Raw genomic sequence first — 72,089 nt, 5'->3', positions numbered from 1 at the left:
GTATAGTTGTACCGTTGCAATTTGTTGAGTTTTATTGAACAAAATAATGAAAAATAATGAAAGTATAGCATTTACATACGAAGTCATTTTACCCTACATCCAATAGTAAGCTACACCACATGTTTGCACCCCGTGTGACGTCACACATATCCCGGCATTCAAGACTGACCCGGCAAACCCCGGCAAAGAACTTATTTTATGAATGAAAGCTATTAAGAAATAAATCATACGCGGTTAAAGAGTTCATGTCATGTAATATATTGTGAAATAGCTTTTATGTTTAAAATGATTTTTTCAGCACCAATCGAACTATTGTATTTGTTTGAGTAAATTATTTGGATTATACCTATCACAGTGTGTCAACGTTATGCCTATTGTTATTTTGGACTATAGGGTGTAGTTTTTAAGTCATACACAATATGGCGGCGATTATGCGGAAATGAAATTGAATATTACTTCGAACACGTTCTTCTACAAAATAACCCACCTGTATTTAGTGCTTTTGCTTTAACATCAATCGAAGCAAAAATGGCATCAATGTATGCGTCTAAAAATGTTAAATTTAGATGGAGACAATCCAGAAATGAGCTGCCAGGAACTGATCGATTTCGGACACGAAGGTACATGTACATTAGTCCGAAATAATAGACGTGTTATACGGGATTATTCCAATCCCTACGGTCTAAACGGTTTTGTGCAAAATGCGGGAGTGTTTGAAAAATATTGAAATTGTATTAAGTGAAGTATTTTATGGTTGAAATGGATAATAAAGTAAAGATTTATATTCATATTTTACCATGGAAGTGCAAAGCTATTTTGCAAAAAAACAAGCATTTAATGCATTAAAACACATTATTTACCTTTTCATTAAAAGGAAAGTTGACTGACACAGACAACAATTATGCCAAGTGGAACAACTTGACCCAATCGTAATAATTCGGCCACCTCCGACAAGCTTCGAGATAATACATTGTAACAACTCGGCCTTGGCCGAACAATCTGAACACTTCAGCCAGTATCCAACAGGGATTGACTATCTCGAAGCTTACCGAAGATGGCGAGTTGTTACAATTGATGGCCGAAATGTTCCGATTGTTGTAAAATTGTGAACTGCAGCCTTGCAGGTGCCCTTCATGTATATATTGTTATGTTTTGACAGAATGAAATGAAGAAAAAACCATCGAACTCATAATTATTTGCTTGATATTACTTTTTGGTGACGGAATTTATATAAAATAACATTATCTGGTAATATTTCTTGTTTTTATGATATGTTATAGATGCAATATGCTTTAACCCAGAATCCCGATCGGAATAACTACCCACTTCGTACAAAACAATTTGTACGTGAAGAATTTGCTGTATCAAAAATCGTAAAAAAATCTGTCAACGTACAATTATTTGGACTAGAAGGTACATCTAGCTGATCTACATCTCTTAGTCTAAATATTTGTACGTTGACGGACTCTTTTTACGATTAAAAAAAAAATGTATATATATGGCAAATCCTTCACTACAACATCTTCATGTTACTTTCAATTCAGAGTTGATTATTTACTAAAATTATTTCGCATTTTTAATTGTTGTTTAACCTGAAACGTCTCAACCATCAAAAAAGAACATATATGCTTTAATAATCTAAAAAAATAGACGTGTTATATGGGATTTTTCCAATCCCTTACGTCTAATCGGGTTTGTGCAAAACAGGGTGGGGGTTGAAAGATATTGAAATCGTAGTTAGATAAGTATTATATGTTTGAAATAGATATTAAAGGTTTATTTTCGTATTTTAGTTATTACCATGTAAGTGCAAAGATTTTTTTCACAAAACAAGCATTTAATGCATTTAAACACAACCATTTTACATCTATGTAAATCAATGCACCGCAGCCTTGCAGGTGATCTTCATGTATAACAGTTTATATCATTATGTTTTGACAGTATGAAATGAAGAAAAACACTCATCAAACTCATAATAATTCGTCAGCTTTTATTTTTTGTGTACATAACTCATATATTAGATATATATAATTATCTGACCCGGAATCCCAATCGGAATAGCTACCCACTTTTGGTACAAAAAAATTGTATGTGAAGGATATGCCATTTCAAAATTTGTAAAAAGATCAGTTAAGTTACTATTATTTGGACTAGTGCTTCAAGTGTTTGATTTATTGTCTCTATAATGTATAATGCACCTGTCAATTGTAGAGCCAAGCTGGGAGCTGCCTAAAAATCAGTTACCCAGTTAGCTCAGTTTGACAGATCTCCATGCAAGTGTTCACATGGTCGTGGGTTCAAGCACAATACCAGTAGCATCTTTTCTCAAAGGTTTACTTCCGAACCCATCATCCATGAGTAAACAATTATGATTTTTTTATTAAATATTACAGGTCATGTTCTTTTGTAAACTTTCAGATTGAGAAGTGCCTGGATACAAGGCTAGTATTGTTAACATCATCTGATACAATCAACTGGAACAAAGCTGAAATGGCTGTCTGACCTGACTTAAAAATTGGATGGCAGTACATCAGACTAGAATATTACAAGTATTGAGGTGGACAAAATGAAACCTGAGCCTACCAAAGCTGACAAATTGCACAAGAAACACATAAATGCAGGTATTTACTGAGATATTGTAATTATTTTTTGAAACTTCTCATTCATTTAGGAAGTTCAGTTGAAACAGAGTTGGCAAAAAAAATGAACAAAGGTATATACATTTTGAATTCTAATTCAAATGAGAACTTTACTGGCCAGCACAGAATGGTAAAATGCTAGTCTACCAATATAAATGTGCCTGGTTCGAATCAGTAAAGCTGATGAATGTACTGGTTGTGTAGCCAGGATGTGAGTAGGTCTGCACTTGGCTGATAATGCATATCATATGTTTAAGCTGCACTCTCACAGATTGTCTGTTTTACCAACTCTTTTTTTATTTCTTGGTCTTGTAATGAATTATTTTATGCGAATTTCTGAACACTGGACATAACAGACAACTGGAAAAAGGGGATCGCTGCTTTCTTATATTAATTCAGTCAAAAAAGACAACTGAAAATATTGGAACGCTGTTTTCTTATTTTAATACGGTCAAAAGATGATGTTCTGTGCCAAAAATCTCATTATTAGTAAAGCGTTAGCTTTTAACCATAAAACCGATAGTTACAAATGTAAATATAAAAAACATGATCTTATCTTTTGTCAGCAGTCTTATTTCATCAGTTTTCGTACTGCTTTTCATTAGCTTATTCCAAGCCAAAGAGTAAAAGAAGTTGTCAAAACCTTCAATCTGTGACTGAGAGTGCAGCACTCTTACAGATTGAACGTTTTGACTACTTTATTTATTTTTTGTCTTGGAACGGGCCAATTTATGTAAAAATGCATGTTAACCATTCATATAAGATTGCTGACAATAGATTTGTCAGAAAATGTTTATATTTAAGTTCAAAATGTTTTATGCATTTTTCTTAAACCGTTAGTAACGCTTTAAGCCATAAAACCTTTCTTTTCGACCTGAAATATGGAAGTCTGCAATCTAATATTTTGTCAGTAGTCTTATATCACTGGTTTGCAGATATTTTAGCAAAAAAATAGGTCATTCCAAGACAAAAAAATACAAAAGTTGTAAAAACAGTAAGTCTGTGAGAGTGCAGCTTTAAATGACTAAATGTTTTGATTTGGCTCAATTTTCACCTAAAATCTTATAGTTTTGTGGCATCTAAATGGTTTGTTTTTAACAACATTACATGTGCATATGTATATATTTGTTCTTAAATTTGTAATTTAGATTGGAAGATTCATTCTCTGGAAAGTAGAAAAGGGCATGTTACATACTGTTATCACTGCCATGACAGAAACCATATTGAGGAGCTGGTCCACCTGTAGGAAGAATTGCGCTATTGGTTGGAGCAGCACTATTACCCAGCCATACAGCAGCACTTAGTTTGTCATAGGGAGCATTTCTGAGCAGTTATGGAAACCACTAAGGCCACTCCTTTTTTATTTTTTGGTTTACAAGAATTTTTGGGAAAAATGTCCACCGGGCGGTCGAAAAAAAAAAAAAAAAAAAAAAGGAAAAAAGTCACAATACATACTCTTAAAGGGTAAAAATCAGAGAACAACATAAAAACATTGAAAATTTATATCATTTACATGACATTTTTTAAACTGCTATTAATGCATGTTTTAATACACTCAAAGTTTCAAAGTTCTAATTAAACACACAGAATCTTACATACTGTGCATATAAAACATCAATGAAATTGACTATAAAACATGTTTACATGTATAAACTACACTTTTTATCAAAGATACATTGAATATCACTCAGCAAGACATTTGTTAAGCTTCAATGGTATGCTAAAGCAACAGTGAATGCAGAACACTAAACTGAACAATATTAAATTGAAAAAAGAGAAGGCAATTTTACGCATTAAAATACAAAAAATTGCACTGTATTAATTTTGATACATAATATTTTCTAAACATTGTTTCAGTTATTTCAATATTGGAAAATGCCAATAAAGTGAAATAATTACCAATTTTGTAAATAAGGAAGTAACATTTTATGAAGACATTTGAGCTTTAACATTGTGAAAGCAATTCCTGAAAAACTAAAAACCAAACTAGACCTAGATTTGAGTTTTAATAACCTTTACCATGGTGGGTCCTAGTTGTGTGTAACCCGATCCATGCTAAGTTCGGATATTTTCGGACCGGGATATTTACCATGGGATGTTCACCAAATCCATTTCAAATTCAAATCTTGCAGCAAATTACCTCATCAGTACATAAAAATCACATAAAAAAATAATAAATCTAGCATGTGACTTAACTTTATGTATCAATGATAGTAACAGAGAAATCCATAATTATGTATCGGATATTTTCATCTTCTCCCAACTCCGCCATTTTGTGTATACACGAGTTCACAGGGCATCCATACTTCATGCTTGTTTATTTTTCATTTTAAAGAGTATTCCTTGGTTACAAGAACAGATCTCATTTATAGTGAAATATCAAGTTCATTACAAATTGGACTTATTCAAAATAGTTTTCCGTGTTGTTTTATCTAAATGTTTTGCACACAACTCCTGGCATTAGTATTAAAATGTCATTGAGACATGTGTTCAACTCTTTCATTGTTTTTACTCTACTATTAACCCAAACATGAATAAACATGTAATCTAGAATAAACACAAGCTTTACATTGACTCAATAACAAGTATTTCCAAACCATTTTGTGATTTCAAATCCATAAACACCATCGACCGAACTTGTGAAATTAGGTCACCGGTGTCAATTTAGAAATTTTACTTTCGATTTCACCACTCGAACTTAGTGCACTGTTATTTGATATTTAACCATAAAATGTTATAAAATGTTTTTCTCACACATGATTTACAGATATTTGTGTCTACTAATTCGATGGCAGCCGCTGACAATTTTATTTTTTATCTATAAACAACAATATTTTCATGACCTAAATTGGCGTGGAATAACAACAATCACGTGACAGTTATTGTTTGTGTCGGCTGTTAAATTTGCCAATGTTTATTGCTATTGTTATTTTAACAACTCCTGCATATTTTAATTAATTATTTCATACAAAGAATGACTGCTATCGTCAATTCCGCCATTGCCATCGGCGCTGCCATAACAGTTGACTGGCTCACATTTTATCACTATAAATTGGCAAATACGGCCACGGAACAACAAACCAGTCGAGATCTACTGCATTCGTATTCTTATCTGGGCGTTTATCTTTCGTTTCGCACCAAAATCAATAAGGTCGGGAAAATAATTTTGAAAAAATAGTGGAATTCATTTTTATTTTTTTTTGTACTTTTCGGAAAATTAGACCCGCCGGTTTTGTAAACCAATTTATATAAAAGTAGTGGCCTAACTATGCAGGTATGTCATAATCAAAATCTTGGTTTATATTTTTTTTTTTATAATTTAGCATCTGTTGAGAAGAAATTTATTTCTAGATTGAAGGCACACACTATAGATTGATGCCCAAAAATACATTTCTTATTTTAATGCATTATCATGTCTAACTCATTTGACTTAAATGATCAAAGCAAAAGAAATGCAAATGATTAATCTGCAGATATACAAATGTAAGCTTTTTTTAACTGGGGAAATTGTTGCCACTTGTCTATTAATTAAAGAACACATTTATAATTAATAATGTTTAATCTGTACACAAATCATATGCCTTCTTTGTTTTAACCATCAATGTCAAAGAGTCCAGCATGATAATGCATTAAATTGAAAAAAAAATGCATTAATTTATATGAACCCTTTAAAACAAAGACATTTCCTAAATCCAATAAAAAATAATTGAATATTGATGCAGAGTTCAGTTAGAATATAATATAACTTGTTTTGCAGTTGTTGCAGTGAAACTTGCACCAGTGTGTTTTCTGTGGAGATAAAGAGATAGTGTCCAGCAATGAAGACCCAACTCAAGATCTGACATTGTAAGGCTAATATGAAATAACTGTGTGGGAAAATGGGAAAAACCTGCAGTCAGGAATGCACGGAAATCATCAAAAGAACAGTGTTAAATTAATCTTGAATAACTTGACATTTATTTTGTTTGACATATTTATTCATGGTGCAGTGAAAACATTCTTTTTTTCTCATGGTTATTTAAATTTAGAATTGATAGGAGGGAACATCACTATGTAGTTTCATGTTCATAGTCAGATCAAAACCCATGTACATGCCCAAATGAGCATTCGAAAATATCAAAATGGTACTTGTTGTATGTAGTGTAAGTTAATTAACATAATAAACAAAAATATTTAATCAATTTCAATTTATTATGCCCCTTTCAAAGAAGAGGAGTATATTGCTTTGCACATGTTGGCCGCTACGTCCGTCTGTCTGACAGTAGACCAAAGCTTTTCCGGGTGATAACTCTACAATTCCTAGACCTATTGTCAAACTTGACATGAAAGTTTGGTTTAACCAGTAGATGACCCCTTTTGATTTTAGGGGTAATATGGTCAAAGGTCACAGTGACCTTGAACAGGAAGGTGTCAAACCATACATCTGACTGATAAGTTGACAATGCCTGCACCTATGGCCCTCAAACTCAACATGGAGGCTAAGTCTGACTATTAGAAGATCCTATTGATTTAAGGGGTCATTGGGTCAAAGTCAAGGTCACAGTGACCTTGAATGCTAAAAGGTTGTACTAATAATGACTGGACAAAGCCTGCACCCATGGCCCTTGAACAACTTGACTTTGGGGTTGGGCCTGACCAGTAAGTGAGCCCTATTGATATGTCACAGACCATTGAATGCAAAAAGCTTGCCTGTGTGACAACTCGACAAAGTCTGCACCCATGGCCTTCAAACTTGAAATTTATGTTTGGGGTGACCAGCAGATGACCCCTTTGGATTTGGAGGTCAAGGTCACATCTCCAATATTGGTCATTAAAACTATGTCATTTACTTACTCCCTGCTGCTAAGAGGATACATGTTTATCAACAAATATCAGCCATCATCTGAATATGAGTGAAAACTGTACCAACTACCCTCATACTTTGAATAGCATAATCTTAAAACTGCCTCAAAGGCATCTTTTGTCAATGAAAAACCAGCTGTCATTTCTGTCCATGCATATTTCATTCAATTGTCCAGATATTCTTGACAACATGGCGCTAATTAATGCTGCAGGTTTGAAATTTAAGACATAAGTGTTTTTTTTCTTCAGCACCATGCAGATTTATTAACACTTTTATAATAAAAACAAACTTGAAAACAAATTTTAAAGATATTAGTTTTTTTCATGGTATGATGCCACAGCACCATGCAGATTTGTTTTCACTTTTATATCAAAGAAAGTAACTCGAGCACAAATTTTGTAGATATGTGGACTCTGTTGATAGAAGTTCTGGGAGGCATTTTTAGGGTTGAAAGAGCATCATTTTAAAGTTATATTTTTATTATGTCCCTTGAATCTTGGGTATAGTTTGTATTGTATTTGCATTTTAAAGACATTGGCTTCAACAGACCCTAATGAAATGAAGGAATGTAATTGCTTACTGAAACTGTTATAAGCGACGTCATAAATTGAAGCAATTTTAACATAATGAATATGCATTTAACTAATTTAAAGCGGTTCAAAATTAGGAAATTTGAATTAAAAATCTTGTAGGCCATTGGATACATGATTAAGTAATATATTTGTGCTTATTATAATCACATTTATCCTTCTTCATCTACCTTAAAGAGTGTTCATCATTTGTATGAAATCATTTGATCACTTTGCGGTAGTGTTTGCTTGCTTCAGTTACGTCACCGACAGTCTTGCAGCGCTTTCAGCGCTTTGATTTATTCTTATTGCAGAAACGCCTTCGGCTTTTCAATTGAGCCGAACAGAGTAGTTTTAATATATTTCGAAATTATTTATTAAAATGGAATCATTGTGAAATGCCTCACAGCTAACTTGTTATCCTATAAAACACTTAAGATGTTTGTATTTTTTATAGATTCATGTATTTATATTATATGCCATGTACATTTTTTAGAAAGCTTTATGAAGTGGTGTATGCGAAAACGGTATGCTTTCTGTAAATCTCAGTGTGGTGGATTTCTAAGTATCGAATTCGTGAATAATACCGACCAAGAATGCTTTACGCGTGACAGTCTCGACGTGCCCGACCCAATGCTTAACGTGTGACAGTCTCGAAGTGCCCGACGCAATTCTTTACGTGTGACAGTCTCGACGTGCCCGACGCAATGCTTAACGTGTGACAGTCTCGAAGTGCCCGACGCAATGCTTTACGTGTGACAGTCTCGACGTGCCCGACGCAATGCTTAACGTGTGACGGTCTCGAAGTGCCCGACGCAATGCTTTACGTGTGACGGTCTCGAAGTGCCCGACGCAATGCTTAACGTGTGACGGTCTCGAAGTGCCCGACGCAATGCTTAACGTGTGACAGTCTCGACGTGCCCGACGCAATGCTTTACGTGTGACAGTCTCGAAGTGCCCGACGCAATGCTTTACGTGTGACAGTCTCGAAGTGCCCGACGCAATGCTTTACGTGTGACAGTCTCGAAGTGCCCGACGCAATGCTTTACGTGTGACAGTCTCGACGTGCCCGACGCAATGCTTTACGTGTGACAGTCTCGAAGTGCCCGACGCAATGCAAAACGTGTGACAGTCTCGACGTGCCCGACGCAATGCTTTACGTGTGACAGTCTCGACGTGCCCGACGCAATGCTTTACGTGTGACCGTCTCGGCGTGCCCGACACAATGCTTTACGCGTGACAGTCTCGACGTGCCCGACACAATGCCCAACCACACCACTCTTTTGATAATCACTTACTGTCCTTTGTTTACTATTTACCCACCGTTCCTTGTCTACAAAGACTGCATTACTTAATGGCTGCTTGGCTTTGACAGCAGAGCAGATTTGATGTTCGAGGGTGTATACTTTTGCCTCGCGCCCGTTCCTCGCAACCGTGTGTTGGCAGAGAGGTTTTGGGTACTCTCTCAATATTTCTTTTACGATTTCTTTTCCGAAATGGGTAAATTTTTGACGTTTTTTCTCATATATTGCAACAAAAAAGTAAACTTGGACGATTTAAGGGGGTTGCGACACCTCCATCCCTCCCTTGAACCGCCAGTGGACAGCTACCTTTATTTCACACATATGGTTTTATCAATATCTATGAAAGTTTATGTTCGAGCTCGGGATTGGCCTTGCGTCAGCGATATTGTGTCAGAATGCTCGCGGAAGTCGCCGTGCACTTTCTTTTACGGCCGGTCGTCCCCTATGTTGATTGTAAATGTTATTAAACGTTAAAAGATATCCCAATGCTAATAGAAATTTAAAAGACATCAGTTTCAACGACACAACTTGTTGTTGAAATACTGTATTAACATGGAAAAAATGGGTTCAATTCATAATGGGATGAACATTTCACGTTGCCGCGGCCTCTAGGAGCATTATTTATGAACTGAAACGAGTATACTACATGTCGCTTATAAGCAAATATCAGGTCAATGAATGTAAATACAAAATTATTCTCAATTTATAATTATTCACTTGGTGGAAAGGCACCCAACACTATTAAGTGTACTAACTTAAGCAAGAATCTGTGTTTAACCTAAAATACTTCAAAACCAGACATTTGTAAATTCATATTTCAATTAGCAATACAAAACTTCTCAGACTATAAAAACTAACGTAATAATTTAATAAAAGTACGTTTAACATGTAGCAGCTATGGCTTACATCTTAAGCGAGTATATATTTAATTCTGACGATGGTGGCTAAAATTTGAAGGCTATCGTGTTTTGTTTATCTTGCCTCTGGCAATTGATTTTAAGTTATTATGTCTCTTTATAAACTGAATTCGCACTCTTTGTGTTGAGGTCTCTTCAATGTGTTTTCAAGTTGGAAGAAAATCAGGGAAAACCATTCAAACTTCGCTTATCCGAGTCGGAGTCAACAACTGAATAGAGTCGGCCCTACTCATCCGTGTGCACGCACCAACATCCGGTTGTATTGTGTTTATTGCCGGAATGTTGACAGTCTGCTGCTTCGTTAATAAAGATATAACTATTATATAAAGGTACGCTTTCAAAGGGGAGAACATTTAATATACCTATTTTTCTTAATCCTATAAGTGATCACAAAATACACAATTGGTGTTACTTACTGTCTCATGTACCGCTTTCCGATACAATTATAACACGTTTGAGCTTCAAAACAAAATAATCATATATAGTATAATTTTCATAGTTTTGCAAACTGTGTTCTGTTTAAATTGAATATGAAAATACATAAATTATATGTTATGTCAAGGGGGATAAACAGTTCAAATCGTATTTTAAGAGCCATAAGTGCACACAACACATGTTAGCTCCTTTCCATTTGTATAAGGCGGACATTCCAACGCCCCGCAGACCGATTCAACCAGATAAAACATGGCACCATTCTTGTTCTCATGGCCTGCGTCTAAAGCCTCAGGTTCACTGTCCACGCATGCATACTCTTTTGCAGCAGCATAGTTGTAATAGCCGGACATAAGATACCCGTTGTACTCTTTTTTCCAGCCATCGTGACACTCGAGTTTTGCTGGAATCATCAAGACGTTCGAAGCCGGCGTCCTGCAAACTGCACAAGGGACATCATGGTTATGAACTGCGCTCATGAACGTTCCTGGTGTCTCATATTCAGTGCCGTATATCAGGTTTCGTGATCCAGTTGTCGCATCCTGACCCCACTGTGGGTCTCTCGGCAAACAAAGGTTATTTGTCCCAGCTCCCGGGTGCGAGTAATGGCCACCGGCGGCGTAGCCTTCGTAGATCAGTTCAGCTCCTGTATCGGCAGGACAGGCTGATCTTCCCCATCTTATATACGTGGATCCGTCGGATAGACGCTCATGGATAGAAGCGTTCAAAGCGTCAATTATTCGGTTTTGTTCTGTTGATTAAAAAAATATTAAGCACAATTTTCAACAATCTTCCCTTTAAATACAAATGCCTCTCCAATCAGGAAATTCGATTGAAACGGGTTAGACATAATAAAGCAAAATTACATGCATGTATTTAGCAGACGAATATTTAATATTAAACGTGAATTATAAGGAAATATCAAAGTGAAAGTACTTAATTTACACAAGTTTGTAAACACTGAATGATCTGCACTGTTTACACAAGCATGGGAAATTTATATTCAAATGCAATAAAAATGACTTATTAACCCTGCCTGAGCTACGCGGTTTAAAAATCATTCGTGTCCGCATACTCTTTAAAAACAAAATACAAATTTCGAGTGTAAAATTTATTTATGTTTCATTTAAAACAATTATAGGCATGACTGTAAGGACGTAGTGGAAATGAGTGCTGTGGAACAGTCACCATATATCGAAATTAATCATTTCAAATATACAATGAAAACTTTAGGGAAAGGTCTTACACACATATTTGCAGATCTCTGTAAATATAAGCCAAATGATTATTTCTTAATTATCAGCATTAAATATATGTACAATCAATATTGTTATCACCTTATAATTTCATTTTACTGAAATCACGGACATATAAATAAATAAATAGTGTTTGTCCGTGCTCAGCTTAAGCGATGTATTCGATCGTGATAGAATAAGTTTAGCATTTACCTTCGAACTTTGCAGCGAAGACTTTGATAACTTTGGAAAGATCAAGCTCGCCTTGTTCCAATGTAAGAAGCTTCTCAAGAACATGGTACTCGTATTCAAACTTGTTGTAGCATGTCGGAGACTCAGTCTGTCCGTTTGTACAGCACTTAATGACAAATGCAACAAATAAAACCAGTGTTTTCACAGAAAACATCGTTGCAGCAAAACAAGGCGAAACACACATGGAATACACAAAAAGACTGCTCAGTTATATCCACAAAAGAGAGTCACTTTTTAATTTTTAACCAATGAGGACATTTATTGCTTTCCTATATAGCCGTTGACAATGAATTATGAATGTAATATAGTTCAGTTTTTTTATGTTATACACCAAGTAGTATCAAATGCATTGTTTATTGATACTTGTACTTACATTTTACTGCATGTTCGTGGGCTTTTGCCTCTTCAGTGCGAATCATTCTGTGGCAGATTTATATTTTCAACTCATAGATAGACCTTTATCTTCTTAAATAATATATAGATATATTGTAAATCATGGATATAACAGCGCATGAGCCATTTCTTGTATATGAATAAAATCGTGAAGAACTTTCATCGTATTCAACCCTAGGCTTTCCGGAAACAGTAAATCTCGTGCCATGAAAAAGAAGATAAGAAATTTACAATCAATCTACAACTTCTTCTGTCATTCTATTTTGGAATGAACTCGATCTAGACCCAAGATATTTGCCTTCACTCTCGACTTATAAGCGTAATTTACAACGCAAGTAGCCTAAAATGGCCTTATGTCCATCTGTTTTCGTCTTCGGAGAACGCCGCTTGTCGGTGTATCAAGCTTGTATAAGAAATAACTGTTATGATATTATTTCAGATTTGTTTAATTATTATCTTCGAGTCATTTATTTGGAGATCTTCATGAACAAAAAAATACATTTAAACAATTTGATTTTTGTTAACATTATGTGTCCTATACGCGACAAATTGTAATGTTCATACATCTTACCAATTTTGCATGAAGAAAATGTCTACACGTTTTTAATCACATACATCATAGTTAACTTAAAAAAAAAAATCTGCAGTCAATGAATCAAGGTAGCCTTATTTAACGTGCGTAAAACTTTAAAAGATGTACTCTTACTCTCAAAGAAGATTAACAACAATTAATACAAATGTTTTTATAAACCAAAAAAGGATAAATAAAAGTCGAAATCAATTGTTCTTATGAAGGACACTGATTTAATTTGAAATTTAGGTGCAGACCAATCTCAACAAAACTACGTGTTAAGATATTAAATCACTGTTCACTGTTATACGTAATAAGAGTGTCACTTTAACCGATATGCTCACAATATAGCAACATCCTGCTCTTGTCTGTATCATATTCATCTTCAAATACGATGTCAGTCGTATTATCAAGCTCCACTTCGTCATCGTCTTTTTCCGAGTCACTGTAATTTTCTTTTAACCTAGTACATTTTATAATTTAATAATTTATTGTGAAACAATTTTTACACATGTCGATATGTTTTTGATTATCTACATGGCCCTCTTATCCAAACACTTTGGATCTCTATATCTCGAAGTCATAGTGGGTAGTTTTTAAGGAAGTGTTGCCAGGTGTACAACCGATAGTTGATCATCGATTTAAGGGGTGCTCTACAACCATGTTTTTACTGTTATAAGAGTCTAATGAGAACTCTTGAGAACCTAGGGTCTTTTGGGCAGAATGTGATTTATCTCAATTTGTTCACCTAATACATGATTACATAAAATCATAAATACATCGTATGGCCTTCAATAGACTCGAGTAAGGTTATGTATATATTTTGGTTTACCATTCAGCAGACAAAAGCATTTGATTCCATCAAGAAGATGGCCATGTACAGTCAGTAAAGCTATATGGAATTTGTATTAGTCTTTTTCTAGGATTTAACGGGGCGCCATTGTTGTATCACACCTTGTTAGGATGAAAACTAACTTTTCTGCAAAGTTGTTAATTTTTCACTCATCAAAAAGTAGACATGACATTAAGGTTATGTCATTGTTGCACATGAAAGCCATTCAGTCCGTAGGACTTCTTGTTACGGGACCAGATATCAAGAATGTTGGCGCCGTCCTTTATTTTGCATTCAACTAACTAAATCAGGATAATCAACCAGCTTTTTGAATGTATCAGGTACTCATGGTAGGCTTTGAAGTGTTCCATTGCAGACAAATATATGTGCAGCATCCTCACATGGTTTTGAAAGGCATTATATCAGCATTTTTTAAGGACGATGAAACTTGACCAAGGTAAAAAAGGCAGTTTTGTCCACAACTGGATTGTGGCCGTTGCAAGGCGGTATCTAACAATCCTTGATAAACATACCTAGTTTTTTTATAGCATATATGCACTGTGAAGTTCTGTGCTTTTGTTCTATGTTTCTTCTTTGTGTTTTGTTTTTGTTTTTGTTTTTGTGTTATATGTCTTTGGCGTTCACCCTGTGTCATTTAACGGGGTTTATGTTTAAACATTTAGCTACTTACCTTGTTTCTGTAGTTTTTCACATAAGTATTGTAAATGAACTCTTACATAGCTGCCCGTTCCATGAGCACAATTTTAAAATATAATTCATCTTACAAAATTGTAAAACACTTATTCATCAATGTATGTTTATGTGTGTAAACTGCAAATGAATTTTCACGCTGTATTGATTATGCAATAAAATATCTAATTTGAATGCCATTTTACGACTTCTGTTGAACAAATACAAATGTTTTTTTATATTATTGTGTTTTAACAATTGTGTAAAAATATTAATAATTTACCAGCATCAATCATTATTGTGAAATCTTTTACTATAAGTCATGTAAATTACACACGCGTTACCTGCACAATCATAAGAAAGTTAAGGGATTTATTGATGAAATCGTCTAATATGTATGTTCAATATGGCGTGGTTTATATTATTAGAAATCCTTCATAGGATATAAGAACGATGATCTACCAACCTTTATCTCATAAACGATCATTATACATTGAAGAAATAGTACAAATTGCCTTTTTTTTTTATAGAAATGAACATTGCTTACATCTCGTGTCTTAAACACACTTATATCAACGCACGCTTATTCTGATTCTGAATCGAACAAAAACAGCATAATCTTCCACGCTAGACATAAAAGGTGTTTGAACATACTAAAATTGGCCATATGATGCCCATGTTAAGTGCACATGCTGTCGGAAAAAAATGCAAAATGGGTACAAGAAACGTACACTTTGACTAAAAAGCAGTTTCAAGTCACGCAATTTTCTATTTACTCATTTTAAACAAGCAATCGTTCAGCTTAAAAAAGTGTGTCTAAAAAAGGCCTCTAGAAACATTAAAAACGAGAGAAGCTTACACGTCTGGCCTCCGGGTAGGCGTGTTTACATTGCGATGAAAGTGATAAAGTGACTAACCAGGTCAAAATATCCTCCCAAAACACCAAAAAACCTTCACAGACCGCCATTTTGTTCAGCACCTAACAATTCGCTCACTTATATTTCCGCAAAAACTAATTACGTCGGACCCCCTGCTGAATATTAACACACAAGTTGTACCATGAGTCTCTATAGAATGTTACCTTGAAGTTTTAAACTTACCTTACCTGATTCAGGGGAGACTATAACAAAAGTAAATTTCAAAGTTTAAGTGATTTCCCTTAGATCCTTACAGTCACGTTGATATTTGCAAATGTTGCACTCACCATAGAACAACTATTGTATATATGTATCTGAACGCTCCTTATGTCCACTTATCAGTTTTTTTTACATATTATACAGTTATTGGCAGCTTAATTTAATTAATAGATTGCATTATAAAATATTTTGAGTTACTGAACTTATGAAGTTGATGTTGATGTTTTTGCTTATGCGATATTTTTTTTTTCGTTTGTTTAATTTTGTAATTGAATCTTGAATCTGGACGTTGACACAGGAGTATTTAGAGGTTGCTCCGCCGTAGCAATTATTAGTAACCTCATCATTTGTCTACAATTAAAGATTCACCAAATTTCTTTCTTTTGTCATATATATTCCGAACATAAGATTTCTCGAACGATTTTTTGCATTAACATATATCGAAATATGTAACAAAATTAAGTGTAAATAAAAAAGGTACTTTTGAATATTTTGAATCAACCCGTTAATCTTGGTGGGAATTCCAATGTTTCCACGTGGCCTTACTTAGTAGACTTCTACTTGTTACTGAAATGATGCTTTTTCGTATCATGTATTATCATATATAAAAATCACGATGCAATTACGGACAATAAGATAGGACCTATAATAACAATAACACTTAACTTACATATGGTGATATGCTCGAAATCACTCTTCTTAATTGTACATTCATGTCGCGTTCATGATGCTGATATGCTGATATCAGGTTATCTATGTATCACATGAGCATTGTACATAATTCCGAAATAATGCAAACTCATGTAGAATATATCAGGACATCATATGATGTCTACATTTAAATGATTTTACGTTTAGGTGCATTCAAACTGTACACGGGTTGTACACGTTTAATGTTATTCGCAAAAAAACGTTCTTTTTTAAACCAGTAAAACAGAACACGATTGCATTGTCATTCTACACCGAAAAGATGGTCAGTTTCTATCGTTCCAAGAGCGGATTGGAACACTCTTTTTCAATATCGTGTGTACCCGTTCCGTGTGAGCGTAATTTAAGGCTAAGATTTATTTGAACAGTGAATTGGTACCTGACCGAATAATCGGTGCATGTATAGTATGGATGATGTCCGAAAGTTGTCCGAATTCCACCCACCACATATTTACGGTTCGGGAAGGCGTGCATAGGCAAGTCCCCACAACAGTCCCCCTCTAACGTCCCTGTAGTTTGTTAGATGATCACTTGATGTATTGAGGCGGAGTTAAGGCCTTGACCTTTCAAAATATAGTTATCTGAATAAAAGTACAAGAAACCGGAGGAAAACGCAAAGAGAATAATAATAAAATTTCTTTATTCATAGTGTTATCCGTCATTTATCAAAATCCAATGTTTTATTAAACCCCATTGCCGATGTTGACTTTCACCAGTATGAGTGTTGTCCAACCACAATTTAAGAAACTGATACGCGTTTGGACTTTAAAATATCGGCTGCTGAGATAAATTTACTTTATAAAGCTGTGCTCTTAGTGTCATACGATTCATTTTGAGCGAAGTCTTCATTTTGAAACATAAACACATTTGGCGTTGAACCAAATTGAACGATGTCGACACAAAAACCTCATGACGAATGCTTTGATTATAGTCAACCGGCAAACGAAGGCTACAACGAACTGAGAAACATTAACGATGGTATGAGAAGCTCGTGCAGTTCAACGGCTGATAACAACGACAAAGAAACTGTAAGTTACCCTTTAATACTGTTTTTGTCACGAAGTTACATATTTTATGATATAACAGATCTACATTTCCAGCCATTGACATTGCCTTCGTCATTCTATAAGCACCACGAAAAAATATTAAGAACTGCAGTTACCAGATCGTGTAGCTTTCCTCCTTCCTTCGCATTGCCTGCTTTCTTTCCTCGAATCATCGTTCTTACTTCAAATTTCCTTCTTTTCTTTTCTGCCTTTCTCGTTGTTGATTCAATTCAATTCCCTTGCGCCGCCATTCTTACGGCTCGCTCGATTCATTCCATATCCCTTTTTACGGCTAGCTCACTGCCGTTATTCCGTCATTCTAATGGCACGCTCATAACCCTCGCCCCGACGTTCGCACGAATCGCCTCCCTCCACTATTCTCACAGCTCGCTGACTTCCCTGGCTCGCATTCGCACGGCTTTCCCGAAATTCTCAGTGCTAGCTTACTTCAGTCTACCCACCTGTCCCACGCTCGCCAAAGTACCTTTCCATAACTGATGTGAAAAACAACAGAAACAAGCCCAATAGCAAATTGTTTAAACATAAACCCGGTTTAATGGCATTGGGTAAACGCCAAAGACATAGAACACAAAAATAAACTAGAGATTTTTTTTTTTGAAAAAGCGCTTGTCTCCCCAATTTAGGTGAGAAATAATCAATGATGGACATGCAATTTGTACAAACATAGGGGTCATCTACTGGTCATGACCAGTTTTTCCTTCTCGCCTTTCCTATGCGCTTCTTCTCCTTAATTCTCACACTTCAACAGAAACAAGTGTTTTATATTTTACTTCACGTAGACTCTCTACAAGAGGGCCATGACAGTCCTATATCGCTCACCGGAGTACACTACCATTTTGGCTCTTCAAAACGTTTGACAAACATTCTCACCAAGTTTCATGAGGACCCAAGAACAAGAGATTGCTTTTTTTAACCAAGCACTTCTCTCCCACATTGTGTGATCGTAGGGGAGGAATAATCAGTGATGGACATAAAATTTGTATTTTTGGACTGGAGATAAACAAGCATAAGGGTCAACTGCAGGTCATGACCAACCTGCATACCAAGTATGAAGTTCCTGGGTCCAAGCTTTCATTAGTTATTGAGCCGAAAGAATGACGCTGTGACGTACATACTGGTGACCAACAAATTGTTTTTTACCTGAAGGTCACTTTGACCTTGACCTACTGAACTCAAAATGATCAACTGGCATACCAGGTATGAAGTTCCGGGGTGCAAGCATTCTTTAGTTATTGAGCGGAAACCGTTTTTTACCTCACAGTATAGCGACCTTAATATTTGACCTTCTGATCCCAAAATCAATAGGTGCCATCAACTAGTCACAACTAACTGGCATACCAAGTATGAAGTTCCTGGGTGCAAGCATTCTTTAGTGATTGAACGGAAACCGTTTCTTCACCTCAAGGTCACAGTGACCTTGACCTTTGACCTAATGATCGCAAAATCAATAGGAGTTATCAACTAGTTATGACCAACTAGCATACAAATTATGAAGTTCCTCGGTGCAAGCGTTCTTTAGTTATTGAGCGCAAACCGTTTCTTAACCTCAAGCTCATGGTGACTTTGACCTTTTACCTACTGATCTCAAAATCAATAGGTGTCATCAACTAGTCATGACCAACTAGCATACCAAGTATGAAGTTCCTGGGTGCAAGCGTTAATTAGTTATTGAGCGGAAACCGTTTCTTCACGTCAGGGTCACCGTGACCTTGACCTTTGACCTACTGATATTAAAATCAAAAGGAGTCATCTATAAGTCATGACCAACAAGCATACCAAGTATGAAGTTCCTGGGTGCAAGCGTTCTTTAGTTACTGAGCGCAAACCGTTTCTTCACCTCAAGGTCACAGTGACCTTGACCTTTGACCTACTGCTCGCAAAATGAATAGGAATCATCTACAAGTCATGATAAAGTAGCATACCAAGTATGAAATTCCTGGGTACAAGCATTCTTTAGTTATTGAGCAGAAACCATTTTAAGCTAAAGGTCACTTCCAACATATCGTTTATTACCTGAAGGTAATTTTGACCTTGGACTTTTTGATCTCAAAATCAATAGGGATCATCTACTAGTCATGAACAACAATCATACCAAGTATGAAGTTCCTGGACCCAAAGGATCTTAAGTTATTGAGCGGAAATCATTTCTTCCCCTCAATGTCACAGCGACCTTGACCTTTGACCTAGTGACCCCAAAATCAATAGGGATCATCTATTAGTCATGACCAACTAGCATACCAAGTATGAAGTTCCTTGGTCTAGGTGTTCTATAGTTATTGAGCGGAAACGACGTGTGTCGTAGTGACGAACTGACTGACTGATTGACGAACAGGCCAAAAACAATATGTCTCCCAATGAATGGGGGAGATATAAAAAATCACAAACATGGAAGTAGAGCACAAAACTCCAAAAAAGCTCGCGTCCCTCGCTTCAACTTTCTCACGAATCGTCAATACAGTGTCTTTTCCCGCCATACTCACGGCTCGCTCGTTGATTTCACTCTGCTCTTCTCGCGGCTTGTTGAATATTGATCATGAATACAATACACTGGTTACCTAAAATGCATAAAAATCCGTATAAATCACGATTAATTGTTAATAACATTTCTTGTTCTACTAAACAAGTTTCAATTTTACTAACTTCCTACTTTTGCAAGGGTGAATACTTATTTCAATGGGTGCCAATTATGCACTTTTACATGCAGACCTCTTTTAATACTGCTATGAAAGTGAATATATGTTGAAATTATCTAAGTCTGGAGATCTCGCTCTTGTTGTAAAATTCAATAGCACTTTTAGATATATTGATGATATTCTAAGTTTGGATAATCCTGTGTTTACAAATAAAATTTAATCGATATACCCATCACAATTGCAACTTAATAGATCTAATACATCCGATTTAAAAGCATCCTCTTAAGATCTGCAACTCGAAGTGAAGGAAGATATATTTGGTATTAATTTTGATGATAATCTTGAAAATTTTAATTTTAATATAATTAATTACCCTTCTTTAGATGGAGATGTTCCTAGTTCACCATGGTGTTTTTATTGCACAGTTGATAAGATTTGCTAACATTGTAACGTTTCTTCCCTAGCTAGCTTGGACACGCTACCTTAATTTAAACTACAAATCTGTTCTCGGACTGCATTGTCCCAAAAATTAAGATGAAATTAATAATATATACGTGATTAACAATGATTGCTTACAAAACCAAATGATTGGAAATAACTATTATGGTTCAAGAATCAATGATCAATTATCACTAAACCAAGAACGCACAAACTAATTGTATAGCTTTTACGGGGAATCGAACCATTGACCCTGTTCCGTCTGTATCGCAGTGATCCAGGCTTACTAAGAGGCCAAAAAGAAACCCCATAGATGTCCGAACATGGAAACTAGAAGCTGTAGCGCATTGCTTCACTTTAATTCTCCTAGTCTCAAATAGTTCAGAACCCGCCCTTAACAGTACAAAAAGATACTTCCCTATATATAAACGTGATGTTCTTACATCGGCGTCGAGACACGAACTAACCGTTCCTACGTCTTTCGCTGCTTTTATACCCTAACATCACGTAACCAAAATGGAATGGTCCATTTTAACACACCCTATGGGCGAAACCATTATATATAACTTACGTTACAGAGTAGGGGTGTCAAGTTTATCAAACTTACGAAAAGAAATAGAAGTTATAGCGATAAAGCGAAATCATAAAACTTTATAAATTCCACTAAAACAGAAATGTTTATTTTCCGGGCTCCAGACTACATGATTCCAAGAACATTACACTAACGTATGTACAGATGCTTTGAAGAGTACTTGCCTTCTAGTTTTTGAAGATGAATTCTTGAAGCAAAATATAGGGTTGAACATAGCATCCTTACATTATTAAGCTTTCAGCCCTTTGATTTTATGAAAGATTTTGCAAATTCATGTTATCTTTAAAACCTTATTTGGCTGACTCGGAGTGTTTGGCATGTTAAGTCATTTTCTTCAAATATTTTACATTGGTAATCATTTGGAAGAAAAGATTAGCTGATAGATGTCGCTTTTATTTTTAATAATAGTTTCTTTATGTTTTCCCAGTTTAAGAAAAATGATGATTTTTATTATGAAACTCTATGATCACACAGTTTTAAACATTTAATTTTATAAGGCAGACTGTGTGTGATGCTCATAGTTTCAAACAATGACTGCATCGTATCTTTGAATAGTTTTTGCACTAGGTGCTCTGAATTTTATTCCTCCGTCTGCAGATATAGTTGGGATCTCTATTCATTGAAGTAATTGGGGTTTACCTATTAGTTTATTATAATTTGTTTTATTATTAAGTTTCCTCAAGTTTATGCATTCTTTGATAAGATTTACCTTTTACGTTTTTTTTCTTTATTTAGGATTGGTGGGATAAGAGTGAGGTTTGTGCACGTAAACTGGTTTAAACCCCCAGTAATTTTATATTTTACTGACCGTTCCAACGCGGTACCGAACTATCCTTGATAAACATACTTAGGGCCACGTTCATAGTAGGCACATCAGATCGTTACTACAAATGATTACACGGTGATTCGGTCGAAATAATGCGCTCATTGAATGCTTGAATACACATGACATCTTTAAACTTCAACAAATCTGAATTGATGTATAGTAATGTACACTTGAACTCGTACATTTTGCATATCCCTGAAAATGCAGCAAAAAATCACAAAATGAAGACAACATATTTATACGCAACCGCTCGAAAACGGCGAAAAACTAAATGTATTGTTACATGTGTGACTTGGTATAAAAAGACTTGGTATAAGAAGTAGTTACCATAATTGATTAATCGATTCCAAAAAATTCTAAAATTTCCTTAAAAATGAAATGATATGTAAACACTATTTCACTGCTCAATAAACAAACAAACGAAGTAAATGCTTTTTGGAATCCGTATATCGAGTATATTATACAGATTACTCCGCCTATATTTAGCATGATCATTTCACTTTTCGATCGTCGCCATTTTGTAAGCGCCCTGCATAAGAGTGTCTCATGGACTTCAGCTGGATTAAATGTGTATTGTAAGTATTTTATAATCAGATTGTTACACATGAACGGCTCTACGTGTGCGTGGCATGACAGTTATTGAAATTGCTTCATTATTTGCACTGTATACGAGGGTTGTCCGGAAAGTTTTGAGACTGTGTTTATATTTCAAAATGTTTTCAATATAAATCAACAAACAATACACAGCTGTGTATATAGACTATTCACGAGTTTCCTTTTGAAAAATAAAAATAAATAATCTCAAATTAAGGAAGGAAATGGTTGTCAAGGCAACTCATCTAGCGCTTCACGGAGCACTTTGAAATTGACGTTTTCTGAAAATTGTTCACAATTCATATATACTATTCCGTCTGAATTATAGACGCCAAAACGTCACGTCAAAACATATGACGACAGTATGACGTCAGCTGCATCACTAAGCAAATTATTGACGCAATCTAACAGTAGACATGGTTGTAACGATCAGCGGAAGTAGAGAGGTATTTCGAAGATGTCGGAAAAAAACCAACGTTAACGTCACGCACGGAGCAGCGCGCTATGATCAAACACTGTGTTCGCAGCGGAATAACTACTACAAATACCTATACGTTTCTAACACGGGATAAATCAAAGCCAGCATGTTCAAGGGCTTTGGTATTTCGCTGATATGGACGTTTCAGTGACGAGCATGGAAATGTGTGCGATTAGAAGCGGAGCGGCAGACCGTCAGTCGTGAGTGAAATTGACGTAAATTCAGTGCAGGACATGTTACAAGAAGACTGGCGGAGGACAGAGAGGAAAATTGACGAATCCGTTCAGCTAAAAAGAACAGTTGTTCATAGTATCATAAAAGGGTGGTACGGACAGATATTCAAGCAATGAGTTGATTTTCACCGTAAGTGTGTACGTGCAGAAGGAGCGTATTTTGAAAAACTGTAAATGACGTGACGCAATGAGACAACGAAGTGCTCTGTGTCTTGTAACCTGTACTTTTTGTAATGTTTGTTGTATACGTTCACTTCGTAGTATATTGTTGAAACTTTCAGGATTTGTTTATATGAAATACGATTGACAGCTGATAAAATTTTAATTGCATCCTATGAGTGGTAAGTTTTTTATGAATGCAGTCTCAAAACTTTCCGGACAACCCTCGTACATATTGTTCTTTGTGCAAATATCTGTGTTTTACCTGCGTTGTTTATGTGCGTGACCTACATTAATTGAGAGGCCTAAATCATGAACCTGCGTGTTTATTCTATTATTTAATTTGTTTAGATTACGATGTGAATTTGTGTAGTTCATCTAGCTAATTTTGATGACGTATATTATGCTTTTCGTTAATTTATGCATTCGTGCCGTTCGTGGCTCACACAGCTTCGTGACCTTAGGTGAACTACTACGTAGTTGCATACCATGAATGTACTCGGTAGCAATGCCAAGTCGATTGTAGTAATCTCCCCTTATGAATCTCGTGAAAATTATTTTTTCACGGAAGGCGACTCAATGCTGGTACCGGTTTTATACACCCTTTAAAACAAATATATCAACATTTGCAGAGAACCATGTGGCTATTTTTCATGTTTAAGGCAAGTACAAAGGATTATTTGGTTTGTATTAAAGTATGGGAGGGGTCTCTCATAGTTTTTAAAACTTTTGATACGAAAACAACTGGACTATGAACGTCCTTAGACCATTTATAGACTTCGCCAAAATGTAAACAAAAATCCAAAATGGCTGCCGCGAAGTGAAACAACAGTTTTCACTTAGTCAGATGTGTGATGATTAATGCATGAAGCAGTTGCTGACAGCTTCAAAATGCAAGTACACCTTGGGTAAATAGGTGTAAACATTAAGAATGAATACATTTTATGTCCGTTCTTTAAATATTTGTTAAAAAAAAACATGTTTTGTCACAAAGTTTGTGTTCGTCCCCAGTTTCGTACGGTTTCGTTCTCAAATATGTTTACCGTATGTAATAAAGATGTGTTTATATAAAATAAAGCTGGAGAAAAATGCCAGATTTAGGTTACATCAGTAGTTTTCTAACTGAAATGTGATATTGGGTTCATCCGCAAGTGTTGGCTTCATCGCACCTGTCATGAGCAGCTTTTGGTCGTAGTGGAACACTTAAAAGTTGAACCCATCACTTTAAACTGGTATGCCAGAGATGTGTTAATTGAGTATGTTGTGTAGGCTATAAGGGCGTCAATGATTGTATGATTGGGTGTTGTTGATTTATTTATTTTCCTTTCTTATTATTTTAAACAGACATGGGAGGAACTGTAAAGAACCAGCCAGACAGCCCAGCCCGCCCGCCGAGCTGCCCACCCGGCCGAGCTGTACTTTGTACATGCCAACATGCCGACATGCTGTAATTTGTTAGTACTTCAAGACCATAAAATGGAAAATTGTATCCAAACTGAAGTATAAAGTGAGTAAGTTTGCGTCATATAAGCCCATTGATACTGTTTGTTCTATTCCTAAATGAATTCCTTTCATGTTGTTTGTCGATCATTTCTGGTGCGGCTTTGATAATAATATTATTTTCTAATGAGACTGCTGACTCGTATTAGCCTTTGGTCTGTATTTTGCATCTATTCGCACATTTAATGATTTTGTTTGCTCTTTTAAGCAAACATTACATTAATTTAAAATTCTATAAGCAATTAAACAAAACTTACTGCACATTTAATGCAGAATGATGTTTTATTTAGTGTGCGAATGATTTTCAGCTTATGGACAAGAAAACATTTACTTCAACAATCACAGCAACACAATGAGATCCCTATTTTAAAGAAATAATGCCACCTTTCATTAATTCATTCCATCAATCATTCATATATATTCATTTATTTATGCAGTTTATACATTGAAAAACTTGACATTTCTTAAGGCAAAAGAAATAAAAAGTGAACCATTTTCATAAAGATTAGAGCCTTTTCCCTTCATGCATTAAAAATACAACCTTAATACATTATAAATGTCTTAAAGCCCTAATATATTGTTTATTTCAATAGCCAGCCTGGTTGCTGTAGCCACAGGGGAATTTACATTTCTCAAGGCAAAAGAAATAAAAACTGAGCCACTTTCATAAAGATTAGAGCTTTTTCCCTTCATGCATTAAAAAACAACCTTAATACATTATAAATGTCTTAAAACCCTAATGTATTGTTTATTTCAATAGCTAGCCTGGTTGCTGTAGCCACAGGGGAATTTTCAAGGACAAGAACCAGTGCTGGTAAAAATGTGGTCCCATGTGGTTTTCCATACCGCCATTCAGCAAGGATTACTTTCCTCAAGTAAGAAGAAATTCTAAGCATGTCTGGTTTTAATGCTTTCAAAATGCATCTGGGTACTCAATAAGATGAGATTAACCTTTGAATTGTTAAAAACTGATAGCAAAATGTCCAAAAGACTATATATTTCATAAAATTTGTCCTGAAAATCTTTCAATTCATGAGCTTTTCTGCATATTTATCACATTTATGACCACATAAAAGGTTGTGTATGCCTCAAATGAGTGTTTACATGCCTTTTTGAAACTTAAACAGTATTGACAGATAGTTTTTTAAGTATAAAACATTGCCTTTGTGTCTTGCTTGCAGATCATGATGTGCCAATAAGCTCCAGTTAGCTGCGCCTTTTTCCTCCCACCGGTAGTCCTGCATTCTGAATCCAGGAGATGCAGCTCTGAATCCAATATTTCAGAAGAATGAATACGTAAGTCAACTCTGTAGTGCTTGTTTGTGTGTAAATGATCAAAAGAGTGAGATTTATAGCAAATCAGGTGTAAATAAGCAACTTATAGACAAGGTGAAGTGCAGTACTCTGATTTTAATGCCAAATCTAGCCTTCAAAACAGATACTAAAAAAATTATTAAAAATGGGCATATTAATGCTATCTCTGCATTTTCTACATCATGTAGCCACCTCATACATGAAAACACTAGAAGTTGTCATGAATCTTTCAGTTTTGGTGTTTATTTACCATTTCTTTTGTTGCACCATTTGTCCCTGAAGCAAACAGTTTGGCATATAGTGGTGTTTAGACTGTCTATAAACACATTCTCACTAAATTTCTTTTGTTGAACTGAACAGTTCTGTTACCTTTGTATATAAGTGGATAAGAAAAGCAAAATTTTGACAAGTTGAAGCATTTCTGTTTTCAGTTTTGTCATTTTTGTTATGCGATTGTAATTTGTACGTAGTATGTGCGTCCGTGCGTCTGTAAACAATTCATGTTTACACGATACAGCCTTCAGTTTTGATTGTATCTTGATGAAACCTGTACAGTATTTACATATCCAATAGAGCTTGGTTTCTTTTGATAACTAGTCAGAGACGACCATGCTTGCCTAGATTATTGGCCTTGATAGTATAAAACTCCTGTAAACAATTGCTCGTTAACACGATACAGTCTTCAGTTTTGATTGTTCCTTTCGAAAACCAGCCAGATCCGCCAAGGCATGCCTAGATTATGGGCCTTGATAGTATACAAAAATCAGTTTGTCAGTATACAATTGCTCGTTAACACGATACAGCCTTCAGTTTTGATTGTATCTCGATGAAACTTGTACAGTATCTACATATCAATAAGAGCTCGGTTCCTTTTGAAAACCAGCCAGATCCACTCAGCCAGTAGAGCATACGCCCTTTTGGGCCTCTTGTTTATATAAAACTCTAAGCGCAAAAGAAGTGCAAGAACTTTATTTTGCTTAGGAAAAAACTTATAAGAGTAGGCAGGTCATTTTTGTGGTGCTGTTCTGTAGACACCATTGAAAGCTACAAGGAAAACTTTACTTGGTCAAATTATTCCAATGCATAAGGAAATAATAGCTCTTCAAAGGCTTGCAGCTTACCATTTGAGGGAAATGGCTGTTTCTGCTTTTTATGAAAATACCACAGGTGCTAATATTTGTCTCAATAATTTATTGTTTAATATATTATTTCCAAACTTTCAGTATGTGTTGCATATAGCCTGCAGATGAACTATATGAGACTATGTATGTGGTACATATACTTTCAGAAAACTGAAGCCTCCAGGAAGTCAATGCCACCATTGGTATTGATTTACTCAGCTCTGATGTACTCAGCTGTGATGTAACATGCCTTCAAGCCACTATCCGAAGAACATTCAGACGTTCTAAATGGACCATTGCCCTGTTGCCATGGAAATCCTTATGAGGAGGAGCACACAAACTGTCACTTGTTTTGAATATGAGATGTACGAAAAACTGACCATAAACGTTTTGGATGCTCTGTTTATTTCATCAGCCAATTTCGATGTAAATTCTACTGAATAATGACAAACAGTCTTACTGACATAGTCGAGCCCGCTGTCTCTGTGACAGCTCTTGTTCAAAATTAACGTGATGTTAATTTCCATTGTGAAACTTATCCCTTGGGAACAATATTAACATCTTTTAGCATACATGCCTGGATGAGTTTTAAAAAATGACCATATTATGCATACTTACTGCATGAAAATATACAATGACATACATTTCAATAATCATGTCAACTTGTGTATCTGTATTTCTCTTTCAACTACTTCGAAATAACAAACGTCCCAACCCTAAAATGTTCAAACATATTCTACATACATTATTTTTATCTTACACTGTATATATATGTTCTATATGTATATATCACGCCTAATAAAATTGAAGCCTGTCAACTCGTACGTTTTTGTGAAACATATGAACCCCAAGTTTCAACTTCCCTGTGTGTTCCTATCAATTCGCTTCTGAAATTCCTGTCATCATTTGAAAAAAATGCTTACTCTCTCGGGGCCACCGTTCCTCAGCGCTTTCAGCGCTTTGATTATATATAGTATGTTTGTACTGTGCTGTTTGAGGTGTTTTGTGCTGTTCTTCCATGTTTCTTGTTTGTGAGTTTTTGTTTTTGTGATTTATGTTGATGGCGTTTACCCAGTGCCTTTAAACGGGCTTTATGTTTTACTTTTTGCTACTGAGCTTGTTTCCGTAGTTTTTCATCTCTCTCGCTCCTCCCTTCTCGCGGCTAGTTCGTCTCGCTCTTTCCGTCCCTCTCGCTGTTCATTTTGCTTTTCCGGCTCCGCACTTTTCGCGGCTTATGCGTAGCAAAGCCCATGATGGTAGCTTTATTGTCAACGCATGCCACATGATCGTTTGGTCCGTCACCATGCCCTCTCTGGCGCTCTGTTGTATTTAAAAAAAGGAGCTGGTTTGTGGCATGTTACAAAGTGCTTGCCTTCATGTGTTCTTCTGGCATTAGGAGAATGTAAAGTTCCTTAATAGTTTGTATACTGCTAAAATAGAGCCATTCAGCTTAAAGCGACAGTCCGCAAAAGTAACCGTATTTCAAAAGTTTTTAATAAGTTCCACATTGTTTCAGACCGACTGAACCGCAATTATTTTTTAAGAAATCGCTTTAATAACTTAGATTTAACAAATTGAAAATTGCCGAAAGTTGCTATTTTTAGACGGCAAAAGAGAAAGTAGGTCTACGGTTTTTCCGACTACTCTTGGGGGCGATACTATTTCCCGGTCCCGGTCTCATCCGGTCTCCTCCGGTCTCTGTTTTATAGTAGCTATCGGGCGTGATCAAAAGGTGTTAATGACCGCGGGGGGTAATAGGATTACAAAAGATTACAGTTGATTAAAACATTAGATATTTGATGATAATTATGTCACTATTTAATTCAAATTTTATATCAATAAAACATAAAATAAATTTAGGCAAAGATAAAAACATGAAATATGCACATGTACTGAAATTAATGTCATGAATAACAAACACATTGAGTGTGTGTTTTTTTCAAATTAAATTCAGTTATAAGTATACTATTGATAATAGTAATACAAAAAATAACAATGCTTGACTACATGTAAATCAGATATGAGTCGGATATGCAAACATGGAATTTTTCAATTGTAATCATTTATGCTTAAATTTTTTATGTCGGGGGGGGGGGTAAACATAAAAGGAAGAACAATAACATAACATAACATAATTTAAAAGGTGCAATTCTAAGTTACTTCATACTCTAGCCGTCCTCAATCGTTTATGCAAAAAACATGAGCATTTGTACTGCATCGCATCTTTCTCTACACCTTTAACACGAATTGCATAAATAGTGTATACCTATAACAAATTGCATAAATTAAGACATAATGTTTATATATTTTATACCATTTTGTTACATATAAAAACAAATAAGATTGTCAAAATCGTGTTATAAACATCAGGAACACAATCCGTTGCCTGGGGCCATAAGTTATGAACCGGGAATTATGAGACCGGATGAGACCGGATTTTACGAGGAGAGACCGGGAAATAGTATCGCCCTGCGAATCCCACTGTTTTTTCTATTTATATAACCGTTAACTCTCGGGGGCCGATAGTTAAGAAGAGATATTGAAAATGACACGAAAAACTCATTTCTAGGTCGATTTGAACCAAATTTTTTTTGGATTCGTCAGTCAGGAATGCTTATCAACACATAGATGAATTTTATTTTTTTTTCATGGCTAATTTGCCCGATTTGCGGACTGTCGCTTTAAGTTTACATCATATCGCAATACCGAAATTAACTTTGAAATTGAACTGAATAAAATATAGCATATCAATCAAATCGATCAATATGTCTTATATCTTCCCGTTGCATAGATAACGAATTAGGTATGTCATAAGGCAAGGTGTACAAGTCAGAGGGGAATATGTAAATGACTGAAGTCTGATCTCGAAATGTTTTTTTTCTTCAATACCCTTCCATAATATGATCGAATCACTGTTATCTTATAAAACATACATTATAGTTGCGTTTATGACGCTGTTAGGAAGATAATTATGCTGATAATTATAGTGTTAATCTAGTTAACAATATATCAGATCTTTATACATACATTTGTATTTCAGAAAAATGCAAACTAATGCAAAGTATATCAGGCCACATGATATCTATACTTGTCTACATGATTTTATAATAAAGTGTATTCAAAATATCAAATTATTAGGGAATTTAAGAACATGCAAATAAACAGTCTAAACGTACTCTTTAAATCAGTTCAGAGAAAAAACAATCGCAATGTCAATAAACACGGAAAACACGCTTCTTCAATATTTCAATATCATTGATAAAAAATATGCATTGAATATTCAAAATGCACCAGTTAGACTTACATCAGCCAAAGTTGTCTTTGGGGAAGACCCCCAACGCCATCAATTACTTTTACGTTTCAGGGGGCGGATCGCGTGTCTCGATGCAAGCACCCAACGTAGTCCTCTTTAACGAAGTTTAAATTATGAATTGAGATTGGGTTAAGGCCTCAATCTTTCATAAAAACAGTTATCTAAATAAATAACAGGAAAGCAGAGGTTGAAAAAGAACTAAATATAAAAATATTTTCTGTTACTCTCACTCTAGAATAAGCATAGGAAGTCATGTGTAGATAATACTTATGTGAATCAAAGCGCCGATAGCGCTGCATGAACAGGGTTTTTTACGGGTTTTCACCATTATGATTCACGATCATGTGTGTATTAATAAGTGCTGATAAGTTGCACAGTGAGTCTAAGAGTCCCCGTGTAAAACAACCACATGGGCCGCCCAAGGTTTATTAAAGCAGAATGGTAAATGAAAAATTAATATTTTAATGACAATAAGATTAATGTAGCTGTTTAAGAAGGCAAACAAGGATGGAGAATGTAACCAATCCAAGTAGAACTCCATCATATGGTGTTACATATGAGTATATATATATACTAATCAAACTTTACTCATTAGAAAGAGTTTGCATATGTTTACCTTGTTATTCACAAAACAACTTCGAAAATACAACAGATTAAAGAGAAATAAAAAATTTAATCAAAATGATGAAAATTTAAATAGTTGATTTCAAACAAATGTAGATGAAACACCTAAAAAAGTTATTACTAAAGTAAATCCTCGATATTTTCTCATATTTACACCAAACCAGCAAAAATAGAAATCGATTCATTTCAATAAAATTCCATTTTAAAAAATAAATGCACAAACATCCGTCTATACGTACACTATAAAAAGTGTAAATATTTATATAAAAAAGTTAGCATAATATCTCAAAACTTTTTTTCCTTCATTGTCTATATGGGCAGCAACTCTCTCCTATTTCTATATCGTCAGGTAACTCGTCAGCACTTTAGTACATGCCTGTCAAGCGTGCGTTTGTGATTCCCACGTGGGCTGTCGCGTGATGTTTTTAGCAGGGAAACTGTGCGATCATTGACATCAATGAGACCATTGTTGCTTTCTAGGTCATTCCAGGTTTTAAGATGAGAATACATTTGCAATTCCTAAGCGAGGGTGGGTCTATATGTCTAGGTTATCATATGTAGCAGTTTGATAGTTCAAACAACAAACACAGTGTTCTTTAATATCTCTATATTCAACATTATCGAAGGTAGATATAATATCGGAGCGTCCTGAAAATATAAATATAAACAATCATAAGATAATGAAAAATAACATGTTCATAAGTTAACATCGTAAACAGTCTAATATCTTATATGATTTAATCGTGTGCAGTGGCAGATTAAATTAAATGGCTCAAGCATATAAAACACACATATAATACAACAACAACAACACAGTACATCATAAAACAAAACATTGACATGGAACTTACTGATTTATGGAATCAAACACTCCTACTCTCTCATACTCTCATGGTGACTTCTGTTATCCATGCATGTTATCACCTGTAACCAAACCCACATATATTAGTATATGGAAAGAGGCTAAAAGAATATCACGGAACTGCCATTCTCGTTTTAAATACAAAATCTGCTGATGTCGTGAAAATACATGACAAAACTAAATAAATGCAGCTGAATGAAATAATGATCATTCCAATCCATTGCTAACCCAAGACAAACACAAAAGACTACAAATGCAATCAATACTAACCATCAGATCATCAGATTCCAGGTAAAACAATCAAGTTTTCTAAAACAAAGTAAAACAAACATCTCTGTAGACTTCAACTGTGCACGACAATCAATCAAGCTTGAGATTTCCCGCTTCTTCTTTACAAAGGCAAAGGCGACAAATCTGATTAACTTACTGCATTATCTCATTACAGGATTATCTCTCTTCGACTGTTAATTCACTTGGCTTCATCATTGTGTCACGTGATTAAATGATGCGCTTTGAGTGGATAGTAATTCTTTGTTTACGTTTCGATGTTCATTCATTTTTTGGCGCAGTGATGATACTTTAATGTTATCTTTATCTAAGTTCAACAGATTAAATGATTTACATAGATATTGCGTTATGATTGCTTCTTGCTTTGTCAAATCTACCTCGGTTATTGGAAACATAGCTTGCAATTTATATAGTCTGCACTTTCTCAAACTATATTTTTGGTGGTAAATCGGCAGGCGACATTTGTTACTATTAATAGGAATTTTATGTTGTGAGTGTCGAGTTTGAGGCTACACTGAACAGAGTTGAAAACAACCCTGTTCAAAAACTTCAGAAACAAGCTCGGAAGTCAAAAATAAACTTGAACCCCGTTTCATGGCGCAGGGTAAACCCAAAGACATAGAACACAAAAACAAAAAAAAGAAACATGGAACAACAGCAAAAAAACATAAGTTTTGATTTGTATTACCTTTTAAATAAAGACAAGCTAAAAGCCTTTTTATGTTTAAAGTATGTTTCGAATTGTCTGTACTATTTGATCATATCCAAAGGTTACCAAAATATTTCCATAATTCATTGATCTTTCCCTCGTTTATTAAAATTCCATTATCTTTAAATACCTAGTTGTCAAAGTTGATATCAACTGCTTACCCTTCCCGCAGCCCTAATCAACCTTCTCGTTATCATTGCACAACCACGATTTAAAATATTTATACGCCTATGAACCTTTAAACAAAGACCTGTTTGAAAACAGTTCGATATGACGCTGAAATTAATTTGATACATTTAAGGAAAGCGGACCTACTGAGGGCAAGGCAAAGAAAATACATTGTTTTGAGAGCTCTTTAACCTACACTCATTGAAGTTTTGACAACTTTTATTTTTTGTCTGGGAACAAATCAATTTTTTCGAAAATTCATAGAAACCATGAAAACTCCTGACAAAATATTAGATAGCAAATTTTTATATTCAAGTTAAAAAAAAATGATGTTTTATGTATTTTTGATGAGATCTATCTACCTATTAAGTTTCGGGTTGATACCCCTTGTAGTTTACATATATGCCCCTGACAAAATTTAAGCTTAAAAATTATCAAAGGGCAATAACTCTAAACATATAGATGCAATGGCTACGATTCTTGTGCACTGTACTTGCTCTCAATAAGATCCATCTAGCTATAAAGTTTCAAGTTGATACCTCTTATATTCTGCAAGATATGACCCGGACAAAACTTTAAGCATGACAATAACTCTAAAACTATGGAAGAGTAACAGTTCTTATGCACTGCATATGTCCTCAATGAGACCTTTTACATATGAAATTTTAAGCTGTTACCACTTAAGTTTACGAGATATGCCCCGGACACAAAAACATTAATTTTCGAACGGAATTATGAAAATCTGCGATTTGTTCTTTTGTCAGCAATCTTTTGTCATTGGTTTGCAGATATTTACGCAAAAATTTCTCTTTCAAAGACAAAAAATAAACAAGTTGTAAAAATGGTATATCTGTGAGAGTGCAGCTTTAAAAGCGGTAAGATAAAAAAACGAAAATCATAGAAGCTAGGGAACATGAGCACTTGGCGAATCGTGTTAATGCTAAAGCGATTTAAGCCAGTATTTTTAGTTATTTTGATTAACCAATGCCCTGTTTCGAAAGGATGGCGGTGACCCAATTTTAATACATTGTCTGGAATCTAGTTCCTTCTAGACGTCATGGTATTTATTGAAGGTCGTATGCGATTCCAATGGATTTAATTGTAGATATGTTATTATAAACAGCATTTCCCCGGCTTCGCACTACTCATGGCTATTGACTTTCTCCCGGTTTTCATAAAATTCACCTTGTAATGTTGTCAGTCCTCTTCAATAATTGCTAGCTTCTGTCAACCCGCAATTCGAACAGCTCACTAGATTATCTTGCCCCGCCCGTCTAAACGCTTGCCTGAAGCCTTTACCCACCATTCTCACGGCTCGCTGGCATCCTACTTTTCGCTCTTCTCACAGCGCACTCACTTCTCTCGTTCTGCATTCCCATTCGCCACTCACTTCCCTCAAGCCAAACAGGCTCGATCCTCTCTCTCAAGACTTCTCAGTTCTCTTGCCCAGCACTTCTCGCGTCTCGCTTGTCTCCATCACTTTGTCCTTTTGACTTACCCACTCCATAGCTCTACCATTCTTACGTCTGGCTGTCTTCTCTTCTCAAAGTTCACTTGCTTCCCTCGCCAGGCTATTTCAACGTCTTGATCGCTTCCCTCGCTCCGACATTCTCTGGGCTCGCTCGCTATCTTAGCGCAACTTTTTTCATTATTCGCTCGCTCCATTTTCCCTTCTCAGTGCTCGCTCACTTGATCGTCTCACATTTGTCAAGCTTTTCCAAAATATAAATCACTTACCTCGCATTGTAATTGTAACAAGTAAATCGCTTCTATTGCCCCGACATTCTCTCGGCTCTCCCCCTTCTCACCTATCGTTCACTTTCCTCGTCTATCCCTTACCAGTAGTCTCTTATGCTTTATCCTTCTGATGGCCGCTCGCTTCCTTCGTCTTGGCCTTCTCATGATTCGCTCACATACCTCGCTCCGCTCTTGACATGGCTCACTTGCCTACTGCACCCTGTTCTTTACGGCTCGCCTAAAACCTAGCACGGCTCGCTTGCTTCCCTCACACGTTCATTAGTTTATACAAATTTAATTAATTATATATATTATTTATTTTAGCTTCATTGTGACGAAAGCTAAGCTTGTAGAATCACTCTCGAGTCGGTTTCCTGGGCAGAAACCTGTGTCCTTTTTGAGAGGCCATGAGAAAGTACCCCTGATGGGATCAAACCCTAAGCCTCTTGGGTATGAGGCGGACACCTATACCACTAGACCCTCTCACACGCTCATTCTTACGACTCGTTCACTTTTCTAAATCCACAATTTCACGGAGCACAAACACCAAAAAGCTATTAATTAACAGCTATCCACAAATACAATCGCCACTAATCGCCCTAATCAAAATTGCTTTACTCCGGAGGCTTATCAGCAACATGCGGAGGCGATGTCAAGCTGTTATTGAAGCTCGTGGACATAACACACGCTACATACATTGGTTTAAGAAAAGTTCAAAGATATTCTGTTGACTTTCCAAATTTGTTGACAACCTGATATACGCCTGCTTTTGACCCCTATCATGTTTAGGAGTCCGTCACGCTTGAACGGAATTGGTTAAGTGCTGATATCTTATGACATTTAAAACCTGAAACAATGCCATTTGATAACATTTAGTGTTGATATATCGTTTTCTTGAAATACGTATGTACTTTATATTAAAAAACATGATCCCTATCAAATTTTGAGTAGTATAGTAAGCGTTGTTCTAGACTCACTAGCTACCCTCGCTCCACTTTTCTCACGACTTGCTTACTTCTCTCGGTCCTCCTTTCTCATGGCTTCTTCGACTCCCGCGTCTCGCCTCCTCACTGCTCGTTCACCATCTTCGCCTCGTCCATCTCTCGGCTCACTCGCCTCCAGCCTTTTCATGGCTCATTTGAAACATATGCCTCGTCCTTTCACAGCTCATGCACTTCCATTACGCTGCTCTTCTCTCTACTCGCTCACTTAATTCGCTCCTCCATTCTTGCGTATCCCTCAGTAACCTTACCTCACCCTTCTCATGTGTCGGTCGCTTTTATCGTTCCAGCCTTCTCTTGTCTTGCTCGCTCCACTCGTCCCGCCATCTCAAGGCCCGCTCACATTCCTTACTCCGCCATTCTAACGGCTTGCCCACCTTCCTTGCCCAGTCCTTCTCGCTTCACCTTTAAAGGCTCAATTGTATCCTTCGCTTTGACCTTCTCACGACTCTTTCGCTTCCTCTCACAGCGCGTTCGTCTACATAACATCGCTCTTTCTCACGTCTCTCTCTTCCTCTCTCGTCCCTCGCGTCTTGCTTGCCTCCTTCGACGCCCTGGTAACCCTCACCTTTCAAAGCTCATGCAAGTCAATAATGATATTTCAGAATCCATCTATACATTTATTGTGTTTGAAAAACATAATAGTCTTGCATTTAAGGGAAAATACAGGGACAAGCCATTATAAGTTTGTTTGAAATAATTTGTTTATGTGTAAACACAAGTTAATTATCTGTGTTGTTGTAGTGATATTAGGTGCTAATGTTTCATTCTTTTGCTTTGTCTGTGTTTAATAAGCAGCCTTATAAATTTCAGCCACCTGGGTGTATGGCATGTCGGAAGACGGAAAAGGCAGACGTCGACAAGAATAAGATTATAAATATACAAAAGGGAGATCACGTTCGCGTGCCTTTACAAAAACGTAGTTTTGGATATCATCACGCAATCGTGGAGGATATTTCAGAAGTAAAAGATAACGTCGTTACAGTAAAAGCTATAGGTGTTGGTAATGGAAAAGATGGAAAAATAAAGGGGAGTTTGTTTCAAATCAATACTCATTTTCTAGGATCAAAGGACAAATGTGGTCGAATAAAGGAAAAGGCAGTTGCTGTTAATGAATTGGAAAAATATGAATATCGTAAACGTTTGTTTGATCATTTAACAACATTCAAAAGAGCTCAAGACTGCCAAAATGAATGCGAAAAAGCTTCCAATATAGAGACAAGTTACCATATTTTATCGCGAAATTGTGAACATTTTGCATCTGCATGTGTCAACGGCGAGAGCACCCTCAATTATAAAGATATGAAAGATAGTAAAAGTTTTCAGAGCTACCGTTTTGTTTGGGCAATATTTTATGTCATTCTTTTTGTTGTGCAAACAGGCATTTACATATGTAATCTTCTGACTTACAAAACATACAGAGAAAGTGAAAACGGTACCAACTCATTCTGTATTCCCAACAGAAACACTCGAGGATTTCATACTGTTTGCGATTGGATTTTTATTGCGGTGCCGGTCATAGTTTTATCTATTGGATACTTTTTGTTGGAATGTTGTTGTACAACTCAATACTTGTGCTCAAGTTGCAAAAACACAAGACGTATATTTTACGTGATAAAGATGATCTCAATGATAGTTATTGAAGTCATAAATATATATTTAGAGGAGGTTATCTACAATGGGTTGCATTCAGTTTTTGCCTTGCTCATAATCATCATCGTGTTGTTATCTATTTTGGAGGCTTTTATTTCTACAACTGTTATACCTTTTTGTTTTACTAAGTGCTTGGTTAGTTTGTGTCAATGTAAGTGCTGTGGGTTCGACCAAACTTCATTCAAATACGTTCGAATGTATGGAGTTTAACTGTGACATAGTGTAACGAGGTTTACCGGAAATATAATAACCGGTGCCACATTTGCAGATTTGTTTGATACTGCTTCAAATATGTTGTCCCGCAATTTTATCCACAAAAATGTCTTTTTAGAAAGGCTCTGTGTGTTATTTACATTTTCGATCTTCTGCAATGTCAGAGTCACTTCAATTTTATCATGTTTTTCAAGAGGTTCAAATTTAGACATGACCCAAAATTTGGAAATGCTCAAATGATGAATTAATATTCATGCAAAAAAATCTTACTCTTACTCTTTCTAGTCTAAAATGTTTTTGTGTTGCAAGTTACGGAACGAATACAATAGTTTTCTTTTTGGTCTTCGAATAAATGCAAGTTACTATGAGTAATGTTGTCTTTACAATATATCCACCTTTAAAAATGAAGTTAATAGTAAAGCACTGGATCTTATTGCCATTTGTTAAATATTGAGACAGATTTTCATGTGATACAATCAAAACCTTTTCATTTATAACAGAGAACCTGTTTGCAATTAAAAAGCACTTCTTGACATAATTGTATGATAAATTTGGTAAGAAATTAAGAGTTTTATTTATTTTTTATTTTTCGCTCTGCGCTTACCTCTGAATTGCCTTAAATTAAAAAAAAGTATAAATGTTTTCCCTCGCTCGCTCACTCCTACTATGTGTGGTCTATTGTTCCATTGTCGTTTATCCTTGCAATGTTCCTCTAAACAGGGTTATTTTTAACTGGGATTTCCCTTGTTATTTTCACTGCATCATTATCGGATTACTGGCAACGCTCGAAGGTCGGTTTTTCGATCCAGGCTGGAAGCACATGATTGTTATGTTAAAGTAGCTTAAATTTCCCAAGGTGTTTAATTTACGTAAAACACACAATTATGTTGTACACTAGCGCTAAAAGTGTTGTTTGTGGGCGTGATGGCCTAAATTTTATGTACTTATATATATTATTCAAGATATATATATAATAGCACTGTATTCAAATTGCATATTCACTTGTAATAAAGTATACAATAAAAGAAATAAAAACTGGCACCTAGTTGCATTTGACTCTTTTGTCGTAGGAGATCCTTGACGGGATGTGTATGTATATGCGGTTAAATTCAGCGGATATGCATGCCCGGTATGCAACAAAATACATTTAAGATGGTGACTTTAAGATTTGAGATCAAGTTGAATGTTTTGACTGATTAAGTTACAGTGAGAAGATAGCATTGATAAGGATCGGACACACGGAATTAAGAATATCATGGATCTCGTTTTCATGCTTCGCTTATGAATCAAGCTTTTGCTGTTTGAAAATTGGCGCCTGTTGAATTATGTTACATTTCATATGAAGTAAACTGCATCTAATACGATTGAAATAAAATAATTGAAGAAAAAAACGGCAAAAATATATTAAAAAAAATAAAGATGTGAATTATTTGTTACAAAAGGTTTAAACTTTGAACCATGTCCATCCATTGGCTTAATCCATTTAAGTATATAGTGTTTTTACGACAAAATACATCAACGGTCAAGCAATGCTCGATTTGACGGCAGTATACACAACTATAAACATCGCCCTTTGGGGATTCAAATGATTAGCAATCTATTATCGTGTATTTTAAATACTATATCAGTGGTTGCTATTAGTTTTCGAGTTTGTTGTTATAAAATGAAAACAAATACTACTGACCAACGAAATCTTTCGCATATTCGCGTCGAGAAAGTAGCTATTGTATTATTTTTAACAAAATATGAAAGATTTGCATCTTTAGTTAAACAAATCACATTCTCTTACATTTCAATAGACAAGTGTTCCGTAAAGAGTATTTGTTTTCAGTTAGAGGGGCAACTGGTTGGAATAAAAATTTTTATTAATTTCCCTTTCTAGTACATGTACAAAACCTGTATATATAAGTATCAAGAAGTATCATGAAGTGTGAGTATCATGTCCGAATTTGACCAGTATACTGATGAAAAGGCCCTGTGAGAGATTATGTAGTTTTATTATGTTTTATATGCCAATTATTGATCTACATTAGATAAATATTGATTTCTAGACTACAATTGCAACAATCCGGGAACTTTACGACTGACCCTAGCATACTTTCAGAATTCATTAATGACATTTCATATACCTGACACAATCCTCGTATTGTTTTCAAAAATGTACTTAAAACCGAAGTTCCACAAAATACGATGAATTACTAGCAATGGTCAAAATCTGTAAGTATATATACTTTCAAAACAAGACTTTCAAATACACATCTATGTACGTTGTCACATTCAGAGTTTTAAAAATAAAAACAATATACAATAACTAAACAATATACAATAACTTTAACTTAACATATACAATTACGAAACTTCATAGTATTTGTTCCTTGACAGTGTGGCTTAAACAGTGTCAAAGGTAAGCATTAGCTTGAACAGTTGAATGTTGAAATGTTTTCAAAAGAAATTGCGCAAAGAAACTGGCATAATTGTTTTCATCTGTCACAATAATATTGTCAGACAGTTTGGCCATCTAAGGTGAAACGCGAATTAGCGAATTTTCGATTTGCATACTTGTTTTTATCTGTCACGGAAGACACGAGAGCAAAGACAAAACTTACGAAGGCGACGGGTTGAGGGCGAGGGAAGGAAGTTACCGATGTCAGAATATTCGACGTACCCTTTAAATACATTGTAACTATAATATAACAAAAGTCAATTGTTACCCTGGCGCCCCAGGTCCGGGGGTATACCGGGGATACCCAGGGAAATGGGCCATGCTTTACCTTTTAGGTGGCCCCGCAGTGCTGGGTGAACGTGGTGGTTTTGTCTTCGCGCAAAATAAAGCGGGGAATGGGCCTTATCTAGGTCCTTTGGGTGTGGGGCATTTAGCGGGGATTTTACCATCACTTCGTCCCCACAGGGCGGGTATTTTACCCGGGGGTTGGCTTGACCGAAAGTCAAAGTACCCGCTATTCCTTGGACCTGGGGGGGGGGGGGGGGGTTACAATTGACTGGTGCACTAGTATATGGTAATATACTGAATCAAACTGAATGCTGCAAAATGATGATATACATTTCAATTTTAGTATGTATAATTGTATACTAGTACTACACACAAAATAATAGTTTTTTATTATCATTTCTATTGATGCAGCAAGCGTCAGCGCACTTACCTATGAAACCATATAGATCTACTGTTTGTTGTCAATTTGTACTTTAATACCACGTCAATGATACTAAATCATAATGCTGACATACCTTGATCAATGCCTCCCCACCGGCATCACTTCCATGTGTTATTCTTTTACGTGCTTTTGCACATATCCATACGTTTGGCATCATTGGGGAAGAAACTGTATGCATAAAAGTGCATATTTTAAATTCATTTTTTAATACCGTTTGACATCCGTTTGCAATGATATGCTACGAAATTGAATTGTATGAATTTTTTCCTGTTATTTATTCCATGTTATTCACGGTAAGTGTAAAATTAATTCATATGATGATGTAAATCATTCCATGGAAACGATACTGTATCTGCTTTTGCTGAATAACTTCACTTGATTCTTGAACTTGTATAAAATTCATGCGAAAATGTTTGTTTTGTTACGGTTACATTAAAGATCCATTGAGTGAATTTGTGTAGAAGTTATGTGTATATTTCACTGTGTCATTATTTGTTGTCACAAGTCAAAAACGAAGTAAAACAGTTCTCATATATGGTTATTACAAGTATTAACAAGAGCTGTCACAGAGACAGCGCGCTCGACTATTCCGCCGCTTTTCAGTGTAAGGATTGAAAAGTTTTGGCGAAACATGCACGAATCACTGTTAGATTAGATTTCAGATACATGATGTGCTGAGATATTAACATAATTGTATTCACATGGAACATTTTAACCAGAATGTTTTAGTCTAATAATAAAGGGCCATTATTTGCAAAATACAGTTATCTAACTTGGTTATTCAATTACGTTGGGTGGTTGAATACCATTGTTTAAAGTCTCAATGCAATACGTCAAGTAATTGCTGAGATATCCTATGTGTGCTAACATGCATAATAAAGGGGCAAAAATTATATAATATGAAAGATAGAGTTATCTTACTTGATTAAAGAAGGTTAAATGGTTGGAAGCATGTGTGTAAAGTTTCAATGCAATACATAGTGGATTTGCTGAGGTATGAACTTAAAAGTGGTAACAAGCAAAACCTTAACCAGAATTTCTATGTCTAAAAAAGGGGCCATTTTTTAATATAATGCAAACTAGAGATATCTAACTTGGTTAAGTAAGTAGGTTGGATGATTGAGTACCATTGTAGTCTTAATGCAATACCTCAAGTAGTTGTTGAGATATTAAACTTTGTGTGCTTGCACGCAAAACCTTAACCAGAATATATTAGTTGAATACTCAAGGGCAATTATTTACATTAAATGCAAAATAATTACTTGGTTAATTAAGTAGGTTGCATTGTTGAGTGCCATTGTATAAAGTCTTAATACAATACCTCAAGTAGTTGCTGAGATATTAACCTGTGTGTGCTTGAGCGCAAACCTTAACCAGAATTTTAAGTCGAATAATCAAGAGCAATAATTTGCATTAAATGCAAACCAGAATTATCTAACTTGGTTAATTAAGTAGGTTGCATTGTTGAGTGCCATTTAATTAAGTCTTAATGCAATACCTCAAGTAGTTGCTGAGATATTAACCTGTGTGTGCTTGAGCGCAAAACCGTAACCAGAATTTTAAGTCGAAATGTCAATAGCAATAATTTGCATTAAATGCAAACCAGAGTTATCTAACTTGGTTAATCAGATGATTGTGAATTTTAAATGATTACATGATGTGATAGAATGAAGCAGTTGTATCCTGCTGATTTCGAAGGCAGCAGATTATCTGTGTTGATTTAGAGGCAGCGGAATACTACATTTTGTGGGGATTCGGAAGCAGCGGTATGCTGCAGATTGTGGGGATTAGGAAGCAGCAGAATGCTGTATATTGTGGGGATTAGGAAGCAGGGGAATGCTGCAGATTGTGGGGATTAGGAAGCAGGGGAATGCTGCAGATTGTGGGGATTAGGAAGCAGCGGAATGCCTTAGTTTGCAGGGGATTAGGAAGCAGCGGAATGCTGCAGATTGTAGGGATTATGAAGCAGCGGAATGCTGCAGGTTGTAGGGATTCGGAAGCAGGGGAATGCTGAAGATTGTGGGGATTCGGAAGCAGCGGAATGCTGCAGGTTGTAGGGATTCGGAAGCAGCGGAATGCTGAAGATTGTGGGGATTAGGAAGCTTGGGAATGCTAAAGATTGTGGGGATTCGGAAGCAGCGGAATGCTGCAGTTTGTGGGGATTTGGAAGCAAGGGCATGCTGCACATTGTGGGGATACGGAAGCAGTGGAATGCTGCAGACTGTTGGGATTCGGAAGCAGGGGAATGCTGCAGATTGTGCGGATTAGGAAGCAGCGGAATGCTGCAGATATTTTTGGGATTAGGAAGCAGGGGAATGCTGCAGACTGTGGGGATTCGGAAGCAGGGGAATGCTGCAGATTGTGGGGATTCGGAAGCAGCGGAATGCAGCAGACTTTTGGAGATTAGGAAGCAGGGGAATGCTGCAGATTGTGGGGATTAGGAAGCAGCGGAATGCTGCAGTTTGTGGGGATTAGGAAGCAGCGGAATGCTGCAGTTTGTGGGGATTAGGAAGCAGCGGAATGATGCAGTTTGTGGGGATTAGGAAGCAGGGGAATGCTGCAGATTGTGGGGATTAGGAAGCAGGGGAATGCTGCAGATTGTGGGGATTCGGAAGCAGGGGAATGCTGCAGATTGTGGGGATTCGGAAGCAGGGGAATGCTGCAGATTGTGGGGATTAGGAAGCAGCGGAATGCAGCAGTTTGTGGGGATTAGGAAGCAGCGGAATGCTGCAGATATTTTTGGGATTAGGAAGCAGGGGGAATGCTGCAGATTGTGGGGATTAGGAAGCAGCGGAATGCAGCAGACTTTTGGGGATTAGGAAGCAGGGGAATGCTGCAGTTTGTGGGGATTAGGAAGCAGCGGAATGCAGCAGACTTTTTGGGATTAGGAAGCAGGGGAATGCTGCAGATTGTGGTGATTAGGAAGCAGCGGAATGCTGCAGTTTGTGGGGATTAGGAAGCAGGGGAATGCTGCAGATTGTGGGGATTCGGAAGCAGCGGAATGCTGCAGACTGTGGATTCGGAAGCAGGGGAATGCTGCAGATTGTGGGGATTCGGAAGCAGCGGAATGCTGCAGATTTTTTGGGATTAAGAAGCAGGGGAATGCTGCAGACTGTGGGGATTAGGAAGCAGCGGAATGCTGCCGTTTGTGGGGATTAGGAAGCAGGGGAATGCCGCAGATTGTGGGGATTAGGAAGCAGCGGAATGCAGCAGATTGTGGGGATTAGGAAGCAGGGGAATGCTGCAGATTGTGGGGATTAGGAAGCAGGGGAATGCCGCAGATTGTGGGGATTAGGAAGCAGAGGAATGCTGCAAATTGTGGGAATTAGGAAGCAGCGGAATGCTGGTATATTTGACCATGAAATAATTGTTTTACTCACGATTTGAGTCAATATTTTAATGTTAAAGTAACAAATCTATGTAGTAAACGAGATATTACGTCTACTTATACTGGTTATTTCATCAGGATAGAATAATACTATTATACTGGTTATTTCATCAGGATAGAATAATACTATTTGTCTTCACAAGGTTTTGCATGAAATGGCCCAAAGATTACTGCATTGGGCACACCACAAGCTGTATCATATTTATAAGTTATCATTGTCAGATTGAATTTATCATAGCAAAATAATAAAGATAAAAACGACAAATAATTTTATAATTTATTTTGCTCAGGTGGCAACAATACAAAAGAAACACTCAGGCGGGCAGACAATCTCTCTCACACACACATACAGGAGCAGGTTACATCGTTAACTCCTGAAACAGGAATAATCACAAGTGTCAATTATGTCCAAACTAGATTGATGAGAAATCATTTAAATAAAATATTTTAAGTAAATGACCAAACATGTAGGGTTTTTACATCTAATGATCTTGTAAAATAATAAATCCAGAGCCAGTTACTTCGTTGTGTTATGGCAGTATAGTACTCATTTTAAAATAGATCGTATGGTCATTCCCCTTCAAGTTATTCACTTTAACTAAAGGAAACTGAACAAATACAGTAAAACTGTGATCGCTCGAGGTCGCAGGGGACCGAGCCTAAACCTCGAGGGAACCAGTGTTTCGAACGACCCAATTTTTTTATTCTCCAGTCTGTTATGAAATATATTTCAGTGTGTTTCAAGTATGAAGTAGTCTGTATACTAAGACACCAAATTACAATTTATATGTGTTGCGTTGTGGTAATTGCTCATGTTCAAAGGCTGTCGTTTACTATATGTATACTTAATATGAAATGTAAAAGAAATATCAATAAATCATTTTTTTTTACAAAATGGCCATATTGCAAAGCAAAATGACAAAAAGGAATTATTTTCAGAGATTCCGATGTTGGATCGATATGGAAGTGTTTATTCATATTTTTATTACTCATTTACATTTCTCACAATTAACTTCTCATCATTATCTTCTAAAATGCCTATATCAACTAATATTGGTCATGTGTTAAGTGTTAAACGGTTTTTCACACCTTATCAATTGCCTTTCAACTGTCATTGCATTTTTTACAACTTGCAAAAATTTTGATGCCTAGCAATTGTTGGTTTATTTTAGAACGAGCGTTCGGGAACAAGTGTGAAATTAAGACCTCGAGGGAGCCATATGGTTTAGTGCATGATTTTTGTACTTGGGACTGAGAATATTGCTTGACTCCTCGACATAATTAGGTTTCGATGCAGCATAAGTATATTTTTTATGAAAATAGAAGGAAAAAAGTTTGGGACCAAGCTCCGACCTCGAGGGAATGCCGGTTCTCCAATAACAGCTTGTTCGAACGACCGCAGTTTTACTGTACATGCATTGAATAAGTTAACAGTATATATACTCACCATAATAGCATTAACAATATCATTGTTGTTATTTTTGAGGGCTTTAACAGCAAGGCTGCGTTTAACATTGGCCTGGGACATGACCAGCTCAATATCCTTGGCTTCCACTCCACCCTCGTCAATCTGAAAGATGGAGATCAAAATGTGAGTGAACGAAAAAAAAACTCTTAGGACAGATATCCCTTAAAAATAAGATTTAGCTAAAGCATGTTATGATCCCTTCTTCAAGTCACAATTATCACAAACTTTTCAAAATAAATCTTAATTTTAAATTCACAAATCTTATGTCTATGCAAAGAGCTTGCATCAGATTAATTGGCTTGAAATAAAGACCAAATCAGCATTTGTCGATAAGACGGGGAAAGATAACTGTCATCACAACAAGCTCCTTACAATATAAAATAATTCATTCATTCAGCAAATGATTAATCACATTTTTCTTGCGTTTATGCTATATGAATGCAGTAGGGCATGCAAGCAAACTCCATGAAGCACATGAGCGTTTCTTGGTCAACTGCTTACTTGTTTTTTGTAATCATCAGTGGTAAAATGACATTGCACGTATCCAATTGGAGAGCATTATTGAAATTAACAATGACGTCACAATACCTTGCCTGTTATACAATATTAACATGTAGTAGTTTCTTTATAAACCAATATCAAGTGCAAAGTTTTAACATGAGCTTGCATCAGACAAATTGGCTTGAAATAAAGACCGAATCAGCATTTCTCGATAAGACGGGGAAAGATACTGTCATCATAACAAGCTCATTGCAAAACAAACAAAATAAGTCTAACTTTGGCAGACAAATTAAAGGAAAGAGACTGTTTTCAATGTGTTTTTATCTGGAAAAAATGAGGCCAGCCCCATTTACAACACAAAAAAAGTAAACATCTTTTACAAAGATCCACAGAAGATTATCATGCCAGTTTGACTCTGATTTCACAATTCTTCTTTTTACTCACAACCCCTCTTAAAATTATTCTTACCCAAGAGCTTTACAGGCCTTGCTTTGTTTGCTTGAAACATACAGGTATTACGGTAAATTCACAATAGTTGACTTTTCGTCACTTTTTTCACAATTCTCATCCACACTTCTCATCCAAGGAAAGTAAACCAACAAAACTGAATCTCATTCATTGAAGATGAGAAGACAAGCAATATGGAACATTTATTACTAGAGCTTGCGTCAGACAACTTGGCTTGAAATAAAGACCAAATCCGCATTTGTCGATAAGACGGGGAAAGATACTGTCATCATAACAAGCTCTTTACAATGAAATGAAATATAATTTATTAAAGGTAAGATGATTTCTATATGCCTAATTGAACATTTAACCTCAATAATTCAGAAACCTGCCAATTTCCTTTTTCTTTAGTAGAACTTCCCTTTCACTTGAATGCTTAACAATAATTCATATATAACTTCAAAATTACACTAGAAGTAAACTGTTATAGAATTGATAGAACATTTAAAAGATGACCATGTGTTCTAGATATGTTAGTGTGAAGTTAAACATACCATCCTGTTAAAATACAGGGACATGTAGTTGCTTTTTATCTTTCTATATCATACACATTGATCAGAATCCATGTACTTAAAAAAGTTTTAACATGAACTTGCGTCAGACAAATTGGCTTGAAATAAAGACCAAATCAGCATTTCTCGATAAGACGGGGAAAGATACTGTCATCATAACAAGCTCACTGCAAAATAATACGTTTAACTTTGGCAGACATTTGGGGAGCCATAGTTTTCATTTCTTATTTTTTTTACTGCAAGCGAGGCCCTACACAAACAATTCACAATCCAAAAAAGTATACTTCTTTCACTTAATACTGCAAAAGATTCTCATACCAGTTTGAACTCAAATTTCAATCGTTTTTTTTTTTTTACTCACAACTAGTAAAGCATCTTACAAGACTTCAAAGCCAGGAGCTTAACTGGCCTTTGCTTTTTTTTCTTTCACATATACTATGGTAATTTTTAGGCCTTTTGTCACTATGCCAAAAGAATATGAATCTAATTCCTTGAAGAATTCAAGATGATCAGTGAAACAATTTTGAACAGTTTTAACATGAGCTTGCATCAGACAATTTGGCTTGAAATAAAGACCAAATCAGCATTTGTCGATAAGACGGGGAAAGATACTGTCATCATGACAAGCTCCTTAAAAATATTATCATTTATTATCCAAAGATATCTCATAAGAGTCTATACACAGAACTGCCCATTTTACCTGCAATAACTTAGGAACTTGACAACATTTTCTTTCATAACATTTCACTTTCACTTGAATGCTGTGCAATAAATTATTATACATTTTGCTAGTAAACATTAAATATATGCATTGAATAAACTGTTCTACAATTGAGACGATTTCAAGTGATTTAAAAGGTGACCATGTGTTCTATCTCATGGACATGTTACTCTGAAGTACAGGGATGTGATTGACCTGGCAGCTGGAGGGCTGAAACATTTTCAGCCATGGGTTATATGGGGCGCTCTTGGGGGTCAAAAGCACAGTGCTGTAGAAAAAAAATGGCTTTTTGAAGCTCTTTTAAGGGCTCTCCTAACTACAAATTTGAAGCCAACTGGTATATTAGCTTAAACAACTGAAAGCAACCAAAAGTTTGTTTCTTTTTGTGTTGTTGTTTTTTTTTTTTTTTGGGGGGGGGGGGGGGGGGGGGGGGGGCTCTGGGGCAATTAGATCTGCGGAATTCCGCGAATCTGCGGACAAATCACATCACTGAAGTATCATGTGGTCATACAGTCCTGTAAAAAATACATGCAGTAGGCTTGACCTTCTTGTATCAAAAGAAATTATCAGAATCCATCTACTTTAACAGTTTTAACATGAACTTGCATCAGACTAATTGGCTTGATATAAAGACCAAATCAGCATTTCTCGATAAGACGGGGAAAGATACTGTCATCATAACAAGCTCATTGCAATTTAAAATTAGTATAACTTTGACATACAATTTAAAGGAAATAGACAGATTTCAAATGTTGTTTAAACTGCAAACGAGGCCGAAACCCTAACCAATGACGATTCAAAAAGGTTAATTCTTTCACAAAAATCCGCAGAAGATTCTCTTAACAGTTACTCAAATTTGTCAAATCTTTCTCTTCATTTGCATCTAGTACAGCCCTGTGATAATCTTCAAACCCAAAAGCTCAACAGGCCTTTGCTTGGTGTAAAACATACTCTGGTAAATTTTATGCTTTTGGTCACTATTTTTTCCAATTTAAAGCCCTGACACAGCGAGTATGAATCTAATTCATTCAAGATGACCAGCAATTTGGAACATTTTAATAGAGCTTGCATCAGACAAATTGGCTTGAAATAAAGACCGAATCAGCATTTCTCGATAAGACGGGGAAAGATACTGTCATCATAACAAGCTCATTGCAAAACAAACAAAATAAGTCTAACTTTGGCAGACAAATTAAAGAAAAGAGACTGTTTTCAATGTGTTTTTATCTGGAAAAAATGAGGCCAGCCCCATTTACAACACAAAAAAAGTAAACATCTTTTACAAAGATCCACAGAAGATTATCATGCCAGTTTGACTCTGATTTCACAATTCTTCTTTTTACTCACAACCCCTCTTAAAATTATTCTTACCCAAGAGCTTTACAGGCCTTGCTTTGTTTGCTTGAAACATACAGGTATTACGGTAAATTCACAATAGTTGGCTTTTCGTCACTTTTTTCACAATTCTCATCCACACTTCTCATCCAAGGAAAGTAAACCAACAAAACTGAATCTCATTCATTGAAGATGAGAAGACAAGCAATATGGAACATTTATTACTAGAGCTTGCGTCAGACAACTTGGCTTGAAATAAAGACCAAATCCGCATTTGTCGATAAGACGGGGAAAGATACTGTCATCATAACAAGCTCTTTACAATGAAATGAAATATAATTTATTAAAGGTAAGATGATTTCTATATGCCTAATTGAACATTTAACCTCAATAATTCAGAAACCTGCCAATTTCCTTTTTCTTTAGTAGAACTTCCCTTTCACTTGAATGCTTAACAATAATTCATATATAACTTCAAAATTACACTAGAAGTAAACTGTTATAGAATTGATAGAACATTTAAAAGATGACCATGTGTTCTAGATATGTTAGTGTGAAGTTAAACATACCATCCTGTTAAAATACAGGGACATGTAGTTGCTTTTTATCTTTCTATATCATACACATTGATCAGAATCCATGTACTTAAAAAAGTTTTAACATGAACTTGCGTCAGACAAATTGGCTTGAAATAAAGACCAAATCAGCATTTCTCGATAAGACGGGGAAAGATATTGTCATCATAACAAGCTCATTGCAATATAAAATTAGTATAACTTTGGCATACAATTTAAAGGAAATAGACAGATTTCAAATGATTTTTTAAACTGCAAATGAGGCCCAAACCCTAACCATTCATGATCCAACAAGAGCTGTCACAGTATGTGACGAATGCCCCTGATTGTGACATTGACCTATGAACAAGGTCAGTACATGAAAAGTTGATCTTGCCTTTACATGTCAAATACATATGGCAAGTTATTTTAAATTGCCTCTAAACATAAAAAAATACCACCCATAGTGGACAACCGACTCTGTTATGTCCTTATATATGCAGCATTCCATTGTGAATAAACACCCAAGTGTGACCTTGACCTTTGAGATAGGGACACGGGTCTGTCATGCGACACATCGTCTTGGTATGTGGAACACATGTGGTAAGTTATTTTAAAATCTGTCCATACAAGGGAAAGTTACAGCCCAAACACGACAACTTATACTCTATGTCCTTATATGCAGCACTCCATTGTGAATAAACACCTAAGTGTGACCTTGACCTTAGAGGTAGGGACACGGGTCTTGCACGTGACACGCCATCTTGGTATGTGAAACACATGTGGCAAGTTATTTTATAATCTGTCCATACAAGGGAAAGTTACAGCCCAGACACGACAACCTATACTCTATGTCCTTATATACAGCACTCCATTGTGAATAAACACTAAGTGTGACCTTGACCTAAGAGGTAGGGACACGGGTCGTTCACGCGACATGTTGTCTTGGTATGTGGAACACATGTGGAAAGTTATTTTAAAATCTGTCCATACAAGGGAGTTACAGCCCGGACACGACAACCTATACTCTATGTCCTATATGCAGCACTCCATTGTGAATAAAGACCAAGTGTGACCTTGACCTTTGAGGTAGGGACACGGGTCTTGCACGCGACACGTCGTCTTGCTAATTGGAACACATGTGGCAAGTTATTTTAAAATCTGTCCATACATGGGAAAGTTACAGCCCGGACTTGACAACCTATACTCTATGCCCTTATATGCAGCACTCCATTGTGAATAAACACTAAGTGTGACCTTGACCTTTGAGGTAGGGACACGGGTCTTGCACGCGACACGTCGTCTTGGTATGTGGAACACATGTGGCAAGTTATTTTAAAATCTGTCCATACAAGGGAGTTACAGCCCGGACACGACAACCTATACTCTATGTCCTATATGCAGCACTCCATTGTGAATAAAGACCAAGTGTGACCTTGACCTTTGAGGTAGGGACACGGGTCTTGCACGCGACACGTCGTCTTGCTAATTGGAACACATGTGGCAAGTTATTTTAAAATCTGTCTATACATGGGAAAGTAACAGCCCGGACACGACAACTTATACTTTGTGTCCTATATGCAACATTGTGAATAAACATTGTGACCTTGACCTTAGAGGTAGGGGCACGGGTCTTGCACACGACAGGTCGTCTTGGCATGTGGAACACATGTGGCAAGTTACGAATGGACGGACGAACGGTGTGATTTTAATATGCCCACCTTCAGGGGCATAAAAAGGATACTTCTTTCACAAAAATCCGCAGAAGATTCTCTTAACAGTTACTCAAATTTGTCCAATCTTTCTCTTCATTTGCATCTAGTACAGCCTTGTGATATTCTTCAAACCCAAAAGCTCAACAGGCCTTTGCATTGTGTAAAACATACTCTGGTAAATTTTATGCTTTTGGTCACTATTTTTCCCAATTTAAAGCTGTGACAAAATGAGTATGAATCTAATTCATTCAAAATGACCAGCAATTTGGAACATTTTAATAGAGCTTGCATCAGACAAATTGGCTTGAAATAAAGACCAAATCAGCATTTGTCGATAAGACGGGGAAAGATATTGTCATCATAGCAAGCTCTAAAAGAGAAGTTTTACCTTATAATAATTTTTTATTGGATTTATTTCTTTTGTTGGCATTCATTAGATAATCTTTAAAAGGCAGACCTATATATTAGCCAGACCAATAGCCAATTCATGTCACTTTAAGAAAAAATAATCTCTGTGGTCTATTTAGAACCCATACAGATGCAAAGTGAAACTGTTAAAGCTTAAGTGGAAATGGCTATGATTTGTTTAATAATTAGAATTTTAATTAATGGACTGAAGTGTTCTCATTATGGTTGTAAGTAGCAAAATATATGCAACAAGTAGACAAAATGTGGGGACCTCCTCCATCACATCATTGGACAGAAGAAGAGTAAGTGGGCAGCCCAACACTTATTTCTGGGACATTTTAAAACCCCTGCAGACTTAAGTACAATTTTGCACTTTTTTCTTCAAATAACAGACAAGCTCACCTCATCTTCCTCTTCTGACTCCTCCTGTATGGGCGCCGAGACGGTGCTGGGAAGATCTCCGAGCCCACCAGTGTTCTCTGGACGCTTGAAGTTCTCTGCTGCAACCATCTGGGCTTGCTGGCTCAGATCTTCAATCTGTAATGCAGTAGATCAGGAGATATACGAAACCACTTACAGGCCAATCTTGCAAGGTTTTTGCTAATCTTGCAAGGTTTTTGCTTAACTAAACATCACTTATGACTTCTGCCAAGTGAGAAATAAAGGGTAGAGCTACATAAGGAGAGAGATAAAGAGAACCAACATTACATAGAAACTGCCATATATATTTTTAAACACAGTAATTTATTTAGTTTAAATTTATTTTATTTTCCACTTTTCATTTCTGCAATGCTACTTTTTTTTTATATTCCTAACCGACTTTGAATGTCAGTACCCACCTTGGCTTCACCAAAGACAATGTATGTGTCAGACGCTGGGCTTTTGTACACGTCTGGTCGTCCTATCACGAACAGGATGTTCTTGGATTTCCTGATCGTCACCCGTGTGACACCAGTCACCTGCTTCAAGCCTGAAAATGAATCGATACACAATAAGCTAAGCACCCTGTTAACAAACAAAATTTATCCCTAAAAATCCACAGATTGTATTTTAGATCTAAAATAAGTCATTTCAAATAATTCAGCTTTATTTTTTTTTTACTTTAGGTTTGGGTTACCAGACTCGACCTACAAAATACGGTTTTTAAGTCAGTGTTTTTTTCCTTTAATTATTTATACAGAAGATAACTTGAACGCCATTACCCAATAATGACACATCATTCTTACATGAAACCTTACAAAACATACAAAAGACCAGCTGTTTTTGAAAAAGATGTAACCCTAACCAAACCATTTTTTTTTGCCTTACTAATGACTGTCAAGGTACACAAAATAAACTTCAAGTAGATATCAAATTGATCAAGTTTGCTTCAGAATTTTGGCTTGAAAAGATTTCCCAGTCGTCATTTGTCGATAAGACGGGGAAAGATGATGTCATCATAGCAAACTTTCACAAGATGATAACCAGAACAGTGAATGACCACTGCATACAGAACAGGGAATGACCACTGCATACAGAACTGTGATCAACCATTGTATACAGAATGGATCAACCACTGCATACAAAACTGTGATCAAACATTGCATACAGAACTGTGATCAACCATTGCATACAAAACAATGATCAACCATTGCAAACAGAATAGTGATCAACCACTGCATACAGAATGGTGATCAACCACTGCATACAGAATGGTGATTAACCACTGCATACAGAATGGTGATTAACCACTGCATACAGAATGGTGATCAACCACTGCATACAGAATGGTGATCAACCACTGCATACAGAATGGTGATTAACCACTGCATACAGAACTGTGATCAACCATTGCATACAGAATGGTGATCAACCACTGCATACAGAACGGTCAACAACCATTGCATATAGAAAAGTGAATTACCATTTCATACAGAAGGGAGATCAACTATTGCATAAAGAATGGTTTCCCAAAGTAGTCATTAAGTTAAACTGCTTAATTGAACGTACTACTCAATCTACTTGCAGCTTAGTTTAAACAGAAGATTTGTGACATTTGAAAACTGTCCATATACATCTGAGGTTGTTTTCGATGGAAAATGGCAGAGGTGTTCCTAATGAGAAAATATTGGCCTAGAAAGACTTGCCAATCATCATTTTTAATAACATTAAGGAAGATCCAAGCATCACCGCTTTAAAGATGCACACATGTACAGAGATTATTAACTATCCCTGTGATCAACCACTTTCGACTCAAAACATTATTTGAAGCTCGACATCACAATTGAAATCTTTGCATTAACTTACCTGCTTTAAATGAATGTGATCCGTTAGCATTTAATGACAATAAGTAGTTAACAAAACTATCGGGAATATTAATTAGAGATCTCTGCTCAAAGTTTTGGCCTGAGTAAGAAATTTCAATCGTCATTTTTCGACAAGACGGGGAAAGACAATATCATAGCAAGAGATGAAACAATTCAATACCTATAAAACCTGTTTCTCCATTTAAAAAAAATCAAAAGCTTCAATCATAAATGACTATATGTGAATTATATGTGATATATTGCAAGCTGGCTCAGACATTTTTTGGCTTGAACACAAATTTCCATTCGTCATTTGTCGATAAGACGGGGAAAGATTGCATCATCATAGCCATACACAAGATCAAAAAGCTAACATATCAAAAACAGGCCAAGTTTGATGGACACTGTCATTTATGCTCAACTAATTTAACTTGTCATTTTATTTAGAATTCTTAACACCATCCAAGATCAAGGAAATTCTTTGAACAGCACCTTCCAAGTATAAAATTGCACAATTATTTAAATTTAGTGAAAGGACCCTAAAATCCCCAAGTTGCACCACTAAACCGTGCATACCAAGTTTTGACATCGCCTTCCTGGCTTTCTTCTCGCTGCGACTCTGTTTGGCTTTGCTCACCAGCTCTTCCTGGATTCCTGCAGCCTCTGCAACCTACAGGAGTAAGGATAAGGTATTCAGGACATTTAAATTTTAAAAAAGCTGTTAAAGAAAATCTGGAGTAAAATAGGGTGTAAAAACACTTCAAGATGCTTGCATCAGACAATATTGGCTTAAAAACACATTTCACATCGTCATATGTCGATAGGACGGGGAAAGATAATGTCATCATTGCAAGCTTCGATTGAAACATTCACAGGTGTCCGTAACATGATTTGGACACTTAACTATTTCCATTCAGTGATTTGATACTGTTTGAAAGTAAATTATGACATTTAAATGATTTTCTAGGAGTTTCACTTCAAATAATTATATATATATATATATATATATATGTATTTAAGATAAACATGCAGTGTTCTCAATAAGAACTGGCTGCCGGCCAAAATGGACGGTTCAAATTGCAATTGGGCTGGTTCTAATTTGGAAAACTACATGAACTTTAAGTAGAACAAGTAGAAGCCGGTCAGTTACTTTACTATTTGAGACGGTCCAACAAAAACTTATTGAGAACCTAGTCTAAAATAATAGACGTGTTATACGGGATTCTTCCAATCCCTAACGTCTAAACGGGAATGTGCAAAAAAACGGGGGTGTTTTAAAAATATTGAAATTGTTTTAAGTGAAGTATTTTATGGTTGAAATTGATCATAAAGAGTTATATTCATATTTTACCATGTAAGTGAAATGTTATTTTCCACTAAACAAGCATTTAATGCATTAAAACAAGTTGTTTACATTTCCAATAAAACGAAAGTTGACTGACACAAAAACAATTAGGCGAAGGGGAACAACTCGATACAATCGTAATAACTTGGCCTCCTCCAACAAAGCTTCGAGATAGACCTCGTTATACAATCGTAACAACTCGGCCATGGCCGAAATGTTCCCAGCGATTTAAAACTGTGCCCTGAAGCCTTGCAGGTGCCCTTCATGTATATATCGTTATGTTTTGACAGAATGAAATGAAAAAGCCGTCAAACTCATAATTATAAGTTGGATATTTATTTTTTTGTGTACGGAACTAATATAAAATAACATTATCTGGTAATATTTCTTGTTTTTATGATATTTCATATACTCTATATGCTTTAACCCGGAATCCTGATCGGAACAACTACCCACTTTTGATACTAAACAATTTGTACGTGAAGGATTTGCCATATCAAAAATCTAAAAAAAATCCGCCAACGTACAATTATTTGGACTAATTGAGAACCCTGACATGTCCAGAAATCCCCCAAACCACAACACATGAATCTGATGGAGAACATTCAGACCTTGCTCTGCTGGGCAACATCCCCGTCTTCAAGATCAGGCATGGAGTCGTCACTCTCAGACTCGGTCCCAGACCCAGAGTCGTCCTTGACATCCTCTACAACTGGTTTCTCCACAGCGTCTGTTGGCATGGTTGTTTTGTCTGAAGTTTGCAAACAAGCATATTGTGATTTAACATTCATTTCATGTACATATCGAATTAATTGGGATAATTCCCTGCGACCTGCAGGTTGGTAAAGTTCCCTACTGTGAAGTACTTCTGATCGCGCTCAGGGATCCGTTTATGGTAGTGCAATTCTAGGCAAATCGTTATTTTACCACCATTCACCTTTTTTGCCATCGGAGCTAAATGCACCTTTCAATTATTGTGTTAATTATGATCGTGTTCGTTATCCATTATTACTGAACGCAATTTTCGTAAAATTTATTAAACTATCTTGCACTACATTAAACGACCAAAATGTTCACTGGTTTTCGCTCGGGAACAATACACCGCATATTTGTCCGAATTCGCCCAATGTACACAAGCCAATCATTCTATCACTAAACAATTTAAATGAAAAATAATAACTATAGAAGATGAGTGCAAATACTTATCACTACAAAAAGTACATCTTCTTCTAAACTAGGGTTCTAAATAAAAAGGATTACAAGGATTTTTCTTACATGGTATGGAAACAGCGCACAGTCTATTTCTAGCAATGTCCGAAAAGGAACTTCCGGTTGTGCGGGTACAGGGTGATACAGGAATACAGTTGATTTCACGTACTCAGAACTCATTCATTTTAATTAATACTTATTATTTTTTGTATACATATTGGAAAGTGCCTCATGAAGGGTTTATATTTCAAATGTTTTTTTGAAATTTGTCAAAAAATGAAGAAGTAAGAGCAATTTTTCAAAAAATTGATCGGAAATCGAAGTGATATCCAGTTTTCGAGAAGTGAAATTCATTCAATATAATAAAAAGATAAATTTTATTGTTTACATATTGTTTCCAAGTTTCCAAGTTTATTTTAACATCAGTCATGTCATAAGTACATGACAAAAAGAGCATGAGTACATATACAATACAACATAATGAGGCATTACAAAATATATTCCAGACATAATAATACAGATTTTCTAAATGTGAATATTGTTTATACTATTGAAACTTTAATATCAAACATATATAAATATATGTGGAGGAGAACATAGTGTAACATTCTTATACTAAATTTGTTAACAATACACTTGAGGAATTTACATAATTTTATGAATTTTATATCATCATTGGGATTGATATTATAATATCCTTAAATTTCAAAACATTAGGATATCGGTATAATTGTCTGTCAATAAATCTTATTCTATATTCGGCAAAATAGCTACATTCCAATAAATAATGAAATTCATCACCAATCTGTTTTTATCACGAAGTTCGCATTTTCTATCATTCAGTTCTATATTGTTCCAGCTTCCTACTTCAATTGGTAGTCTATTATTTCTTGTTCTGAATTTTACTAAATATTTCAAAAACTTAGCAGGTGTTTTAACTAAATATTCTTCGAATTCAAAATTCTCTTTAAACAGTCTATAGCTATAACATTTTCTTGACGTATGTAAAGTAGAATACCACTCGTTTTTGAATAGATCGGATAATTTCATGTGAACGGACCTTTTAAGCCATAATGTGTTTGGGAACTCATGGCTTTCCCAAATATTATTCATACCACATTTAATGAATATATTTCGTATATGTTTTATCCATTGAAATTCATTGTTTCTAATTCTATTGTCATACATATATCTACTAAGCATAACATAATAAACAGATACTGGAAGTTTTGTACAGTGTGGGACTATAAGCATTGACCAATAACTGATCATTTGAGTATCAATATCTATTTGCAATGGCTTTACACCGGTTTCGCCATATACCATACAGTTTGGTGTACTGCTTTTAATGTTTAGTACATACTTCAAAAAATTCAACTGTATTTTTTCTAAAATATGATTATTTCCGTAGCCCCACACTTCACATCCATATAATAAAATTGGTTTTACAATTTTCTTAAACAAATCAATCTGTAGGTCAATAGATAGACATAATGTTTTTGCTTTTTTAATAGACTAAACATGGCATTTGTTGCTTGCTTTGCAATATGTTCTTTAGCTTTGCAAAATGAACCACTTCTACCAAATATCACTCCTAGATATTTATATTCAGACACTACATCAATATTAGCATTACAAAGAGTGAACTCGTATCTAGGCAATCTATCTCTGGAAAAAATAAGAATTTTGGTTTTTGACGTATTGACTGTGAGTCTATTTTCGTTAAAATAATTTCCATAGACATGTAAAGCATTTTGTAAATCGTTAGTACTTTCAGATATAATAATTGTATCGTCAGCATACACCAGTACAAACAATTTTAAGAAATCTATTAATCTTTGATCACCGTCGTGTTTTGTAATAATCAAGCCATTTACAACTGATAATCAATAAACATTTTTAATACGAACATATTATCAACTGTCGACAACGTAGGTCTGAAACTAGCTTGAAATTTACCTATCAGATCATGTTTTTCAACAAATTTCAAAAGTCTATTATTAAGTATCAATGTAAATAACTTCCCGAAGCAACTAAGCAGCGTTATTGGGCGATAATTGGCCGGGTCAGACACGTCTCCTTTATGCTTATATATATGAATAATTATACCAAACTTCAAACTTCAAAGTTTATTGACAAATCGGCATATAACAATACCTTTGGCCATTAAACATATTTAACATTGTACAGACGGCCGAATGATATTTTTTACAACACAATTACATATATAGTTATAAGGAGTATATGTTTTTAAAGAACATATAGATAGATATTAAGCAAAAGTTAAGAAGCAGGTATATTATTAAGCTGTTCTTGTCTATTTAGCATAGCATGATGAATATATTTAGAAACATTTCTAATTGTTTTTGGTTTTTCACACGACATTAACTTAATAAACTTTTGTATAGTCGGGAATGCTACATTTATACAATATTTTAGTCTTAAATTACGATAAAGTGGGCAGCATAAAATAAAATGGTATTCGGATTCTACTACTCTAAATTACAACATTTACAAAGTCTAGCATTTCTATCAATATTTAGATATCTGCCCGTTTCAATTTCCAATGAGTGAGAACACAAACGTAATTTCGACATTTCTTTTCTAATATAATCATTATTAATAACATCAATATATTTTTCAAATTTAAGCTCACTTTTAAATAGTCTATAAAAATCTAGTTTTGACTGGCTAGCTACAGTTGTGTTCCACTCCTGTTTATACTGGTCATACAATCTTTGTTTGAACAGAGGTAAGTAATTAACATCATTATTGAAAGCTGTGAAGGTATCACTGAATCCCATGTTGTCTAACAATGTTTTTAAAGCAAAAGCCCAAGAATTATTTCTATTTAAGTGTACAACTTGTAACTGTTCTGAATAAAACATATATATAGGGTTATCAGTATTTTTCATTATTTTTAACCAATACCTTAGTGCACGTTCCTTACATTTAACAAACAATGGATATCTACCCAGTTCTCCAAGAACTGCTGCACTAGAAGTCTGAGGTTTGACACCCAGCAGGTGTTTGCAAAATTTAAGATGTAATCTATCAACTTCTTTATAATTATAAATGCCCCATATTTCAGAGCCATACATCAGAATGGGGGAAATGAGTGAATCAAATAGTTTTAGTTTAGATTTAACATCCAGATGAACTTTGCTAAATATAGACAATAGACTATGATAGGCTTTGAGTGCTTGTTCATGCAATGTTTGTACAACATATTTCATATTCCCAGTGTAATGGAATTTAATTCCAAGATATGTAAATGAGTCAACACGGTTAATGATTTCACCGTTCACTGTCCACACAAACATGTGTCTGGATTTACGTTTTTCAAATATACACACTTTTGTCTTATTTACATTAATTTTCAGACCCCATTTATGAGAATAAATATAAACATTATCTAACAATGCTTGCAAGCTATTGGGGTCCGTAGTGAAAAGAGCAATATCATCTGCAAACAGCAACATATATATAGACAACATTTCTATATCTTTAGCGGTTAAGTTTTCAAAATCAATCGACTCACTAATATCATTGATAAATAAAATAAATAATAATGGAGAAAGTGGTTCACCTTGTTTTACACCAAGAGAAACATAAAAAAATCAGATATTTCTACAGTTGCGTACACACGATTTGACATTCATATATATTGATTTGATCATTCTTAACATTTTGAAACTCACACCAGATTTTAATAGTTTTATCCATAAAGCCTCGTGATTAACTGTATCAAATGCCTTTTCATAATCAATGAAGGCACAATACAATTTTGATTTATTCATTAAAACCTTCTGAATAATATTATGCAATATAAATATACAATCTGAAGTGCTGTGGTTATCTCTAAATCCGAATTGTGTGTCATTAAAAATATTTCCATTTTCACACCAATCATTTATTCTATTACGTAGAGTAAGAGAAAATATTTTAGCCATTATATTGACAAGAGTGATACCACGATAGTTGGAGGGATCGGTTCTATCTCCTTTCTTAAAGATTGGAACAATTATGCCCTTTGTCCACGACTCAGGGTATTCGCCCGTATCATAAATATGGTTAAATAATTGAACTAAATATGGTGCAATAAAATTTTTGCTATCAATAAAAAATCAGCAACATTGTTTGTGATATCAGCACTTTTATGTCTGTTTAACATGGATATAGTTTTGCATATTTCCTCAACGGAAAACGGACAATCTAACATTTCAATATTCACTTCTTCATTTGAATAATCGTCATCCTCATCACCAAAAGTGCTAGGATGCGGGGAATTGGATACATTCGTAAAATGATCAAAAAATTCATTGATTTCTATCTCAATAGAATTAGCACTTTTTGCCTTTTTATATTTCTTAATATATTTCCAGAATTTAAGTGGATTCTGTTTACTTAACAAAGATAACGTCTGTTTTTCTCTGTTGTAAAAATCATACTTTGCAGACCGTTTAGTTTTACAATACAATCTGCGAGCATTTAAAAATATAATCTTATTTTCAGCAGTCGGGTTTGAATTAAATAAACGTTTACATCTGTAGAACTCATCTTTATATCGTTTACAGTTACCATTGAACCAGCCCGACTTTTTAACTTTTTTAGGTTTAGATGAGTTATTATAGAATTGTCGACCATGAAGACGGGACGAAATATCAAATATAATATCTGACATGTTATCTATACACGTCGTAACATTTATAGTATTTGAAAGTAAATCATTTACTAATTTATCAACGTGAATTTTGCTATTGTCTAAAGCATCATTCAAAGAGTCTACGTTACAATTTTCCCATACAATTTTATCGTACACAACATCTTGGACATTATTACACATACTGTTATAGTTCAACTGTAACGCAAACGAAATAGGACAATGGTCCGAAAATTCTGATAACTGTTTAACAACCATGTTATTAAACAACGAATACAGATTACTATTGCATATAACATAGTCAACAACACTTGCTGATATATTATTACGGATTAGATTATAGCAAGTAAAATGCCCAGGTTCAATACGACCATTCATAATGTATAAACTAGATTGCTTGCACAGTGATAATAATTTATTTCCAAAATTATTTGACGATTCATCAAATGATTGTCGTAACGGTAAACCAACGGGTACGTCATTATCTTCAAGCAAATCAACATAACGGTGAAGATTAATATTTTCAACAGAATCTAATCTTTGACCTACTCTAGCATTTAAGTCACCACAAACTATAATATCACCTAATTGGGAATAAAGACGGATATCATCTTAAGCTTATCAAAAAAATCGAACTCAAATAATGGAAAATTTCGTTTTTTATATACACTAGAGTCCTCAGGCGGTATATAGCAACAACATATATATATATCATTTAATGATCCAAATTATGTGTTTTTAGCTTTATCCAAACAATTCCTTTTTCATCTAAATTAATTAACTCTATATGACCACTAAATTTAGTTTTATAATATATGACGACACCCCCACTATAACGTTTGGCTTTTTTATTATATTTTGGTCTCGGACAGGAGAAAACTTCGTAATTTTCTATATTAACATTTTTGTGTTTATGATTCCAAGTTTCAGTAAGTAACAATACGTCATACTTTAATATAATATCTAGAAAGTCATTATCATCAAGTTTTGAACATAAACCGTTAACATTCCAAACTAGAAAGCTGAGCTGCTTCTCACAGCTGTCCTACGCTGAATCCGTGTTGCTCTGGGTACCGTCTTGGAGTCCCGGCGCTTGATTCCGGTCCGCCAGAGTACCTGGGTCCGTGTCGGGGAGTGCCGCCAGTCCCGGGTTGGGCGCGTTATACTGAACAGCGGCCGCACGTGGAGCACTATTACTAGACGGTGGTGGACGGTATCCCGCTTGGCGGGCAGCAGCCTGGTTCCTGGGATGCCGCGGCGGGAGTTCCGGTACTGGGCCTGGGGGGGGGGGGAGATGATCAGCTGTGAACCTCTGGTTATCGATATATAGAGTGTCATATGCTAAGACAGTTTGTTTATGCGCGTTACGGGCCTGCACGAGGTATGGAATCAACTTCCTACGGCGCTCTTGGACTGCTTTCGGAAACTGATCGCTGACTCTGATTGGAAGGGTTTGACCATGGTGTGAGAACGCCTGCTTATCGCGTACACGTTGTTTCACCTCCATCTTGTCACCATAGAAGTGAAACTTAGCGACTATAGGACGAGTTTTACCCCCTTCGAATTTGCTGGTACGATGTACTCGTTCAAATTTGATTCGTGTCTCTGCATCATGAATTTCAAGGTCAATCTTCGATTTCCGATCAATTTTCGAAAAATGGCTCTTACTTCTTCATTTTTTGACAAATTTCAATAAAATTTAAAATATAAACCCTTCATGAGGCACTTTCAAATAGGTATACAAAAAATAATAATAATCAATTAAAATGACTGAGTTCTGAGTGGATTTCACGTTTTGAGTGGATTTCCATCCACTGGATTCCTGTATCACCCCGCACCGCGGTTGTGCAGGTGCGCGAGCTCTTCAATGCGGAGGTTTTGTAATGGCATATCTTGACAACAACAAACATCTTGTAAACAATTTTAATTTGAAGATACACACAGGTAAAATGTTATTAAAATATTTTAAATTCATACAATATAATGTGTTGAATTACACGGATCAGTGGATTGTCATAAGAAATAAAGTGTCATTATGGCATATAATTTTGAATTCGCAGACTTTTTACTCTGAGTGAGGACTGTTTAAACATGTTTCGACATCAATTTTGACACATAATACATATTGAATAAATCGAAGAAAGTTTTTTATTACAACAATTTAGAGTACCAATTGTTCATTACTCACAAGAAAAAAAAATGTTATTTCTAAAATCGTTAAAACAAATAATGACATCTTGATTTATTAGGGTCATATTGATTTACAATTGTGTTAGGATAATGCTCATGTGTTGTTGTTTTTTAATATATGTGGCAACTATGGAAGCATTAAGTCGACTTCCAAATGTCCACTTAACGTCATCAATAATGTTTATCAAATAAATATGAAATAACAAAATTGGTGTATTTAGATAGGACAACATATCATATAGTATATATATACTTCATCAGTTATAATTATGTCTTTTAAACAACATGTTTCACTGCAAAAAAATTCTATAAGCACAAAATGCAGTTTTACATAAGCAGTTTGACCCAAGTTTATTAAATAACCCACTGTCTAATAACGCTGAGTATCATATCATATCATTATTAAACTAATTTGATACGAGAACCGGTACTCAGTCCTACTTACAGTCTAAGGCTTTTTATATATACATCTTGCTAGCACTTACCAAACAATAGTCTCCAGAAGTTTTATACCTTAAAAATAACACCATTCATGAAATCACACACAAAATATCCACTAACTGTGTCATGAAGACAATAGTACATTCACATATTTTTTTATGAGTGTGTGTACATGTATATTTATGGAGAACTTTTGCCAGGAAAACATTCTTCGGAGTATGCTGCATACTCCGAAGAATGTTGTCCAGGCAAATGTTCTCCATAAATTGCAGTTTCATATATGTAACCAGTATAAAGGAAAATATATTTATACATTAAGTTATACTGCACTTTTATAGATGTGAATTTTCTGGCCATTTCTTTCTCTTTTTAACAATGTTAGTGCTGAAAATGACATTAAAACCATGTATCAGTGTGTTTTATTGTAATCCTCAGGTTAAATATATATAACATCAATGACATTGAGAGCGCTGTGCTTTTTCTGGAACTGTCATATATATACATGTGTATTTTCTAATGCCATCATCAAATTGCATGTGTTTTTAACTCTTAATCTGTGTAGAACTTAATGTAGCAGTCCCATAACATTGACAGCTCAAGATTTATAAACATGTATTCACATTATTTATACGAGGTTATACTGACCAGTATTATCTGTTTTATTTATCATTATATATATTCTTTTTTCAGAGAAGTCATGCCTAGTGCTGGGGCAGTTTGTCCCCCTACCGTCACCCCTCTTCGGAGGCCCATATACGGCCAGTCATCAACACATGTTGACACCTCAACACTCATAGAAATAGTCTGTGGTACGTCTTTTAATGCATACAGGTGTTGATGTAACACTATTTGTTTTTGATATTTTAAAAATACTAAAAATATTGGAAATTAAGAGCTGGTTAATCATAAGAATAAAAGTAAATACTAAAGTATATATGGGTAATACATTTAATCTTCATTACTTAAAGCTCACTAAAACAAGCATTAAACTTGCAATTGAGATTTAAAAAACAAAAACAAATGCCAATTATTTAACAAATTTCAAGATCATGTTTGATATTTTCTTTTCAGAAACACCACATACGAAAATATACTTCACAGCAGATGGAGCCAAGCCTAATCCACGTCAACGTAAAATTGGTGGGCGCGTTGTTACTCACAGATACACAGACCCATTTACTCTGAAAGATGGAAAAAGAGTTTTAAAAGCCATTGCTGTTTCCAGGTTGGTAAAAAAACTGTCTGTCAAGTTATGATCCAAATCCTCCTAATTTCAAGTTAGGTGATGAAAGATTTAATTATTACCATACATCATGAATAAAGTATAACCATATTACCATACCATTCAGGCATTGTCACATACCATTATGTTACACATTACCTGTGTTTTTAATCAACCATCCATTTGCAGAGATGGGAGAGAGAGTGATGTGATCACACGAACATACAATGTAGATGACATTGGCAAGATCAACGCAAGCCCCATCCCTGTCACCTCAACTTCTGCATCGTCTTCATCTGACCATGACTCCTCTGACATGTATGACTCTGATGGCTGGGGGCTGACAGATTCCACTCTAAGAAGCAGCAATTCCAGCAAATCCAAGAAGAAAAGCAAACCCAAGAAAAAGGTAAACAAGGGTCATCAGTGTGTGTATACCACAGGATAAATTGTCATGGTCATCATCTCAAACAATTGTTGATTAACATAAAAACTAATGATTTTTTTTGTATCATATAGTGAATTTTGAGAGCAGATTAGTAACCCTGTAGAGCATGCAGCTTCTATTTTCAAGTCACATGTAATCTTTTTCTCTTTAACTCTGTGTTAGATAAATCTATGTGTAAGGCTGTTCTACAGAAACTGTTGTTCATAGTAATAAAATGAACACTTCACTGTTCTGAATCTGACTTTACTTTCAAATTTGAATGTTCAATTCATTATAGAGAACCAGGACAGAATCTTGGTTCAAATTGCTGGTTATGCTCTGATTGCACAACTTAAATTTAACTGCTTTACAATTTTTTCAGAGCAAATCGCCCACACGCACTCTACGTTCAAGGTCAAGATCAAAGTCACCCGGTCGAGCACCGAAAGAAGCTTGGGCGAGTGCTGGGATTACGCAGTCATTAAACTCAGGGGCATTTGGAGAGAATAGTATGTGGCCATACAAATCATCTTCCCTTATTCAAATTCAGCAATGAAATATTACATATATATTTAATATTCTTGTGTTTAGGTACATTATGCAAGACATATAAAAAAGACTTTTAAGACGTTTTGATAATTTCTCTATAAGTACTATATAATGAACATTCTTACATGCAATATCATAAAAACAGTGTGCTAAATATTTATGTAATTAGTAGAATATATTTATTTGTACTGTTTTATCTGTATTCCAGCACATCCAAACCCGCCAATTCCTGATGGTCCCTTTAACCCGACCAACTACTCAGGGACTCAGATAAATGTGTGGGGAGGTGCCCCACCCCCTTTCGTGCAGGGTGGGACACCCGGGGCCGTAAATTTTGGTCAGCCTAACCTGTGCAACCCATACACAACACAGTATGGCTACCTCACTGAAAACATGGTCCAGGTTAGTGAGAAAATTTCGCCTGGGAGAAATGGGTAAAAAACACAGTAAAATAGGCCCATCTTGCTTTTCTATAAAGTTTGATAAGATATGTATATGTTTACTGTATTTTCAAACAGGTACAGAATCAGACTGTACATTGTTACCTGATTATTTTTAAATTGTTGATATGGTTTATATTTCAGGGTTGATTTAGAAAGGAAATTTAATTGTTTATAATACAAAAATATTAGTAACATTTATTACTATAGAGTCATATATGATTACAGTCATTCTTTTTTTACAGAATTGCAACCCAAACACCAAACATGTGACAGTTGGCGACCTGAAAAACATGATGCGAAGTCGTCAGCCTCCGCCCCAGCCTGCAGTTGAGGCCCCTCCTCCACCTCCAGAGCCTCAGAAAATTGAGGTGCCCGTGTGGAAGGATCCCCCACTGAACCCTGTCAGCCCCGGAGGAGGTAGGGTCACATGGGCTGATATGTCCCGTCTAATGATAGGAGGCAGGCCTGGTAGAAATGTACTTGGTCAAAATAATGATGACTTTGTATTTAAGTGGTGAATTGAATTGTCAGATGATTTCAATTCTAAATCTGTTATAAGTTGCTCATTAGGTGCATTAAAAAGGCCTGAAATGTTCAAATCTGTATCAATTTTCCCGAAGGATTTTTTTCAGCTTACATATTCAGAATTTTTGAAGTGTAGAGCTTTTGAAATGTTTGATTGTTTGTGTACGCAAGTTTTAGGCATGCAGATAGTTCATTTCATTTTAATTTCTTTTTGCATGGAAACAGCATGTATTTTTTTCTTTTTAGTTCAAGTAAGTGTCATAGGGTTAACCCTAACCCTAACCCTGCAAGTAGATTTTAATGTGTTTGTCATATTTTTATAAACATAATCATTTTAACGTTTCATAAATAATGACATGAATAAATGACTTATTCAAAACTAGCATTGGAAGGCATTATCTCATCCTGTATTGTTACTTGTGAAAAATTTAATATTAACATTATATTAATTTATATTTATATGGTGTTATATTTACATTTAATGTATTTTATTGCATAATACTTATTGTTATTTATTTACATGTATTTTTGTTGTCTGGATGTTATTTATCTTGTAAAAAAATTATGTAACCAAATAACGTTTTTTTCAATTTACCGGTAATGGATTTTTTATTATTTATCATTTTGTTCATGTATTGCAATTAGCGACTGTTCATGTTTGTCAAATTAGGGCTAACAATCAAAATCATGTTCAAATCTTGTTATCTCATCCATTAAATACTGTGTTTGCTCATCTCTGAAGTACATTTTGCTCACTGTAAAAGTAGAAGAGTCAATAAAGTTTGAAACAATATTGTTTTGTCTTGCTGCTAAATCACAGAATCAGGCAATAATTCAGAGATAATGCAGACACAGTATTTGTGAGCCTTAGCCTGGTATTGCTTATTAGTAATTCCTTGACATTTTCTAACATCAGTCCGATTGAAATCAGTAGTTAATAAAAAAATGTGTAGAAGCTAAAATGTGTAAAAAGTGTAAACAATAACTAACACCAGTAAGTCAGAATGATAAACAAAACAGCATGGGAACCTAACGCCAACCTTCCTCTGTTTTTGTCAGTTGAACAAGGGACATTATTTAACATTTGATAGAGCCAGAGTTATGGGCCTTGCTGTATACATGTGTCTATTGTCTCTGGCAACATGTGTACCCTACTCTTCTTTTGAATATATTGAAGCAGAACATATTTAAGCTGTGGCCAATGGTGAAGTTTTTTACATGATGCTGCAGTAAATAATGTCAAGGACACCAAAGTTATGACAACTCCAAAAACTTTTGTTTGAAATAGACCAGATAAAAATGAATCAAACAAATGGATCAATATTGTCAAACTAAACACAATGGCTGCATGTAATGTTGAGTTTCTTGCTGTCAGTATGTTCTTGTTTCATTCACTAGGTAACTACACGGCTTCTTACCTAATTCACAAGGATAAAACTCAAGGCTTATACAGTTTCTCATATATTGACATGTCATGCCCTTTTACTGTAAATAGGACTGTACCTTGTCTGGGCCACCTCTAAACACATCATTAACAGATTACCTGAAAACTTGACTTGAATGTTGACCAAGATAGTGGCATACAAGTCCCAGGACTGTACCTCTAAGGTCACACTTAAAGGCTAAATGTCAAAATGAGTTCTGTTGATAGGACTCAGGTCCAGACTAAACATTGCACTGGCAGTATCTTTACCATGCATTATAGGATTTTCATGAAACTTGTTATGAATTTACAATGATTAGGTGGCTTGTGGTGCTCAAGACCCAGGTTTTTACCTCAAAGATCAAGGTCACACTTAGAGGTCAATTTTCCTTCAAGGTTGAAGTGATTATTGTTTATAGGACTGTAGCTTCTCCAGGCATTATCTTTACAATGTATTATAGCATTTTTAAGGAAGTTGAAGCAAATGTTTATCATTAAGAGGTGGCATGTTGCGCACAAGTCCACGTTTTGTACCTCAAAGGTCAAGGTCACTGATGTCAAAATGAGTTGTTATTAGGACTATACACTGTGCTTTCTGCATTCTTACCATACATGATAGGAATCTCAAGTAGACTCAGGCCTGTAGCTCAAAGGTCAAGGTCTCACTTACAGGTCAAAATGAGTTGGGTTCTTAGGCCAGTGACTTGAAATTGACAAAAATTGAAGTTTGAGATATTTCTTAATTTAGTTGAAAATTATTCTGACCTTCACCTTTAAATTAGAGGTGCACATCTAGATGCAAAAGAGATGCACCTCTATTTTATGTGTAGCAACTAGTAGATTATAACCAATCAGTATGTCATATAAACATCGTAATTACAGTGTCTGCTATCTATTGAACTCAAATGTGATTTCGATGGCTGGACATGTTGCTTAACACAACAATCATCTTCAGGTGACTACAAGGGGAACCTTCCTTATATCTACGCACATCTCATCAACTTTGCCAACAACCATAAGGACTTTGACATGCAATATCCAAACCAATTATCTGCAAAATGTAGGAGTTCTCTATGTGATTTAAGTATATATAGTCACTAACAGACACACAATTCATCTTCAGGTGACTACAAGGGGAACCTTCTCCATATCTACGCACATCTTATTGACTTTGCCAACAACCATAAGGACTTCAGACACCCAATATCCGAACCAAAGATGGGCAAGGTTTGTTGCCTTTTCTTATTGTGTCATACTCATTCTACAGCAGCCAATGTATACAATATAAGTCATCTTTTGGTAAGTGTGCTAATAAAGGCATTTTGATAATGAGATTGTTAATTATTATGTACAATATCATACCGTATTGATCAATCAAATAATATTTTAGCTTACTTAATCCAAACCAAAGAGTAAACCAGTTCTATACACTTGGCTGCTGGTGATTTAAAAGTAGTTACTCAGTATGTCAATACCTTTGTAGTTATTTGAGTAATTACATGATTTTTGGCATTGCTACAATGTTTGCTGACAATTATTGTAAGTATTATGCTTAAAATTCGCGAAGTACCATAGCCATTTTTTCGCCTTATTGAACTCTGAAGATGGTTTTGATTTTTTAAGTTTAAACACATATGTTTCTTTATACTGACTTTGAGAAGATAATGCAATAATGCATGTTTAATTATCTTGTCAGGTTTTGGAAGCCAACTTCAAAGATGAGCAGGACTGCTATGAGCTTAGACTTGTTGTTGCAAAACCAGGAATACCACGTGAGTTATTGTCATGGGGCTGTAAGGATGGTTCTGGTTAACAAAATAAATTCCCAGATGTAACCTTGTTTTTGGGGTAAACTGCATTTCAATAAAAAGACCTTAAGTACATGTATCAAATAGATTGTGCTGTAACTTAACGGGTGTTCCTTAGCACACTTAAGCAGTGTATTAGGTTGACGTCTAAGACATCATATTGAAATTTGGCTCTGCATATTCAAATGCTCCTGCTCTCCACCATGATATCTTGAGATTTTAATCTGTGTGTATGAATGTTTGGTTGGTGCCCAGCACCAAGCCGGGCAAGTATGTTTCCCCCACAACACAAAACCAAAGTCTTGAGTAGCATCATTATTTTACCAACAAGAATGAAAAATGTAATCTTGTTACGACTTGTTAAAAACAAGATAAAAAAATATATGTTTACTATTGTTTAACAATGAACATGTTAGTATGAAAAATAATGCTAGGAAGCTTGTTTATTTCATTGTTTTTATTGTTATGTGCATTATGATTACATGGAACTTTTTTTACTGACCATCTCTTGCCTTACAGGAGGGTCTGTTCGTAAACCCCCAAAGGTTGAGAAGAAGAAGAAAGTTGAGCCACCTAAGCCCAAGAAGGAAGAAAAGAAAAAAGAAGAGCCCCCAAAACCAAAGCCCAAGAAACCTCCAACACCGGAGAAGGACCCATTCTTTGCTATGGAGACGGAGAACTTGAACGTAAGATACCTTGCGTTTATACTTATACATGCAATGCTTTATAATGTTGAAAATAACTGTAATAAGGTATAAAATGCTCTTGTAGAAACAGTCCCAAGATCCAATTATCAATCTGTATTATAATACAGTCATTGACATAGAAACCATTTCAAAGATTTATATAAACTCGCCTCAAATGTCTAGAATTATAGTTAGATGCATAGGTTCTCCACAAGGAAATAAAGGGATGTTTAAAGCCCAGTTCCTTTAAATAGCAGGTTAATTTTGTCTTACGTTACAGGGCACATCGAAGTTTAATGCTGAGCAGGAGGCAGAAGTTCTCCACAAGTCCATGATGAAATGATTATAAATGAAAAACACTGCTAAGCCCTATCCCAGTAAATAATCATGATGTTTTTGTCTTACAGCAAGAGGGCACAGTTAAGGCGTATGCTAAGTTTAACGCTGAGCAGGATGCGGAGGTTCTCCACAAGGCAATGAAGGGTTTGGGTACTGACGAGGAGGCTATCATAAATGTTGTCTGCTACCGCTCCAACACTCAGAGACA

At 35.5% G+C, this 72,089-nt stretch overlaps 3 protein-coding genes and 6 non-coding genes across 9 annotated transcripts in view; 1 reads left to right on the top strand and 8 right to left on the bottom strand.

Annotated features, from left to right (window-relative positions):
• Positions 1 to 10,790: 10,790 nt before the first annotated feature.
• LOC128233456 (uncharacterized) lies at positions 10,791 to 12,403 on the bottom strand. Its single transcript, XM_052947131.1, has 2 exons — positions 12,153 to 12,403; positions 10,791 to 11,455 (listed from the first exon to the last, which is right to left on the bottom strand). The coding sequence occupies exons 1-2, from the start codon at positions 12,373 to 12,375 to the stop codon at positions 10,860 to 10,862; spliced, it is 819 nt and encodes a 272-aa protein (XP_052803091.1). The 5' UTR covers positions 12,376 to 12,403; the 3' UTR covers positions 10,791 to 10,859.
• Positions 12,404 to 44,868: 32,465 nt separating this feature from the next.
• Positions 44,869 to 57,298, bottom strand: LOC128236082 (nascent polypeptide-associated complex subunit alpha-like). Its single transcript, XM_052950929.1, has 7 exons — positions 57,232 to 57,298; positions 56,568 to 56,707; positions 55,188 to 55,281; positions 53,166 to 53,296; positions 52,729 to 52,863; positions 46,053 to 46,175; positions 44,869 to 44,979 (listed from the first exon to the last, which is right to left on the bottom strand). The coding sequence occupies exons 2-7, from the start codon at positions 56,694 to 56,696 to the stop codon at positions 44,965 to 44,967; spliced, it is 627 nt and encodes a 208-aa protein (XP_052806889.1). The 5' UTR covers positions 56,697 to 56,707; positions 57,232 to 57,298; the 3' UTR covers positions 44,869 to 44,964.
• On the bottom strand, positions 46,350 to 46,440 carry LOC128236327 (small nucleolar SNORD12/SNORD106). Its single transcript, XR_008261326.1, has one exon. It is a non-coding gene; the product is annotated as a small nucleolar SNORD12/SNORD106 (small nucleolar RNA).
• Positions 46,733 to 46,822, bottom strand: LOC128236329 (small nucleolar SNORD12/SNORD106). Its single transcript, XR_008261328.1, has one exon. It is a non-coding gene; the product is annotated as a small nucleolar SNORD12/SNORD106 (small nucleolar RNA).
• Positions 48,134 to 48,223, bottom strand: LOC128236332 (small nucleolar SNORD12/SNORD106). The gene has a single exon (XR_008261331.1). It is a non-coding gene; the product is annotated as a small nucleolar SNORD12/SNORD106 (small nucleolar RNA).
• LOC128236331 (small nucleolar SNORD12/SNORD106) lies at positions 49,376 to 49,465 on the bottom strand. Its single transcript, XR_008261330.1, has one exon. It is a non-coding gene; the product is annotated as a small nucleolar SNORD12/SNORD106 (small nucleolar RNA).
• Positions 52,200 to 52,289, bottom strand: LOC128236338 (small nucleolar SNORD12/SNORD106). Its single transcript, XR_008261337.1, has one exon. It is a non-coding gene; the product is annotated as a small nucleolar SNORD12/SNORD106 (small nucleolar RNA).
• On the bottom strand, positions 55,377 to 55,468 carry LOC128236325 (small nucleolar SNORD12/SNORD106). Its single transcript, XR_008261325.1, has one exon. It is a non-coding gene; the product is annotated as a small nucleolar SNORD12/SNORD106 (small nucleolar RNA).
• A 6,367-nt stretch (positions 57,299 to 63,665) lies between the features above and the next one.
• LOC128236087 (annexin A6-like) overlaps positions 63,666 to 72,089 on the top strand; it is a 19,718-nt gene continuing 11,294 nt past the window's right edge. The window contains exons 1-11 of the mRNA XM_052950934.1: positions 63,666 to 63,772; positions 65,150 to 65,268; positions 65,531 to 65,684; positions 65,871 to 66,090; positions 66,491 to 66,617; positions 66,866 to 67,059; positions 67,343 to 67,517; positions 70,172 to 70,275; positions 70,745 to 70,820; positions 71,376 to 71,542; positions 71,950 to 72,089. The exon at positions 71,950 to 72,089 is cut by the window's right edge and continues 37 nt beyond it. Of these exons, the coding sequence (XP_052806894.1) occupies positions 65,157 to 65,268; positions 65,531 to 65,684; positions 65,871 to 66,090; positions 66,491 to 66,617; positions 66,866 to 67,059; positions 67,343 to 67,517; positions 70,172 to 70,275; positions 70,745 to 70,820; positions 71,376 to 71,542; positions 71,950 to 72,089 (1,469 nt within the window). The 5' untranslated portion in view covers positions 63,666 to 63,772; positions 65,150 to 65,156. The remainder of the gene's footprint in view (positions 63,773 to 65,149; positions 65,269 to 65,530; positions 65,685 to 65,870; positions 66,091 to 66,490; positions 66,618 to 66,865; positions 67,060 to 67,342; positions 67,518 to 70,171; positions 70,276 to 70,744; positions 70,821 to 71,375; positions 71,543 to 71,949) is intronic.

Source organism: Mya arenaria, chromosome 5 (assembly GCF_026914265.1).
Source record: "Mya arenaria isolate MELC-2E11 chromosome 5, ASM2691426v1".
Lineage (NCBI taxonomy): Eukaryota > Metazoa > Mollusca > Bivalvia > Myida > Myidae > Mya > Mya arenaria.
The sequence above is the reverse complement of the archived record's forward strand: the minus strand, read 5'-3'. Positions and strand labels throughout refer to the sequence as shown.

Excerpts from the sequence above, each read along its gene's own strand:
- LOC128233456 (XM_052947131.1), bottom strand. The coding sequence starts at position 12,375 with ATGTGTGTTTCGCCTTGTTTTGCTGCAACGATGTTTTCTGTGAAAACA. Across the intron at positions 11,456-12,152 it reads CTTCGCTGCAAAGTTCGAAG|AACAAAACCGAATAATTGAC; the intron begins GTAAATGCTAAA and ends TTTAATCAACAG.
- LOC128236082 (XM_052950929.1), bottom strand. The coding sequence starts at position 56,696 with ATGCCAACAGACGCTGTGGAGAAACCAGTTGTAGAGGATGTCAAGGAC. Across the intron at positions 55,282-56,567 it reads ATGTTGCCCAGCAGAGCAAG|GTTGCAGAGGCTGCAGGAAT; the intron begins GTCTGAATGTTC and ends TTACTCCTGTAG. Across the intron at positions 46,176-52,728 it reads AGTCAGAAGAGGAAGATGAG|ATTGACGAGGGTGGAGTGGA; the intron begins GTGAGCTTGTCT and ends TCCATCTTTCAG.